We start from the raw sequence: 72,089 nt of genomic DNA, 5'->3' as shown, positions 1-72,089 counted from the left end.
CTTTCTCCCCGTGCTCACTCTCTCTCCGTGCTGATTCTCTCTCCATGCTGACTCTCTCTCCGTGCTGACTCTCTCTCCGTGCTCAGTCTCTCCCCGTGCTCACTCTCTCCCCGTGCTCACACTCTCCCCGTGCTCACACTCTCCCCGTGCTCATTCTCTCCCCGTGCTCACACTCTCCCAGTGCTTACTCTCTCACAATGCTGACTCTCACCTCATGCTTACTCTCTCCCCGTGCTCACTCTCTCCAGTCCTGACTCTCTCCCCGTGCTCACTCTCTCCCGTGCCCACTCTCACTCTCTCCCTGTGCTCACTCTCTCCCTTTGTTCACTCTCTCCCTTTGCTAAATATCTCCCTGTGCTCAGTCTCCCTATGCTCAGTCTCTCCCCGTGCTCACTTACTCCACGTGCTCAATCCCTCCCCGTGTTCACTCTCCCCCCATGCTCACACTCTCCAGGTGCTCACACTCCCCACGTGCTCACACTCTCCCCGTTCTCACTCTCGCTCCATGTGCTCACACTTTCCCCGTGCACACTCTTTCCCCGTGCTCACTCTCACTCTGTGCGCACTCTCTCCCTCTGCTCAATCTCTCCCCGTGCTCACTCTCTCCCCGTGCTCACTTTCTCCCTCTGCTCACTGTCACCCTGTGCTCTGTCCCTCCCTGTGCTCAGTCTCTCCCATTGCTCTGTTTCTCACAGTGCTCTGTCTCTCCCTCTGCTCACTCTCTCCCCGTGCTCACTTTCTCCCCGTGCTCACTCTCTCTCCGTGCTGACTCTCTCTCCTTGCTGACTCTCCCTCCATGCTCACTCCCGCTCCATGTGCTGACACTCTACTCGTGTTCACTCTTTCCGCGTGCTCACTCTCTCCCTGTGCTCCCTCTCTCTCCCTGTGCTCACTCTCACCCTGTGCTCAGTCTCTCCCTGTGCTCACTCTCTCCCTGTGCTCACTTTCTCCCTGTGCTCACTCTCTCCATGTGCTCAGACTCTCCCTGTCTTCACTCTTGCTGTGCTCAGACTCTCGCTCTGTTCACTCTTGCTGTGCTCACTCTCTCCCTGTGCTCACTCTCTCCCTGTGCTCTCTCACTTTCTCCCTGTTCTCTCTCTATCTCTCCCTGTGCTCAGTCTCTCCCTGTGCTCAGTCTCTCCCTGTGCTCAGTCTCTGCCTGTGCTCCCTCACTCCCTGTGCTCAGTCTCTCCTGCTGCTCAGACTCGGCCTGTGCTCAGGCTCCCTTTTCTCACACTCTCCCCGTGTTTACTCTTTCCACGTGCTCACTCTCTCACTGTTCTCGCTCTCTTCCTGTGCTCACTCTCTCCCTGTGCTCACTCTCTCCCTGTGCTCACTTTCTCCCTGTGCTCACTCTCTCCCTGTGCTCACTCTCTCCCTGTGCTCACTCTCACTCTCTGCTCACTCTCTCTCTGTGCTCACTCTCTCCCTGTGCGCTCTCTCTTACCCTGTGCTGAGACACTCCCTGTGCTCAGTCTCTCCCTGTGCTCACTCTCTCCCTGTGCTCAGACTCTCCCTGTGTTCACTCTTGCGGTGCTCAGACTCTCGCTGTACTCAGACGCTCCCTGCGCTCAGTCTCTCCCTGTGCTCAGCCACTCAGTGCTGAAACTTTTTGTGCTCTGTCTCTCCCAGTGCTCTGTCTCTTCCAGGGCGCGGTCACTCCCAGTGCTTGGTCTACCCCTGTGCTCACTCTCTCCTCGTGCTCACTCTCTCCCTGTGCTCATTCTCTTCCCGTGCTCACTCACTCCCCGTGCTCAATCCCTACCCGTGTTCACTCTCCCCCCATGCTCACACTCTCCAGGTGCTCACACTCCCCACGTGCTCACACTCTCCCCGTGCTCACTCTCGCTCCATGTGCTCACACTTTCCCCGTGCACACTCTTTCCCCGTGCTCACTCTCACTCCGTGCTCACTCTCTCCCTCTGCTAACTCTCTCCTTGTGCTCAATCTCTCCCTGTGCTCACTTTCTCCCTGTGTTCATTCTCTCCCTGTGCTCGCTCTCTCCCTGTGCTCAGTCTCTCACTCTGCTCACTCTGTCTCTGTGCTCACTCTCTCCCTGTGCGCTCTCTCTCACCCTGTGCTGAGACTCTCCCTCTGCTCAGTCTCTCCCTGTGCTCACTCTTTCCCTGTGCTCAGACTCTCCCTTTTTTCACTCTTGCTGTGCTCAGTCTCTCGCTGTACTCAGACGTTCACTGCGCTCAGTCTCTACCTGTGCTCAGTGTCTCCCAGTGCCCACTCTCTCATTGTGCTCACTCTCTCCCTGTGCTCACTCTCTCGTTGTGCTCACACTCTCCCTGTGCTCATTGACTTTCTGAACTCACTATCTCCCAGTGCTCACTCTGTCCCTGTGCTCACTCTCTCCCCTGCTCACTCTCTCCCCGTACTCAATTTCTCCCCGTGCTCACACTCTCTCCGTGCTGACTCTCTCTCCATGCTGACTCTCTCTCCGTGCTGACTCTCTCTCCGTGCTCACTCTCTCCCCGTGCTCACTCTCTCCCCATGCTCACGCTCTCCCCGTGCTCACACTCTCTCCGTGCTCATTCTCTCCCCGTGCTCACACTCTCCCAGTGCTCACTCTCTCATAATGCTGACTCTCACCTCACGCTGACTCTCTCCCCGTGCTCACTCTCTCCCGTCCTCACTCTCTCCCCGTGCTCACTCTCTCACCGTGCCCACTCTCACTCTCTCCCTGTGCTCACTCTCTCCCTTTGTTCACTCTCTCCCTGTGCTAAATCTCTCCCTGTGCTCAGTCTCCCTATGCTCAGTCTCTCCCTGTGCTCACTCGCTCCCCGATGTCACTCTCCCCCCGTGCTCACTCTCTCCCCGTGCTCACTCTCTCCCCGTGCTCATTCTCTCCCTCTGCTCACTCTCGCCCTGTGCTCTGTCCCTCTCTATGCTCAGTCTCTCCCATTGCTCTGTTTCTGGCAGTGCTCTGTCCTTCCATGTGCTCAGTCTCTCCCAGTGCTCTGTCTCTCCCAGTGCGCGGTCTCTCCCAGTGCTCGGTCTACCCCTGTGCTCACTCTCTCCTCGTGCTCACTCTCTCCCAGTGGTCACTCTCTCCCCGTGCTCACTCACTCCCCATGCTCAATTCCTCCCCGTGATGACTCTCCCCCCATGCTCACACTCTCCAGGTGCTCACACTCCCCACGTGCTCACACTCTCCCCGTGCTCACTCAAGTTCCATGTGCTCACACTTTCCCCGTGCACACACTTTCCCTGTGCTCACTCTCACTCCATGCACACTCTGTCCTTCTTCTCATTCTCTCCCTGTGCTCACTCTCTCCCTGTGCTCACTGTGTTCCTGTGCTCATTCTCTCCCTGTGCTCACTCTCTCACTGTGCTAACTCTCTCCTTGTGCTCACTCTCTCCTTGTGCTCACTCTCTCTCTGTGCTCTGTGCCTCCCTGTGCTCAGTCTCTCCCAGTGCTCTGTTTCTCGCAATGCTCTGTCCCTCCCTGTGCTCAGTCTCTCCCTGTGCACAGTCTTTCCCTGTGCTCAGCCACTCAGTGCTGAACCTTTCTGTGCTCAGGCTTCCTGTGCTCAGTCTCTCCCAGTGCTCGGTCTCTCCCAGTGCTCTGTCTTTCCCAGTGCTCGGTCTCACCCAGTGCTCGGTCTACCCCTGTGCTCACTCTCTCCTCGTGCTCACACTCTCCGCATTCTCACAAATCCCATGTGCTCACACTCTGCCCTTGCTCACTATCGCTCCATGTGCTCGCACTATCCCTGTGTTCACTCTTTCCACGTGCTCACTCTCTCCCTGTGCTCCCTCTCTCTCCCTGTGCTCACTCGCACCCTGTGCTCACTCTCTCCCTGTGCTCACTTTCTCCCTGTGCTCGCTCTCTCCCTTTGCTCTCTCACTCTCTCCCTGTGCTGTCTCTATCTCTCCCTGTGCTCAGTCTCTCCCTGTGCTCATTCTCTGCCTGTGCTCAGTCTCTGCCTGTGCTCCCTCACTTCCTGTGCTCAGTCTCTCCTGCTGCTCAGGCTCGCCCCGTGCTCAGGCTTGCTTTTCTCACACTCTCCCTGTGCTCAGACTCTCACTGTGCTCATTCTCTCACTGCTCGCTGTCTCCCTGTGCACACTTTCTCCCTGTGCTCACTTTCTCCCTGTGCACACTCTCTCCCTGTGCTCACTCTCTCCCTGTGCTCACTCTCGCACTGTTCTCGCTCTCTCTCTCCGTGTGCTCAGTCTCTCCCTGTGCTCACTCTCTCCTCCTGCTCACTCTCTCCCCGTGCTCACTTTCTCCCCGTGCTCACTCTCTCTCCGTGCTGACTCTCTCTCCGTGCTGACTCTCTCTCCGTGCTCACTCTCTCCCCGTGCTCACTCTCTCCCCGTGCTCACACTATTCCCGTGCTCACACTCTTCCCTTGCACACTCTCTCCCCGTGCTCACTCTTGCTCCATGTGCTCACACTTTCCACATGCACACTCATTCCCCATGCTCACTCTCACTCCGTGCTCAATCTCTCCCTCTACTCACTCTCTCCCTGTGCTCACTTTCTCCCTGTACTCACTCTCTCCCTGTGCTCGCTCACTCCCTGTGCTCACTCTCTCTCTCTGCTCACTCTCTCTCTGCGCTCACTCTCTCCCTGTGCGCTCTCTCTCACCCTGTGCTGAGACTCTCCCTGTGCTCAGTCTCTCCCTGTACTCACTCTCTCGCTACGCTCAGACTCTCCCTGTGTTCACTCTTGCTGTGCTCAGGCTCTCGCTTCTTACAAGACCCTCGGCCCCCTAGTACTTTCAGAAGGTTATTTGTGTCTTCATTCGTGAAGACAGAAACAAAGTATTTGTTCAATTGGTCTGCCATTTCTTTGTTTCCCATTATAAATTCACCTGAATCTGACTGCAAGGGACCTACGTTTGTCTTCACAAATCTTTTTCTCTTCACATATCTATAGAAGCTTTTTGCAGTCAGTTTTTAGGTTCCTGGCAAGCATCCTCTCGTACTCTATTTTCCCCGTCTTAAGTAAACCCTTTGTCCTCCTCTGCTGAACTCTAAATTTCTCCCAGTCCTCAGGTTTGCTGTTTTTTCTGGCCAATTTATATGCCTCTTCCTTGGATTTAACACCATCCTTAATTTCCCTTGATAGCCACGGTTGAGCCAATTCCCCGTTTTATTTTTACTCCAGAGAGGGATGTACAATTGCTGAAGTTCATCCATGTGATCTCTAAATGTTTGCATTGCCTATCCACCGTCAACCCTTTAAGTATCATTTACCAGTCTACTCTAGTGAATTCACGCCTCAAACCATCGAAGTTACCTTTTCTTAAGTTCAGGACCCTAGTTTCTGAATTATCTGTGTCACTTTCTATCCTAATAAAGAATTCTACCATGTTATGATCACTCTTCGCCAAGTAGTCTCGCACAACAAGATTGCTAATTACACATCATCCAGTCTAGAAAGGACAGCTCCATGCTTGGTTCCTCGACATATTGTTCTCGAAAACCATCCCTAATACACTCCAGGAAATCCTCCTCCATCGCATTGCTGCCAGTTTGGTTAGCCGAATCAACATGTGGATTAAAGTCACGCATGATAAATTCTGTTCCTTTATTGAATGCATCCCTTATTTCTTGTTTGATGCTGTCCCCAACCTCACTACTACTGTTTGCTGGTCTGTACAAAACTTCCTTTAGCGATTCCTGCCCGTTGGTATTACGCAGCTCCACCCATACCGATTCCGCATCATCCAAGTTCATGTCCTCTCTTACTATTGCCTTAATTTCCTCTTTAACCAGCAAGGCCACCCCGCCTCCTTTTCCTTTCTGACTGTCTTTCCTGGATGTTGTATACCCCTGGATGTTGAGTTACCAGCCTTGGTCACCCTGGAGCCATTTCTTCGTAATGCCAATTACATCATACCCGTTAACTGCTATCTGCACAGTTAATTCCTCCATCTTATTCCGAATACTCCTCGCATTGAGGCACAGAGCCTTCAGGCTTGTCTTTCCAATACACTTTGCCCCTTTAGAATTTGGCTGTAATGTGGCCTTTTTTGCTTTTTGCCTTAGGTTTCTCTGCGCTCCATTTTTGCTTTTCTTCTTTCTCACTTTTTCTTCTGCCCCCATTCTACCTCCCCCTGTCTCCATGCATAGGTTCCCATCCCCCTGCTGTATTAGTTTAACTCTTTCCCAACAGCAATTAAAAAGTAGTTGAAGTGCGAAGGAAGTGCAAGGAATGTTGCCAGACTTTTGCAATGCTTTGACTCTTAAAGGAAGACCTCTGAGAACATCACGTGGTCCCACTCGTTGGCTCTTTAGTTGCATCAAAGGGGACAAAGTGCTCATCGAGGAAGGGGGAGGTGGAGGAAGATGACGAGGAGATGGAGGAAGAAGCAGCAAAGGTGGTCGCTGGTGAGTATGAAGGATATGTAAGGAGGCAATCCAGGAAGCTCCTTTCTGGCCGGGAAGACCGGGATCGAATCATCTGCCTCTGGTACCAATGAACAGTACCCCACTTGCCCGTTGTATCTTTGTCCCACTCGTTACCTTCCCTCTGTTACAGACTGTCACACAATCGACTTGGCCAACATTCTGAGATAAAAGTCACCACAAAGCAAACTTTTCAATCCAATTTTATCGATGCATCAAATATGGGGTCAAGAAATCAACAAACCACCCTTGTGCATTTCCTTCGTGAATGGCTTGTTTGTGCATTTGCCTATAGTAGTGCTCTTATGCAATTCTGAAGCATGGCTGGTTGAAGGCTGTTCACTTTCAATATAGGAGAGTCTGGATGGCCAGTGACGACAACCCCGAGGAGGTGGTGGCTGGCAGTGTGAAATAGAGTGATGGTCTTTCTTCTTCTTCTTCACTCCCACCTGCCTCTGTTTGGTCAAATACTGGCAAGGCAGGCTTGATTTCTTGGCTGGCTGAAATGAGGAAGGCAGAAAATATAGGGTTGAGGTGAGGGCACGGGATTAAAATAGGAGGTGCGTGCATACACCGTATACAGTTTGTAAATCGGAAGAGATTGTAGGATGAGGGTTTAGTGGAATATTAGAAGAAGCTAAGCGGCAGTCTCGATCCGACATGGATGGGAACAGAGGAGGAGCACGAGCAGCCAGCCTCCGCAGGGACCAGCGTGAGCAGGTAAGAAAGGGCGACAAAGACGAACAGAGTGACTGCATTCGACGTCACAGGAGGACAGGGAAGTGGTTGGTTGTTGAATTTTTCTCTCCCTGTTCTTGCATTAAATTAAAGGCCATAAATTAGAGGCCGGGATTAATAACTAAAAACTAAATCTAATTAATTAAATACATTATAGATGGCAGGGCAGGCAATGTCTCAATGTTGCAACATGTGGGAGCTGGTAGACAGCATTGAGGTCCACGGTGACCACATTTGTAGCAAGTGTTTGCAGCTCAAGAAACTTCGGCTTCATGTTCATGAGCTGGAATCCGAGCTGCAGACACTACGACATATCAGGGAGGGGGAGGATTACCTGGATGCCGTGATCCAGGAGCTTGTCATACCAATTAGATGAATTCATTCAAATTCGATCCGTGGTCAGGGACAGGACGGGTGACAAGGGAGGAAGGTTTGGGGACTCAGGATGGAGCGATCGAAGAGCCTCAGCCCTTGTTCTTGTCCAACAGGTTCTAGGCTCTTGCTCCCTGTGTGGACGAGAGCAGGGACTGTAGCGAGCATGAGCAAACTGACCACAGCGCCGTGGAGCAGGGGGCCATTCAAGTGGGAGGAGTAAAAATAAATGTGGTAATAGTAGGGGACAGTATCATTAGCGGGTAGATACTGTTCTCTGCAACTGAGAGCGTGAGTCCCGAAGGCTGTGTTGCCTACCCTTTGCCAGGGTTAAGGACATCTGGTCTGGGCAGGAGAGGAACTTGGATTGGTGGGGAGAAGATCCAGTTGTCGTGTTCCACGTGGGTACCAAAGACATAGGTAAGACAAATAAAGAGTTTATGCTGAGGGATTATAAGCAGCAAGGGGTCACATTAAAAAACAGAACCACAAAGGTAATAATTTGTGGAATACTACCTGAGCCACGAGCAAATTTGCAAGGTGATGGCAATAGTAACGGGGGAAATGAAAACCAGAGCGTGCCAGTAAGGGACAGAATGCGTACACATGAAGGTGAATCAGAACGTGGGGTTAAAGCAAGAAAAAATGGTAAAAACATTTTTTAAAGCTCTTTAACAGAATGCATGTAGCATTTGTAACAAAATAGATGAGTAGATGGCATATATATAAACAAATGGGTATGATCTGATAGCCATTACAGAGACATGGTTGCAAGGTGACCAAGGCTGGGAACTACATATTCAGGGGTATTTGACAATTCATGAGGACAGACAGAAAGGAAAATGAGGTGGGGTAGCACTGTTAATAAAGGATGAGATCCGAGCATTAGTGAGAAACGATATTAGCTCAGAAGATGTTGAATCAGTTTGGGTGGAGATAAGGAACAATAAGAGGGAAAAGTCGCTGGTAGGAGTAGCCTATAGGCCGCCTAACAGTACTACACTGTTGGGCAGAGTATTAATCAAGAAATAATTGAGGCTTGTAAAAAAGAAACGGCCATAATAATGGGCGATTTTAAACTTCCTATTGATTGGACAAAGCAAATTGGCCAGGGTACACTTGAGGAAGACTTCATAGAGTGGATCAGCGATAGTTTCCTTGTACACTAGGTTGTGGACCCAACCCGGGAGCAGGCTATCTTCGATCTGGTATTATGTAATGAGACAGGATTAATGAACGATCTCCTTTTAAAGGATCCTCTTGGAATGAGTAACCATAACATGGTTTAATTTCAAATTCATTTGGAGGATAAGAAAATTGGAACTCAAACCAGTGTCCTGATCTTAAATAAAGGAGGCTAAAAATCTATGAAGCCAGAGTTGGGTAAAGTGGATTGGGAAAATAGATTAAAGTATGGGGTGGTTGATGAGCAGTGGCAGACATTTGACGATATGTTTCATAACTCGCAACAAAAATATATCCAAATGAGAAGGAAAGACTATAAGAGAAGGGATAATCTTCCGTGACAAAGTAAGAAAATAAGGGATGGTATCAAATTGAAAACAAGGGCATACAATGTGGCCAACCTATTGGGAGGCCAGAGGACTGGAATTGTTTTAAAAAACGAACAAAGAACGACAAAAAAAAGGATAACGAGAGGGAGATAGATTATGAAAGTGAACTAGCACAAAATATAATAACAGATAATAAAAAATTCTACAGATACATAAAAAGGAAAAGAGTGGCTAAAGTAAATGTTGTTCCCTTAGAGGATGAGACTGGGGAATTAATAATGGGGAACATGGAAATGGCAGAGACGTTGAACAAATATTTTATATCAGTATTCACGGTAGAAGACACTAAAGCATCCCAATAATAGATAATCAAGGGGCTATAGGGAGGGAGGAACTCAATACAATCACTATCACTAAAGAAGCACTTGTTAAAATAATTGGACTAAAGGCAGACAAGTCCTCTAGACCTGATGGCTTACATCCTAGTGTCTGAAAAGAAGTGGCTGCAGAGATATTGGATGCATTGATTGTAATGTATCAACAGTCCCTGGAATTTGGGCCAGTCCCAGCGGATTAGAATACAGCAAATGTAACGCCCATTTTTAGAAAAAGAGGCAGAAAAAAGCAGGAAACTATAAACCAGTTAGCCTAACATGTGTCGTTGGGAAAATGCTGGAGTCTATTATTAAGAGAGCAATAGCAGGACATTTGGAAAATCATAATGCGGTCAATCAGAGTCAGAATGGTTTACTGAAAGGGAAATCATGTTTGACAAATTTGCTGAAGTTCTTTGAGGGTGTTCCGAGTAGGGTGGATAAGGGGGAACTAGTGCATGTGGTGTATTTGGATTTTCAGAAGGCATTCAATAAGGTGCCACAAAAAGGTTACTACACAAAATAAAAATTCATGGAGTTGGGGGTAATATCTTAGCATGGATAGATGATTGGCTAACTAACAGAAAACAGAGAGTGGGGATAAATTGGTCATTTTATGGTTGGCAAGCAGAAACTAGTGGGGTGCACAGGGATCAGTGCCGGGGCCTCAACTATTTACAATCTATATTAATGATTTGGATGAAGGGACCGAATGCAATGTAGCCAAGTTTGCTGCTGATATAAAGATGGGTGGGAAAGCAATTTGTGAGAAAGACACACAAAAAAATCTGCAAAGAGATATAGACAGGCTAAGTGAGTGGGCAAATATTTGACAGATGGTGTATAATGTGGAAAAATATGAGGTCATGCACTTTGGCAGAAAAAATAAAAAAACAAATTATAACTTAAATGGACCAAACTTGTACGGTGCTGCAATACAGAGGGATCTGGGGGGTCCTTGTGCGTGAAACACATAACGTCAGTATGGAGGTACAGCAATAATCAGGAAGGCAAATGGAATGTTGTCCTTTATTGCAAGGGGCATGTAGTATAAAAACAGAGAAATCCTGTTAGAACTATACAGGGTATTGGTGAGGCCACACCTAGAGTACTGCATAAAGTTTTGGTACCCGTATTTAAGGAAGGTTATACATGCAGAGGAGGCTTTTCAGAGAAGGTTCACTCGGTTGATTCTGGAGATGAGGGGGTTGACATATGAAGATAGGTTGAGTAGGTTGGGCCTATACTCATTGGAGTTTAGAAGAATGAGAGGTGATCTTATCGAAATATAAAAGATAATGAGGGAGCTCGATAAGGAGGATGCAGAAAGGATATTTCCACTCTTAGGGGAAACTAAAACTAAGGGGCAAAGTCTCAGAATGAGTGGCCGCCCATTTAAAGCTGAGATGAGGAGGAAGTTCTTCATTCAGAGGGTTGTAAATCTATGGAATTCTCTACCACAGAGAGCTGTAGATGCTGGATCATTGAATATATTTAAGGCGGAAATAGGCAGATTTGTGAGCGATGAGGGAATACAGGGTTATGTGGAGCGGGCAGGGAAGTGGAGCTGAGTCTATTATCAGATCAGCTATGATCTCATTAAATGGTGGAGCAAGCTCGAGGGGCCTACTCCTGTCCCATTTCTTATGTTCTTATGTTCTTATGTGCCATTGACGCAAACAGGTCCAATTTCCCAGCCGTAAGGAGACGGAGCGATTTATGGAGGAAATTCCAGTGCTTAGGACCTTGGCAGCTGAATGCTGTGGCGATTCAAATCGGGGATGCTCATGAGTTCAGACCCCCTTGTAAAGAAATTAGTTAATTATTACGATATAATGGCATTGAAATGTACGTCATTGAAAGGTGTTAAAGGTAGCACGTTAATATCTTAACCGCTTATTTCAAAGCTATGATGAAAGACGAAACTCACATGAGGACAAACAATTTTTCCAATCATCCGACATATTGCAGCAGTGCCATATCGGTGGTCACCCAACGCGGTGGGCATTAAGCATAGTACACGCTACGACTGCGCGCCTCATACAGGTAATTAAATGATTTCTCAAGCAATATGATGTCAGACAAAAACTAATCAATTAAAAGAGCGTTGTTATGGGGGAGCGGTAGCATAGTGGAAAGGAGGCTAGATGTGTTGTGAGGTGAGGATTTAAATGGGCACGGGGAGGACGAGGAAGGTTAATTGAGTGACAGACTGGAGAGGAAAGCGGGAGAAAAACAGAGGAATGGAAGTGACGAGAAGAAAGGGAACGTTTGGAGACAGGAGGTGATGAGAAATAGGGTACAGAAGGCAGAGAGAATGAATGGAAGAAGAGGGGTTTTAAAAAAAGAAATACTTGCATCTATAATAGCGCATTTCACAAATTCAGGACATTACAAAACGCTTTATGGCAAATTACGTAATTTTGAAGCGTTGAAATCCAGGAACCTTGGCAGCCTATTTGCGCACAGCAAGCCCCCACAATCAGCAAAGATATAATGACAATCTAATCTGTTTAGTGAAGTTTAATAAGGGATAAATACAAGCCCAGTATACAGAAGCTAACCCCTCTGCTCTTCTTTGAACAAGCTCACCTGAGACAGCAGACGGGATAGAAGGGTAATGAACTGGAAGGGAGAGGTAGTGAGAAAAGAGAGGCGGAGAAGCGCGGCTGAGTTGCAGAAAGAGGGTGGGAGTCGAGTCGAAGAGTGGATGAAAATGGGAATTACGTGAGTGTAGGACTTGAAAGGGGAGAAGAGTGGAGAGCAAAGGATGGTAACGGGTGGAGGGTGTGGCGCGATAGTAAAGAGGAGGGACATGTTCGTGGAGATGGTGAGAGGGAAAGGAGAGAACAGGGAGGAACGTTGGAGAGTATGTTAGAAATTGTCATGAAAGTGCAGAGCGGCGAATCGACCTAGTGAAGGAAATGCGGAGGGGCAGTGGAGCATGAGGAATCGGAGAATGGAGCAGGAACTGAGGGGTGGAGGGGATGGCAAAGTGAAGGGAGGTGAAAGTGGCAAAGAATGGGAGTAGGATGGACTGGGGTTAGTTTGCAATGGGTAGAGGGTTTAGGAGATGATTGTGCTGTCAGTGTACAGTGGGTGAGAGCGCGCAATTTGAATAATATGAGGTAGGCATTCTTGTATCCAGGAGTCAGCAGTCGGCAATTTGTGTCAGAGTCGGGCTGGGCTTTGAGGATTTTGAGTTGGATGATTTCCTTTTTACTTGGCAGGCGTCCTCAGTAGACCAGCTACATCTCCAGTATGTGTCGTTTGCGTTCCATGATTTGTACAATCAGGCGCGTTTGTTTTTGCATTTGCGCTGTACCGTTTTTTAGGAGGACATTATTACCTCTAGCGAATGATATTTGGTAGCCCATATTAAAAATCCTTCGATACTGGTTGTGCTCTGCACTATTGAGGCCTCTATAGGGAGCTGTCACATATAGTTCCATTACATCTCACACTAGTCTACGGCCTAGAAATTCGGGTCATTTGTGCCTCCATTTACCCCTCGCTCACAATGTCCAGAGCACCTAACGACATCTACTGAATTTCGCTGCAGTACAGCAGCGACGATAACCCGTATGCACGCCGCACCATTGCGATAGCGATGACGACTTCATTACCACGCTCACCATCCCGTTTTTGCCTCCGATCCTAGACGTGGTATCAGCCCTGGCGATGCCAGCGACAGCTTCAGCGGTTGTGAACCGTGCAACACGCTGCTCACGAGGCGATAGATAAAGGCGAGTTATTGTCCATTGACAAAAAACTCTTCCTATATTCTCGTGCACTCCTTTGGCACTTTGAATGCAAGATCCGTGCCACGATCTGCGTGCACGTAGGAACCTACTGAGTTTGCAGCTTGGGCCGTTCCCTTTAATTGATTGAAGAGCCCGTCCTATGCGGCAGTGACATGTGGCCCAGTTCAAAGTGTGCGCCCGATTCACTCTGCTTCTTCCCCGTTAGCGCCCCAGAAAGGAAGTGTTTTGGAACATTAACTCACAGAGCCACCTACTGGTGCAGTACCATTAGAGGGTGGAGGCTTTATATCGGTTTAATATGTAATCAATTATTACAGAGCATCATGTACAACACATTACAACTATTGCGTGCAGTTTCTGCATTTTTGCTGTAGGAATATATACAAACATTAATGCTACACATGTTAATATAATTACGACGGTATAACAACAACAGCTTGAACCCATATAGCATCATCAACGTAGCTAAACGTCCCAATGCGCTTCACATGAGCATTATGAAACAGAATTTGACACCGGGCCACGTAGATGATATGATGACTTGATAAAAGAAGTAGGTATGCAACAGTCTCTTAAAGGTAGAGAATTAGGTAGAAACGCAGAGGTATTTTTGGAGGGGAAATCCAGAGCTTAATTTCGAAGCAGCTGAATGCACGACCCTCCATGGTGAACGATGAATATTGAGGATACACAAGAGGCAAGAATTAGATAGCGCAGCATTCTTGGAGGGTTCGACGATGTTACAGAGATAAGGAGGGATAGTGCCATGGAGGAATTGGAAAAGACAGATGAGAATTCTAAACTCGAGTCATTGCCAGATCGGGAGCCAATGTAGGATAGCGAGTATAGGGGATGATGGCCTGACAAAACTTAATGTGAATTAGGGCAAAGGCAGCAGAATTTGAATGAGCTCAATTTGATGACACGTCCAAATTCTAGCAAAAGTTAATTTCACAATTTGACAGTTACTAGTTTGATAACATACGCTGATACGTATATATATATAGTGTTCCTCAGAACGTGACTTCATTAAGGGAGCCCATATAAAGCTTCCATAGCCGCAGGACGAGGTGCAGGATGGAATACTCTCTGGGATGTGGATGAGTTGTGCTCGTTCTAACATTACCAGAAGAGATGCAAGCAACTTAACTGAAAAAGATAAAAGAGATAGAAGTGTAACTGTCAGAGGATCAATATGAGTAAAATAAATTGATTTGACTGGACATTGATAAGATGTTCAGATGATGAAAGCAAGTAATACTATGAAGAAAATAGATATGATAGATATATTCATGTAAATTGTTAGATACCTACCTGCATACATGCATAAATACATGGTGCAGGTGGATTAACTAACTATTAATGAAGCCGTGTATGAATCCTAAATCTGCAGTTCGCTGTAAACCGATTGTTCCTCTATCTTCAAATCCTGTGAGAAGATGGAAGCAATAATCGAGCATTCCTGATCAGTCAATCATTGAGAGATAAAACGAGGGTACAAGGGAAACCATACGAATGTTGCAGACACTTACCATGTAAATGGAATGCAAATCAGATGCATCCTGGAATATAAAATTAATAAAGTTAAGTACAGCAGCATTCAGACATCAGCATCCACAGAAGCACAAAGACCAGTGGCGAGAAACACGTGGAAAGAGGTTTTTAGAATTTGGCGAATGTACAATGATCTGAAAATTAGAGAAATAAACACAATCAGTAGTTCATTCGACAGAAAATAACAGAGGGAATTAATTCATCGTCTGTAAGGAAATAGTGAGAAATGTTTTCAAAGCATCGGAACAATTGATATTGATATAGGCCAGATGTAACTGTCTGAAATGACAGCGGGGAAGCACTTCACCACATTTTATACTATTGACTTGTCCAGTATTGTACGTAAGAAGTCAACTCGTTTAAGATATTTGTGTTAAGAGTTAGTATATATTGCCTGAAACGGTGATACTATCGTGCGTTTCTGTTTGGGGAATCAGTTTTAGTCAAACCTTGGAAGCACAGAATTCAGCTTGTCGATATGGCTGTTGACATTCAAAAGGGAAGCTTTCAGTGACACATTATCAATTCGATTCAACTGCTCAGTTTTCTTCCTTACAAGAGGCACGTTGAAGTAGGGTCCCACTGAAAGGATAAAGTAGGAAAGTTGAATCATTGCAAATTTACGTTTGAAGTTCTGCCTGAAAAATGCTGTAGAATATATTGATTTTGCCTAGTTCATTAATTCTGTTGAAGAATTTGCAGCTGTCTCTGCCCTTGCACTCTACAGATAATGACTGACTGGCGGTTTATCTCCAGCACTGCCTAATTTATCTCAAAATAGAGATTGAGCCTCTCTGGAGTATGTGTGAATACCGGTCGATTGGCTCGGTTTGCTACTCTCACCAGGAGGCTGGTTTAACCACAAGTTCAGTGTCCTGTGAGAATACATTAGTTGTGATCGAAGAACTACGATCACGTAACAGTGTGGGCCACCGGAAGGCTGCCATCATCCCCAACAAGATAGCCATGGCACGGCAGTATAGGTGAAAGCATACAGATATATTAATACATTAAGGGAATGAGCAAAACTATGGCAAATGGATTTAAATACAGCCAAGTGTGAGTTCATTAACTTTGGAACTAAGAAGGGTACATCAGAGTACTTTCTGAATGCTGTAAAGCTATAAACCGTGGAGATGCTAAGGGTCTTAGAGGGTACTTGTATATAGAGCATTAACTTATCATGGAGAGATAGAGAAAATAATCAAAATGGCAAAGGAATGCTGGGCTTTATATATAGAGGATTAGAATACCAAGGGTTAGAAGCCATGCTGCAGCTATACAACGCCCCGGTTACACCACACCTGCAGTACTGCATTAAGTTCTGGACGGCACAACCTATAGAGAATATATTCGCCTTGGATGGAGTGTAGCGCAGAGTTACTGTAATTACACCTGGACTCCAAGATTTAAATGACATGAAGATATTACACAAGCTAGGGATTTATTCCCTAGAATTTGGAATGTTAAGGGGTGAACTTATCAAGGTTTCAAGTTATTACGGGGAACCGAGAGGGTAGATAGAGAGTAATTGTTCCCACTGGTTGGATAATTTAGGACCAGGGGCATAACCTAACAAATTGAACCCGACCTTTCTGGAGGGAAATAAGGAAACATTTCTATATGCAACACGTGGTAGCAGTTGGAACTCTCTTCTGCAAATGGCGGTTGAACTGAGTCAATTATTAATTTTAAATCAGAGATTGATAGATTTTGATTGTTAATCAAATGTATTAAGAGATATGGGTAAAAGGAGGGTACATGGAGTTTGGCCACAGATCGGCCGTGATTTCATTGAATGGTGGAATTGGCTTGGGTGGCTGAATGACTTTCTCCTGTTCCTATGTTTCTAAGTCATTTAGTTGCCGGGTAATATAATATTGCCCACTTTAAAATTACCCAGAGAGACGTTGCACCTTAGTAAGGTGTGGAAATATCCAATTAAGGATACCTCCTCCTACTCTACAATCGTCCAAGATCTCTGTGTTACTCCAATTCTAGCATCTTGCTCATCCCCTTTTTTAATTGCTGCACCATTGGTGGCCTGGCTTTCAGCTGCCTGGACCCAGAGCTCTGGAATTCCCTCCCTAAACCTCTCTGCCTCTTAACCTCTCTTCCCTCCTTTAAGGCGCTCCTTAAAACCTACTTTTGTGTCCAAGATTTTTTCACCTGTATTAATGCTTCCTTATGTGGCTCAGTACGAAATTCTGTTTGAAACCCTCTTGTGAAGCGCCATGGGATGTTTTGCGACCCTGAACGCGCTATATCAATGCAAGTTAGTGTTGTTATTGTTAGGAGCTGGGCAATTGAACAGAGCGAGCCTCAATATGAATAGCATCTTGCCATCATGACTCACATTCAGTGGATTGTCTGCTTGTTTACTTGATTTGGTGATTAATTGCTACTCAAAAACAATCCAATTACTTAATTTTACAGAACCACAACGTAAACTCTCCAGACTTGGGTACAAATTGACAATGCATGTGTAATGTTGAAGAGGGGAGACGAAGGAAATCACGTTTGACAAATCTAGTCGTGTTTCATGAGGTTGTAACCAGCAGGGAGCTAAGAAGGAACGAGGATGTGCAATTTATTTGGATTTTCCAAAAGCATTGGATTAGGTGTCACAAAGGATTTGGAAGAGTGGTTTCTGGGATGAAGGACTTCAATTAGGTGCTGCCAGTACTGAGTAGAAATACCTGTAGGCTATGTAGCTTTTGAATTTATTTACCTGCTGATTTGTATTTTTTCTTGATCAGTAAACCTATGAGAATCATGGCAACAACACGCACTGCCACTCAAACTATCGCACCTCTAATCATGTTTCCCTTTGAATTTTGGCGTGGATCTGTGAAAACACAGTTTCAGTGAGAAAAAGCACAAGGTCCATTAACTATCCATATTGAACATTACATGGGTATGATATGTGTAGAAGTGCACGTGTATATATAAGTATAAGTGCACTTAGTGTATATTAATGTTACCAGAAAGGTGTCACAAAACTGAGAGGCCAGAGACCAGCCCAGAAGTCGGAACAATACCAATGAGCCTAAGGCTCGCTCCAGACAGTTAGCACCAATGCATTGATAGATGTAACATAAACAGGGCTGGTTCAGATTTCTCTCTGCCACTCATTTCCTCCCCCAGCCTTTTAACTAGCACTGGTGAATGGTAAAAATTCCCTCTTTCCTGACTGGGCATTTTCTGCTCACTTTATTAGTAATACCTGCGCACACTTCCTCTCGGTAAAGTTTTCTAAATTCAAACAACTGCCAACTGGATATCCCTCAGCCTTTTCACTCGGTAATTTCAACGTGGAATTTTTGTATTAATTGCCGGGTGATAGGCGTCGCTGGCAAGGCCAGATTTTATAGCCTGCCAATGATTGGCTTTGAGAAAGTGGTGCTGAATCGACTTTTTAAACTGCTGCAGTCCGTTTGGTGCTTGTAATTCTTTGTAGCGGTTTGATACAACTCAGAGGGCATTTAAGAATCAACCACATTGCTGTGGGTCTGGAGTGACATATAGCCCAGACCATTCAAGGACGGTAAGTTTCCTTACCTAAAGGACATTAGTTATCCAGTTTGGGTTTTGTGACAAACCAATAGATTCAAGGTTCAATGTTATATAGAAGCTTTTGATGCCACATTCATTAGGTAGCTTAATGTAAATTCACAAACTGCCGCTGTGGGATTTGAACTGATGTTCTATGCATTACTAGCCCAGGCCTCTCAGTAACATAACCACTGTGCTACCGTACCCGTATATGAAGGAAAAAATCAAACAGGAAACACGGATTACATGTGCAAAAAGTTTCACCGCCTGTTCCTTTCGGTGGATTCTCTGCAGTTATAGAAGAATAGAATATAAGAAATAGGAGCAGGAGTAGGCCATATGGCCCCTCGAGCCGGCTCCGCCCTTGAATAAGATCCTGGCATAACTTTTATATCATCTCGTCTATCCTGCCCCATCCCCACAACCCTTGATTTGTGCCCAAGAATCTATCAATCTCCGTCTTGAATATCTTTAAAGACTGAGCATCCAGAGCCCTCTGGTGTAGTGCATTCGAAAGATTCCCCCTGAGTGACGAAATGTCTCCTCATCTGAGTCCTAAATGGTTAACTCCTAACCCTGAGACTATGCTACTGAGTTACAAACTCTCTAGGCAAGGGAAAGAGTCTTTTGGCATCTATCCTATTAACCCCTTTAATAATCTTATTCTTTTCAATGAGATCGCTTCTCATTCTTCTAAATCCCAATGAATATACATACATACATTCTCTCCACATAGGATTGCCCTGTCATCTTAGGAATCAATCTAGTGAACCTCATCTGTAAAGAGAACACAACTGCATAAAGTATTCCCGATCTGGCCTCTCCACAGCCCAAATAATTGCAGCAAAACGTTCTTACACTTATACTCCAAACCATTGTAACAAAGGTGAACACACCATATGCCTTCTAATTGCTTGCTGTACCTGCATAGTAACGTTCTGTGATTCGTGTACAGAGACAGAAAAATTCCTCTGTTCCCCAATATTTACTAGTTTTTCAACTTTTATAATTGTTTCTGCTTTTTCATTGTTCCTACCAAGTGGATAACATAATACTTCCCCAAATTATATTCCATGATACATCTTCTTGCCAATCACGTAACTGGTATGTATTCATTTGCCACATCTTTATGTTCTCCTTACAGCTTACTAACCCTCCTAGATTTGTATCTTCAGCAAACTTTAATACATTACATTATGACCCATCATCTAACTCATTGATAGAGATTGTAAATAGCTGAGGTCCAAGCACTGATCATCACGGAAATCTACAAGTTACACCCTGTCAAAATGAAAATGGCCCCTTTATTCCTGCACTCTGTTTCCTGTCTTTAAACTAATCTTCAATCCATGCTAATATATTAGCCGAAAATCGTAAATGTTAATTTTGTATAACAACCTATTGTGCAGCACCTTATCGAATGCCTTCTAAAAATCTAAATATACTGCATCGACTGATCCTCCCTCATCTACCCTGTTAGTTACACCGTCAAAAGAATCTCCCTCATCATAACATAATTTTCCAAATGTTCTGTTACCACGTCCTTAATAACAGTTTCTAGCATTTTCCCGACTACTGTTATCAGGCTAACTGGTCTAATTTCCCTATTTTTCTCTCTCAATTTTCTCTTGAACAGCGGGGTTACATTTGCTACGTTCCAGTCCCACGGGACATTCCCAGATTCTACTTAATTTTGTAAGACTGATATCATTGCATCCACCACCTCAGTTGCCACCTGTTTCAAAACAGTATGTAAGACATAAAGTTCAGGCGATTTGCCAGCTTTTTAGCCCATTATTTTCTCCAGTATTTTTTGTTTATTAATATTGATTACTTTGTTTCTCGCTCTCTTTTGATCCATGGTTTTCCACTATTCCCAGTATCTTCTTGTGTCTTTTACTGTGAAGAGATACAGGAAAATATTTATTCATATTTCCAGCCATTTCCAGACTCCGTATTATATTTGCCCTTTCTCTGTCTCTAAGGGTCCCACTTTACTACCTTTTTGCCTACCTGTAAAAGCGCTTACTATCTGTTTTATATTTCTTGCTAGTCTACTCTCATATTGTATTTTCCCCTGCTTTATCACTTCCTTGGTCATCCATTATTGATTATTGAAACCCTCCCACTAAATATTCCTTTTGGCAACATTGTCAACCTTTTTTAATCGAATAATATCCTTAACGTCACTGGTTAGCCATGGATTCAAGATTGGTTAAAATCCTGAAAACAGAGCATAGGAATAAAGGGGTCCATTTCCAGAGGAGTTGTTATTCCTCAAGAGAATGTATATTTGTTGATAATTATGAATTATTTATTTAAATGTTTGCCCTTGTTAATCTACCATCATCTCTTTTAATTTGACTTCCTAATCCACCTCAGCCAAGTCGCCTCGCATGCCTCCGAAATTGGCTTTGTTTAAATATAAGACCCAATTTTCAGACTTAATCACATCACTCTCAGACTTCGCATGAAATTGTAACATTATGGCCCGGTATTTGTGGTCAGAAGCGTAAATCCAGATTATACCCCGAACCCACTAAAAATGCTCACACTTACCTTCAAGCTTCCATATAGCGGCGACATCAGGTCCTGTTACTGCTGGTGTATGCCTGCTTAAATTCCAGGAATCGCAGGAATGCATGCATTTCAGAAACATCCCTGGGATCATGTGGGCAAGTCCTCCAAACAGAATGGTGGATTCCTAATAGTCTGTGGGGATTTCATTTAGAAATGAAATCTCCATAAGCATATTATGAATTCACAAATAATTAAATGAATTATAAAACTGGAATAAAAATAATGTTTTCATGTTCAAATTGAATTACAATTCCCTTCAATTAATCAAAAGCAATAAAAATGTAAATTTTTAAAATATTTTAAACATTTCAATCCTGACCTTGACAGATCACAGGTTTTGGGTTTTCACACATGTGCAGTGCATGTGGAAACCCAGAACATGCGGGCTCTTTTAGAATGCTTATGATGCCACCATTAGCACCGCAAATTCTGGGCAATTATGATCATTCTTCCCCAGAGTATCCGGTATTTTAAGATTAATAATCTTCGCTATCTCATTACTTAATAGTAGATCTAAAATAACCTTTTCTCTAGATGGTGCAGTTCCAACAGACATTAACAGCAAATTAGTATTAGTAAATATCCTAAAATTGACACAAAATTGATGAACGCTCTCCATATATGATGAAAGCCAAGAGGATTGACATGTGTCCTTCAGGGAGCGACATGGCCTACATTGACTCCGTTCCCACAATAGGTGATTGAATCTTACTACCCTTGGGGTAACTAGGCATGGGTTATAAACAAGGTCTTAGCAGCAACATCTGCATCTAACGAACAAAGTAAAACAGATACACAAACATTAATTTCTGGAGAATCTTTTTATTTGACGCAAAATATATAAAGCTCCAAGGTGGCCTATAGAATTCATAACGCACTCTCAGCTACACTAATTGTGAGAACATTTCAACACAAAGCAGCACATGTTACATTACGGGAAAGAAGCTCATTAATTGATATTACTCTGTCCAATATTTTAACAGATGCATAGACCTATTAAAATTGAACAAGGGAATGATCATCGCCTCCCCATGACTTGCAACAGCAACACAGTTTCCCATAGTGTACACAAATAAAGATCAATAAATTGCTGAGTGTGTACATTCAGTGTACAAAAAGAGTAAATAGGCGAACATATAACCTGTTCAGCAAGAATGCAACTCTGTTTTAATTCTACATTATTCCACATAACAAATGATCAAAAATTGAAGGAACCTAACTTTAACGGAACATTGGTGCACGTACAAAAAGCGGTGAAACAGTTTGTGTCAGCGACTATCATGCAGATATAATTATACAATTCAAAGGTTTCAGTAACTCAAGCTGAATCACTATCAGGCAGCTTTTCATCTGCTCTACATGCTGTCCAATATACATTGTACATTCGTAATTTCCGGCATTTTCCATTGTCGCTGTGAACCGAAGAGAGTAATTCCCCATCCTGAAGCTCTCGGGTATATATGGGAACCGCGTGGAGAGGCACTGTGGGTTGTTGTTATCAATCGAACAATGCTTTACCTCATTGCCTCCTGAGGCGGTTTCAAATATCCAGTCAATCCATTCGATTTCAGTCAGAGACCGGGAGTAACAAGGCAGCAATACTGGGCTGGACCCATTTGAAATAACCTGTTGTATAATATCTTCATCATCTCCAACCTGCGCAGTACCTGCACAGGGAGCAAAGTAAGTATAAAACCGGACTGGACACTGAAGGATACATATCCATCTTTCCCCACAAACTCTTCCCTGTCCACCAATTTGAAACCCTCTCGCTGGCTGGCCATTGTCTGAGACTGAACCAGATCGTTCCCAACCGTGGCCTCCTATTGAAACCTGAACTAAGGCTCCCCTACCTTTTCCATCACAAAGATCCAACATCCATATCCAGAACATCAGCCCCCTGCCTCAGCTCACCATCTGCTGAAAGCCTCAGCCAGGTCTTTGTTACCTTCAGACTGGACTTTTCCAGTGCTCTCCCGGCCGGCCTCGAACTCTCTGAATATTTATAACAGCCGATGTTATGGTACAGGGGCTCAGCATATTGCTGTTACATCAATATGTCCCAGAATTTTAAGAACATAAGAACATAAGAACATAAGAAATAGGAACAGGAGTAAGCCATATGGCCCCTCGAGCCAAGTCCACCATTCAATAAGATCATAGCTAATCTGATCATGGACTCAGCTCCACTTCCCCGCCCGCTCCCCATAACTGCTTAACCCCTTATCGTTTAAGAAACTGTCTATTTCTGTCATAAATATATGCAATGTCCCAGCTTCCACAGCTCTCTGAGGCAGCGAATTCCACAAATTTACAACTTTCTGAGAGAAGAAATTTCTCCTCACCTCAGTTTTAAATGGGCGGCCCCTTATTCTAAGATCATGCCCTCTAGTTCTAGTCTCCCCCATCAGTGGAAACATCCTCTCTGCATCCACCTTGTTAATCCCCCTCATAATCTTATATGTTTCGATAAGATCACCTCTCATTCTTCTGAACTCCAATGAGTAGAGGCCCAAAATACTCAATCTTTCCTCATAAGTCAATCCCCTCATACCCAAAATCAACCTAGTGAACCTTTTCTGAGCTGCCTCCAAAGCAAGTATATTCTTTCGTAAATGTGGAAATCAAAACTGCACGCATTATTCCAAGTGTGGCCTCACCAAAACCTTGTATAGCTGTAGCAAGACTCCTCTGCTTTTATACTCCATCCCCTTTGCAATAAATGCCAAGATACCATCGACCTTCCTGATCACTTGCTGTACCTGCATACTATCCTTTTGTGTTTCATGCACAAGTACCCCCAGGTACCGCTGTATTGTGGCCTTTGCAAATTTCTCCCCCATCAGTGGAAACATCCTCTCTGCATCCACCTGCTCTTTGAGTTTCTCTGCCAAAGTGCATGACCTCACACTATCCAACATTATCCTCTATGTGCCAAATTGTTGCCCACTCATTTAGCCGCTCTTAGTCCTTTTGCAGATTTTTTGTATCCGCCTCAGAAATTGCTTTTCCTTCCGTCTTTGTATCGTCAGCAAACTTGATTACGTTACACTCAGTCCCTTCTTCCAAGTCGCTAAGATAGTTTGTAAATAGTTGGAGTCCCAACGGAGTCATCAAACCATGAAAAAACAAGTCGAAAAAGAGATCAATTTTCAGTTAAAATAATGGGCAGATTAACGCCATGGAGGGTAAACGTGACCGTTAAACTTAAAACAATAATTTCAAATTTCGCGCTGCTTCGCCAGCCGTGGCCCTGCATTCAAGACGGGCCTCTGTTTCGTTACTCTCACATATTTGGAGCAATGCGCCGCCCCGCTGGGGCAGGGCTGCCGTTTTGGTGGAAGGATCCAAAATCCCGGCGAAAATGTCGCCTTGGTCGCAATCCCTCCACCCACACAAATACTAGCATCGAGCGGATTCCAGTATCTCTTCCTCTGGTTCAATTCTTTGGTCGTTGCTCCTTTAACCATTTGCTACACTTTGTGCTTCACTGTGATACTTTCAGCTGCTGAGAGCTATGTCCTGTGTCGTCAGAGAAGGCGGAACTTAGGGACCAACAGTATCGTGGTGCCAGCTCTCCTCCTCAGCCCGCTCTGGGACAGATCCGCGCAAACAGGGAATGTGTGCAAACGTAACGTCAGATGTGATTGGATGCCACTGGGATTGAAAGGGATATTTTTCTCAATAAAACCACGCATGAGAATAACGGGTCAAGGCTCGAACCAGGAAGCAGGACCATTGGCGCAAAATGTTACACAGAATTACATCGAATGTACAGCAAAGAAACAGTCCATGCCGGAGTATGTGCCCCACTTCAGCAGTCTCCTATCCTTCTTCAACTAATTCTATCAGCATGACCTTCTATTCTCTTCTCCCTCATATTATTATCTAGCCTCACGTTATAAACATCTGGATTATTCGCTTCAACTGCTCCCTGTGGTAGCGAGTTCCCCATGTTGACCACTCGGGGTAAACAAGTTACTTCCTTAAATTTATCTGTGCTCCATTTTTCCTTTGTTCAGTAAATATAGCAGAGCCTCTAGGCCTCGGATCGCATTGCACAATCTGTTGACTTGCCTAACGTGAACTGAAACACGTCACACCACCAAATATCAATATTTGAATTATATATTGCCGCCACGTTTCATGAAGGAACCCAAAACTACAGCGACCCGATGCAGCAATTGGTCACTGAAGGCAGCAGTATCACCGGGGCTCTGAAGCGGTGTCTTATCTTCTGCCTAATACTGTTGTTCATTCTCGGTGTTTCATCCGCAGACTATCAGCCAGCGGGAACAAGTGAAACCAACATGCGGACGGATGGTCATTTCTGAGCATAATTTATGTAGTTTGCCGGACAATTGTGAATGATTTCTGTTTGTAAACTTAGCGAAGGAGGAAAATGACGGGTTGAGGAAATTATTCTGCAGCGCACTGTTTCAAAAGCCGCTTCTACACAGTCTTATCAAATAAGTTATTGTTAGATTCAAAATAACTTCGAGATGAATTCGCCCACACCGAACGGAATGTAAGTACAGCCCACTTTTAAATGTAGCTGCTGTTAGAGACAATAGCACAGAAGAATTGGATCGATGGGGGCGGATATATTCACACAAGCAACAGATCTTGAGACTATGTTTGTCACGATACAACTGAAAATAAAATGGCTTGTTATTTTAAAACATACCTGAATTTAGAACGGCGAGTAGAAGGGAGACCTCAAGAATGGAACACTTCATACTTGCTGCTGTGTGTAAATTAAACGCAGAGGATGACCGAGGGTGTGAGTTAGCAAAGCAAGAGGAAGTTCCCGTTTCCTTCTGTTACAAATCAATATTCAGGCTCGGTCACGTGATTGTTGGTTAGCATTTCCTCAGTAGCTAACTGGAATCCAATTGTTTCGACATCAAGACTTGCTTCGCCAAAAAGAAGTACAGACAACATTCACAGCGCTTAATTCCTAGATTATGATCAACTCGAACAAGAACAAACCCAACAACCATCTCGGGCCCACAGCAGCAGCAACAATATCGAGTCACCAAAAATATCTTCAAAGACAAAATTGTGCAGAAAGTTAATTGCATCAAGCTTAACAACATATTGAGTAAACAGCAGGGCAGAGGCTGGGTACTCTGCGATAATTGACTCACCTCTTTCTCAATCAAAGTTTATTGCAAAACGCAGAGTAAGAACGGCATGAATATTTCCGACTTACTTGGATATGTGCAGCCCCAGCAGCCTGCGCGATGTTCTAAACAATGAAACACAACGACGTTTTTAATTATCTGCGCCCCCGCCACTGGACTCAGTATCCGCTCAAGATTGAGTAGGCCCAACCTACTCAACTTTTCCTCATAAGTCAACTCCGGAATCAACCTAGTGAGCCTTTTCTGAACTGCCTCCAAAGCAAGTATATCCTTTCATAAATATGGAAACCAAACTGCACGCAGTATTCCAGGTGTGGCATCACCAGTTCCTTATGTAGCTGTAGCAAGACTTCCCCGTTTTTATACTCCATGCCCTTTGCAATAAAGGCCAGGATATAATTGGCCTTCCTGATCACTTGCTGTACCTGCATACTATCGTTTTGTGTTTCATGCACAAGGACCCCCAAATCTCGCTGTACTGTGGCACTTTGCAATCTTTCTCCATTTAAATAATAACTTGCTCTTTGATTTTTCTCTGCAGTTTTAGCAGCTTACTCTGTTGTTTAACTATACCCTTTGCTTACTTTTTGTTCTTGCGTTTCGAGCAAGCAGCAAAAGTCATTCCAAGCCAACATAATGTCAGTACTAAATGTAGTGCTACCAGTACGTGAGAGATGATGCGGATACAAGGGTGGATGTTTATACCCCAGTTCCAGGCTTGTTCGTACCACGGGGCTTTGCAGAGGTCGTGATTGATCTCCTTTCTTAGTTCCCATAAATCCTGCTTTAGGAGATGGTATCGGTTAACGTTCTCCTTCAGAGGGCACTTTATTTTCGTCATGTCCTCTGGGAGATGGGGTATGGGTGCTGCGAGGTGTACCTCATACAGTCCCAGATCTGCCGTTATTTCAATTGTTCGATACAGAGTGACCCTTTTCCGTGCATGAATGTAGCTCGTTTTTGCGCATCCTATGATTACAGGTAGGCTGCGGGTGAAGTAGAATTTGGGGTTAATAATGTTACGTTCTAACTCGCCAAAGTCTTAAGTCTGTCGGTTTGTGACCATACAGTATTCGCCCTTGCTGCGGTAGGCAGAGTGTGTGGGTTTGGGCTCTGCTGGGCTTAATTCCAGTACAAATCCAATGGTCTGGTTGAACCCACACCCATCTTTACTACCTTGTCCTACTGGATGTGGCGAAATAGTCAGGCTACCTACGCTGCGACAACCCGTCAATGAGACCCCTCTCATGGTTCTATTTATTTTGATCGCTTATTGATCCATTGGGTAATACAGCAAGTAGTTCTTCCCCCTGATCAGCCCAATGTTTTCCACCTCATTTATATGTCTAGGGCGTTCAACAACGAGGGTTCCTGTGTTTACCCATTTTAATGCATCGTTAATCAATTCCGGCTTCTGACGGTGGAAATCCTTGTGTCCCCTGAAATGGGATACCCCTAAGGCATCCGTGACCACTTTGAGGACAATACTCAACATTCAGATATACTTTGTTCTCACCTTGGTGTCATCTCTCTGGTAGACCTAGATTGGTTAGGTTGATGATCACGGGGAGTACCTTATGGTTTCCATTATTATACAGTTGGATTTTTCAGTACAACTATATCCATAACATCCGGGTTTGGTTTGACGCATTCGCGTATGGAATACAAAACCATGCAGATGCTATCGTGGTGGCAGATTATTGGATATCACATTGCCTTTCCTATTCAGTAGACGCCCTTTATTCCGATTCCATCTGGTACCACTTATAGCCTAGGCCTTTAGGCTCCTCTCCATGGTACATGCATAATGTACTTCCCACAGGGCCATCAGCAGTTCTCCCCAGCGTACCATCCTGCAATATCGTAAACGTGGATGACCTCAGGCTATCCGCTACAATTACACTTTTAAAAATTGTGCTTTCATTGCCCAACACCATTTCTGTCTACACATGCGCACATATTGGTATTTATTAACACTTCACATGGGCCTGACCATCGCCGGACAATTGCCGTTTGGCCCTGGTAAGCCTTTAACCATTACCTTTTCTCCTACCTGTGGCATGTCTGCCGGAGATTCTAAATCCTCATCATGGTCCCTGGCTGCTTGCTCTTCCCTGACCTCCTGCCGCATACCCTTTAATTGTTTACTCAGTTCCATTTCATATCTATGTGTACGGTCCCGTAGCGGGCCTAAATTCGGTCCTCCTGTGATTATGTCTTCAAGCAACCTCATGGCTTGACCGGTCATGAGTTCACACTTGGGTTAAGCCCATCGTCTGATTAGGAGTTGCACGTTGTCTCATCAATATGGCAGATAAAAGTTCGGCCCAAGCCTGTCCGGTTACTTCGATGGGTTTGGCCAGGGCTGATTTTATTGTGCGATTCATCCGTTCTACCATCCAAGAAATCTGAGGGTGCTAAGGGATGTGATTTTTTATGTTTAATGAGCAAAGTGGTGCACAGGAGTTTTACCACTTGTCCCGTGAAATTGGTCCCTTGATCAGAATTAATTTGAGTAGGTATTCACCAGCGGGGAATTATCTCTTCCGCGAGAATTCTTGCTCCTGTGGTCATGGTACAGTTTCGGGTGGGGAAGGCCTCAACCCATTGTGTAAACAAATCTATTATTAATAGACAGTATTTTCTTCTTCGAGAGTCGGGGCAGTGGTGTGGTGAAATCAATTTGTATATTCTCCTACGATCCCCGTGGACGTGGTTGATGAGCCATTCTTATTTTGATGGCCTTTCCGGGATTATGTTGGGCGCACATAATACATTGCTGGCAATACTTAGCAATGTCACGTCGCATTTCTGGCCACCAGCAATCTCGAGAGGTATTTATTATTAGGGCATTGTGTCCGGCGTGGTTGATGACGTGGTGCACTTCTATGAGCATTTTCCTTATGCAAGAGGGAGCTAGTATATTTCTCTCCTTTCTCCACATGGAGCCCAAACCAGGCACTCCTCCCTTCCTTTTCCATTCGCTCTTTCTTTGTTACTAACGTCTGCATGTAATTTTACTATGTTTATATGCTCTGCCCTGGTCAGGCTGCATACTGGTTCTGCCTTGACTTCAGCAGATGTCACCGCCTCGCGAGCAGCCTTCTCTGCAGCCTCGTTTTCTTTCTGAATGTCGTCCACCACACATTTGTGGGATTTTAGCTTCAGTCCCGCCGCCTTGGCGGGTTTACTAGCTGCCTCTAGTAACAGCCTAATGCAGCCTTCATGCCTGATGGCCTCACCACCTGAGGTGACGAACCCTCATCTTCCCCAGTCGACCATGCAGTCAGGAACTTCTCCGAAAGTATACCTGGTGTTGGTATGTATGTTTACTGTTTTTTCCTCTGCTAATAACAGGGCTTCGGGAAGGATGGTCAGCTCTGCCACCTGTGCCAATAATCCTCTGTCTAGTGTCCCTTGTACTTCAGACCCGAGCCTTTAACCTTTTTTACAATTCGGTATCCCGCTTTTATTCTCTTTCCCTCAATGGTCAAAGCTAACATGTTGCAAAATTGTTGTGAAGCGCCTTGTGATGCTTTATACTCCATGAAAGGCGCTATATAAGTGAAAGTTATTATTAAAATACTTGCAGGTGTTGATCCACCACCGTCCATCCCGTTCTGGGATGGCCATCCACATACTTCGAGACCCATCCACATCTAGAGTGAGGTTTGGATTCTCGATTCGACCTCACCCAAATTTCCTGGGGAGTCCTCCAACTCGAGTGCACCGCACTCGTGGGGTTCCCCCAGGGCCAAGATTCCCTCTACCAGGTTTTCTCCAGTGTCCCATATTATTTATACTGATTCATCATGGGGCAGTAAGAACACTTTCCATTCTCCCGTGCGTACATTTTAGGCAGCCCGGAGCTTTCTGGTGTTTAGCATTTCTACGAAGGTATGCTTGGTGTGTAACACCATTTCTCCCGCCCTGATGACAGGTTCGCTGACTTTCACCACCCAAGTGACACAATCCAGTGCAGCTACGCAACGGGACAGACCTGCTGCCATCGGTGACTGCTGGGTCGAATATTAAGCTCGGGATCGCATCCGGTCACTGTGTACTTGTATGACCACAGCCTCATAAAACCACACCATGATTTATGCTAAAGATGTGGAAGGGGTGGTCCATATTTGATAGTCCCAGGCTTATTACAATTTGTGTCCTGGTTTTCCGTAATTAAAACAATTTCTTCCAACTCTCTCTTGCGCATTTTGCCCTTCCCAATTGATGAATGTCACATTCACGCATATAATGTATGTTCGATATGTCGCCCAATATTCTCCAAAATTCGGCATTGCCGTGTGAAGCCTTTAAGATGGGCAGATCTTTCAACACGCCTTGTTTCTCAATTGGTGAGAAAGGCTTATTGTTAAAGTTCTGTCCTCGCAAATTACCGTCGGCGTCGGGGTCCCGTCATCAGGTGGTCAGTGGCGCCATTCATCCTTCATCATAGTCATCCTCGGCTGGTGCCGGGCATTGGCCACGGACACCATGGGGTTTTCCCCATTGTGCTTGAACTGGTTGTTCTGTCGTCATCGTCAGTCTGACCAAACAGAGATGGTCTGTGTTGTTTACCAGCTTATCTTAAATTCCTTAATTCTTCTAATTTTGGCTTAATCAAGTCACTATATTTTAAATATTGTCATATTATTATGCCGGAGTTGTTTCCTCTTTCTTTACTTTCTTTCTCCCACCAAGCCTTTTACGTGGCTGGTTCTGCCGACGGGTCCCGGACAACTTCCGATGTTTATCTGTGTTTGGTTAATTTATTATACTTGAGAAACTGTCTGGTTATGATAATTACTACCGTTTTAGTCTTCTTAGTCTTCTCTGGCTGCCAGCAGACTTTATGTGTGCCTGGCTCCATGGATGGATCCCACGCTCCTTTACCATGCCGTCTTTTAATTTCTGGTGATCATCTGCAATAAGCTCAGTGAGCGACACCTCGGGTCCCCATTTTAATTTCTCTTTGCCCGTCATAGTCTCACTATGTCGGCCCCTGTTACAATCTAATCCCTAATGGATTACCATGCTTGGGTTCACTTTTCCCTTTCTTGCCGCCCCCAAAATCTGTGGAGACTTAATCATGAAATAATTCTTCATTACTACACTGAATTACCCGAAACAAGGCTTTTACGTCCACAACAGACTTTTACTTTGCTCAGATCCCCCGTTCTGCCAACACGTCTCGTTACAAATAACATCGGATTTCAGAGTGATATTTAAAAAGTACTCACTCCGTGATGGTCTGTCGACGACCGTCTGTCCATCTTCCGGGTGCATCCTGCCGACTATGCCAATTGATGTGGAGCATTTATTCAACATTCGACACAAGTCTACTTCAGAGTAATAAAGCGTTGTTTATTTTACTTGCAAGGGAGTGGTGTCTAAGTGTGAGTTCCCAACTCGGCTCAACCCCACTCTCTCCGAACAACATTTCGTCATCATCTTTATACAGTTACTTTACCTATTTCGGTCGGCAGTACATCTTTTCCAAGTTCGCATGAAGTTTGTAGTTTGTACATTCAAAGCCTTTATTGCTTCTTGGCTGTTTACAGACCACATCCGGTGCTCGTGTTTCAGACGTTATGTTAAGGAATTTACGTTAGGTAAAGTATGTCTGTGGTTTATACCTACGTGTTGTCTCAGCAAATGTGCAGGTTGCATTTTTAATCCGTTAATTCCTGAAGGATGCAATGTTCAACTTCAAACATAGTTGCTAATAAGGGCAATAAGACATTCTGAAGAAACTTCTTTACTCAGAGAATGTTTCGAATATGAAACTTGCTATATCAAGAGCGGTTGGGGCGCATAGCATAGGTATATTTAACGGGAAGGTGGATAAGCACATAAGGGAGAAAGGAATAGAATAATATGCCGATGGGATGAGATGAATTATGGTAAGAGGAGGCTCGTGTGGAGCATAAACACTGGTATGGACACGTTAGGCCGAATGGCCTGTTTCTTTGCTGAAAACATTTTGTAATATATGGATGTTGCACTTTATCTTTTCTTCAGTCATGTAATTGTAAAACTTACTATTTGTCACGTTGTTGTGAAGAGGGTATTCAGTATACCCCTCCATCAAAGTACGATCGCTAAATTATATACAATCTACTGAAAGCACTGCAACAACTTGACAAAGTTACATCGATAGCACCTGTCTCCCTTGTTACTTCTGCTATCGAGAAGGACCACGATTGTAGCCGGCATCCCCAGGCCCCTCTTGCCCCACCATCACCACCTGCTGCCATCAGTCCCTCACCTTGCTGAACATGAGCAGTTCGCCCCTTATTACGTAACTGATCCGGGAAATCTCTACCTAACATCGTGGAACACAAGCTCTACCGTGACGGCAGCGGTTCAAGGAGGAGGCCCAGCATCACGGTGCAACAAGGCTGGGCAATACACGTCTCTTGCAATATATACGATATAATTGGATATTTTAATTTGAAGTGTGGGGTTGGGGTTGATTCGGGTAACATTATAAGTTCCAGCTGAAATGAAACTAATCGGGTTCCCCGTCCATAGTTCCAATGTGGCCTTGCGATAGACATGTTGGTCTCATTTCGTTTTGTCAGTTAGCGATCAGACGAATTCCTCCCCCAGGCTTTTTGTCTCTCAGCAAAAACTTATTGTATTATTCACTGAAAACATACTTATGCTTTCTTAACATGTATGAGCAAACAACAGCAGACTTCTCAAATTGCTGAATGCAAAACTGACAGGGATCATAAGGAAGGGAGACAAAGCTCATATTTTAAAATTATCTTTAGGATATTCACAAATTAACACGGCCCTCAAAAAATATCACTTTTAAGTGCCTTAAATCATTGATAGAAACTATTTTTTACAAATGCAATGGTAGTTGAAAATAACATGAACGGTTCAGGTGTATCTCTTAACTCCACACCCCTGCACCTATAACGAATTATGTCTAAGGCGATTGGTTTATTGATTAACCCTCTTTGTCGACTGATCCTTTTCTGCTCACTATTACGAATACCTACACATTCTGCCTCCGGATGAGATTATTGAATGCAAACGGCTATTTCATACAAATGCCCTTAGCCTTTTCATTCTGCTCGCTCCACGAGACACAGTGTATATATAGAAAGTTTCTAATTGTCGGAAGAGCAAAGCTAGAGGCTACCAATATAAGATAGTCACTAAGAAATCAAATAGGGAGTTCAAAAGAAATGCTTTACTCACAGAGTAGTCGGTGCATGAAACATATTGCCACAGGGAGAAGTTTGGTTCAGATTGCATTTTAAATTTCAAAAGACAATTGGACATGTGCTTGAAGGGCACTAATGTGTAGGGTTAAGGGTAAAAATTTCAGGTGTGCCACTAAATTGGTCAGCTCTTTAAAATAACAGACACAGCAATGACGGGCCGAGTGGCCTCCTTCTGTGATGTAAGTTTCTAAGATTCTATGTACAACAAAATACTCCAAATTGTATCTTCAAAATTGCTCCTGCCGGAACAAGCCCGGCCCTTTCGCCATCGATCTAAAGGCCCATAACCACACCACGAGCACCAGGAAGTCAGCAAAACCACGGTGCTCAGTGACTTCATTCCACTTTTAGACACCGACCAGCTCCGTCGCACCAGACGGTCACAGTTGGAACCCGTATTTGCTGTTTTCACACTATCCTTAGCCGAGTTAGTATTATGACTGCAGTGATACAATAGGCAGTGCATATACGTTCAGGTGGAAGGGGAAGAGAGTGATTGGATGGAACTCCCATTGGAGTGGAGCTGACGGGAATGGAACAGTAGAAGATTTCTTGATATCATACATTTGCACACTGGAGCAGGGGGAAAATAAGTGTAGAAGACTTTAAATCCATTATGTGAGGATAGTTTTACAATTTCATGGTACACAATGAACATTGGAACTCTCATGTATTGTGTACAATATATCCAACACATGACGAGGCAAGGAGAGAGAGATTTCTCCCTCTGGGTTGTATGTAGCAAAATCGTAAAATCTTCATTAGAAACACGTTTCCCGCTTTGCACCACACAGCGCCCACTCAGCAATGACTGCCCATGTTTACAGTAAAGCAGCATTATTTCGAATTGGCAATATCTCTGAGAGATTCTCAATCCGGAGCTATGAACAGAGTGACAGGCATTAATCCAGGGCATCATCCCACTAGTTTGGTTTTACCTCGGCATAGATGCTGGCTTCTGCTGAAGGCTTGGCAGCTTTTCCTGATTTGCCTAGTGCATCCATGGTAATTGTTGCATAATTGTCCTCATTATTCTGCACCTAAAGAACAGGAAGATGGATTAAATATTCTGGTCATCCGCAAATTCACGTGAAATCTTCTCATTTAAGTGGAACTCATTTTTCCCCCAAGCTTTTAGCTAAATTATTCTGAGATTACGATCATCATATTATCATCATCATAGGCAATCGCTCAAAAAGAGGATGACTTGCTTCCATGCCAAAATGGGACGTTCACTAGTGTTTCAATGAAGGACCTAACATTCGAAATCCCGAACTACATCTTGAAGGGTGGAAGATGCCTGTGCGTGGACTTTAACGTGTGGCGGCTGTTGCACACCAACCACCACATGGGCTTGACAGAGCTAGGTCTTTGTCCAGTAGCAAGGATTACCCAAGACGAGTGGAGACCAGCTCTGCTGCACGGACCGAGTTTGCACACATTTCCCAGTGTGGGCTGACCCGTGCTGGCCCTGGGTCCACCACTCTCCTGGGCCCCAAACTCACACCTCTCCTGGGCCCTAGTCACTGCCCTCTACAAACTCTTGGCGCTCGTTTGCCCCAACCTCGTCGCTCCTGCTGTGCCTGCCCACACTGTATTCAGCGTGGGCAGGCACACAGCCGTCATCCTCCTGCAGTGGCACGCAGACGACATTGCTCCCTCTAATGGTTCCGGCCATTACTAATGGAATGGCAACAAGTCAATGCAAATATTTCAAAGAACTTGATGACTGCCAGATTATTTTGAATGTTAAATCAGCAACATGACATGAGAGAATCATGGAATGATACCGCATAGAACGAGGCCTTTCACCTCATCGTGTCTGCGCCAACTTCAAATTCACCTTCAGTACATATCCAATTTCCTTCTGAATCTTAGTATTGAATCTACTTACACCAACCTTTCAGGTAGTGCATGCCAGATCATAACGACTCACTTCATTAAACAGTTTGTTCGCTTCAACTTGCCTCGGATTCTTTTGAAAATTACCTTAAAGCTGACACTTCTGACACCGGAAACTGGTTTTCTTTATTTATTCTATTAAAATCCTGCATGACTTTCAACCCTATTAAATCTCCATGAACCTTCCCTTCTCTAAACAGAACAACAGCTGCTGCTACAGACTCTCCATGTAACTGATCCCTAGTATCATCCGTAAATCTCTTCTGCACCCTCTCCAAGGCATTCGCATCCGGCCTGAAGTGTGGTGTCCGGAATTGGCCACAATATTCCAGTTGGGGCTGAACCAGTGTATGATAAACGTTCATCAAAACCTCTTTGCTTTTGTACTCTATTTATGAAGCCAAGCGTCCCACATTTTTTCTTAACAGCCTTCTCAACGTGTCCATCCCATCACTAAAGACATAAACCCCAGGTCACTCTGTTCAAACGGTGTACATCCCGACTTAGAAAACCCGGATCAGGTCTCAGTCGAAGCCTAATTAGTTTGCTCAGGAGTTTGCTGGAAATAATAAAAATAAATCTCCACAACCATGTTTTCACGTCCCTACACATAGTGAGGAGAAGAATTCATAATCGACAGTGTCCCAGTGACAATACTCTTCTTTCAGCCGACAGCTTTATCATGAAAATAATTGATTTAAAACTAGGCTTCGAATTCAGACAAAGGTAATGCTGGCACAGGGACACACCCCAAACAGGATAGACACCGCCTGAATTAAGTATTACTAAATAAAACACTGGGTAACCAGCATGGTTACACCGCTGGCATACTCACTTATCATATTGAAATTGCGATTCTATGTCCATATGGGGTTTGTGGACTGGAGGAAAGTAAGCAACTTTGAATTCATTCAGATTTCCGCACAAAAGGAGATTTTAAGTTTGAACCTGCAGGGCTTGGAGTGAGAGACGTTTCTATAACTGAGTGTAAATGAGTAGCAGCATGGCTGATATTTATGGACGTGATAATTTGTACTGCAAATTGTCCCATTAGACAAGACGTCACACCCTGAAGTTTCACAAAAATGAGCAACTGGGACCGCACATCTGAAGGTCTCAGTGACTTTACAAATTGTAACTCGATTCACTTTGACTTCCTGAAGTGACAGAGGACAAACCTCCCCAGAAGACAGCATGGGCCAGCCAAAGTGCCTTACCGCAGTCCAAGTGCATGCCTCACCCTGCAGAAGTGCCTTAGCTCTGTCCAAGTGCATACCTCCCCGTGCCGAAATGCCTTACCCCAGTCCAAGTTCCTCCTTCGCCCAGCCAAGGTGCCTTACCCCAGTCCAAGTACATCCCTCCCCCAGCCGAAGTGCCTTACTCTAGTCCAAGTTCATCCTTCCCCCAGCCAAGGTGCCTTACCACAGTCCAAGTACATCCTTTCCCCAGCCGAAGTGCCTTACTCTAGTCCAAGTTCATCCTTCCCCCAGCCAAGGTGCCTTACCCCAGTCCAAGTTCATCCCTCCCCCAGCCGAAGTGCCTTACTCTAGTCCAAGTTCATCCTTCCCCCAGCCAAAGTGCCTTACTCTAGTCCAAGTTCCTCCTTCCCCCAGCCAAGGTGCCTTACCCCAGTCCAAGTTCATCCCTCCCCCAGCCGAAGTGCCTTACTCTAGTCCAAGTTCCTCCTTCCCCCAGCTAAGGTGCCTTACCCCAGTCCAAGTTCATCCCTCCCCCAACCGAAGTGCCTTACTCTAGTCCAAGTACATCCCTCCCCCAGCCAAAGTGCCTTACTCTAGTCCAAGTTCATCCTTCCCCCAGCCAAGGTGCCTTACCACAGGCCAAGTTCATCCTTCCCCCAGCCAAGGTGCCTTACCCCAGTCCAAGTATATCCTTTCCCCAGCCAAGGTGCCTTACCCCAGTCCAAGTACATCCCTCCCCCAGCCGAAGTGCCTTACCACAGTCCAAGTACATCCTTTCCCCAGCCAAAGTGCCTTACCACAGTCCAAGTTCATCCTTTCCCCAGCCAAGGTGCCTTACCACAGTCCAAGTACATCCTTTCCCCTGCCAAGGTGCCTTACCACAGTCCAAGTACATCCTTTCCCCAGCCAAAGTGCCTTACCACAGTCCAAGTTCATCCTTCCCCCAGCGAAGGTGCCTTACCACAGTCCAAGTTCATCCTTCCCCCAGCCAAGGTGCCTTACCACAGTCCAAGTACATCCCTCCCCCAGCCGAAGTGCCTTACTCTAGTCCAAGTTCATCCTTCCCCCAGCCAACGTGCCTTACCACAGTCCAAGTACATCCCTCCCCCAGCCGAAGTGCCTTATTCTAGTCCAAGTTCATCCTTCCCCCAGCCAAGGTGCCTTACCACAGTCCAAGTACATCCTTTCCCCAGCCGAAGTGCCTTACTCTAGTCCAAGTTCATCCTTCCCCCAGCCAAGGTGCCTTACCCCAGTCCAAGTTCATCCCTCCCCCAGCCGAAGTGCCTTACTCTAGTCCAAGTTCATCCTTCCCCCAACGAAAGTGCCTTACTCTAGTCCAAGTTCCTCCTTCCCCCAGCCAAGGTGCCTTACCCCAGTCCAAGTTCATCCCTCCCCCAGCCGAAGTGCCTTACTCTAGTCCAAGTTCCTCCTTCCCCCAGCTAAGGTGCCTTACCCCAGTCCAAGTTCATCCCTCCCCCAACCGAAGTGCCTTACTCTAGTCCAAGTACATCCCTCCCCCAGCCAAAGTGCCTTACTCTAGTCCAAGTTCATCCTTCCCCCAGCCAAGGTGCCTTACCACAGGCCAAGTTCATCCTTCCCCCAGCCAAGGTGCCTTACCCCAGTCCAAGTATATCCTTTCCCCAGCCAAGGTGCCTTACCCCAGTCCAAGTACATCCCTCCCCCAGCCGAAGTGCCTTACCACAGTCCAAGTACATCCTTTCCCCAGCCAAAGTGCCTTACCACAGTCCAAGTTCATCCTTTCCCCAGCCAAGGTGCCTTACCACAGTCCAAGTACATCCTTTCCCCTGCCAAGGTGCCTTACCACAGTCCAAGTACATCCTTTCCCCAGCCAAAGTGCCTTACCACAGTCCAAGTTCATCCTTCCCCCAGCGAAGGTGCCTTACCACAGTCCAAGTTCATCCTTCCCCCAGCCAAGGTGCCTTACCACAGTCCAAGTACATCCCTCCCCCAGCCGAAGTGCCTTACTCTAGTCCAAGTTCATCCTTCCCCCAGCCAACGTGCCTTACCACAGTCCAAGTACATCCCTCCCCCAGCCGAAGTGCCTTATTCTAGTCCAAGTTCATCCTTCCCCCAGCCAAGGTGCCTTACCACAGTCCAAGTACATCCTTTCCCCAGCCGAAGTGCCTTACTCTAGTCCAAGTTCATCCTTCCCCCAGCCAAGGTGCCTTACCCCAGTCCAAGTTCATCCCTCCCCCAGCCGAAGTGCCTTACTCTAGTCCAAGTTCATCCTTCCCCCAACGAAAGTGCCTTACTCTAGTCCAAGTTCCTCCTTCCCCCAGCCAAGGTGCCTTACCCCAGTCCAAGTTCATCCCTCCCCCAGCCGAAGTGCCTTACTCTAGTCCAAGTTCCTCCTTCCCCCAGCTAAGGTGCCTTACCCCAGTCCAAGTTCATCCCTCCCCCAACCGAAGTGCCTTACTCTAGTCCAAGTACATCCCTCCCCCAGCCAAAGTGCCTTACTCTAGTCCAAGTTCATCCTTCCCCCAGCCAAGGTGCCTTACCACAGTCCAAGTTCATCCTTCCCCCAGCCAAGGTGCCTTACCCCAGTCCAAGTATATCCTTTCCCCAGCCAAGGTGCCTTACCCCAGTCCAAGTACATCCCTCCCCCAGCCGAAGTGCCTTACCACAGTCCAAGTTCATCCTTCCCCCAGCCAAGGTGCCTTACCACAGTCCAAGTTCATCCTTCCCCCAGCCAAAGTGCCTTACCACAGTCCAAGTACATCCTTTCCCCAGCCAAAGTGCCTTACCACAGTCCAAGTTCATCCTTTCCCCAGCCAAAGTGCCTTACCACAGTCCAAGTTCATCCTTTCCCCAGCCAAGGTGCCTTACCACAGTCCAAGTTCATCCTTTCCCCAGCCAAAGTGCCTTGCCACAGTCCAAGTTCATCCTTTCCCCAGCCAAAGTGCCTTACCACAGTCCAAGTACATCCTTCCCCCAGCCAAGGTGCCTTACCACAGTCCAAGTACATCCCTCCCCCAGCCGAAGTGCCTTACTCTAGTCCAAGTTCATCCTTCCCCCAGCCAAAGTGCCTTACCACAGTCCAAGTACATTCCTCCCCCAGCCAAAGTGCCTTACCACAGTCCAAGTACATCCCTCCCCCAGCCGAAGTGCCTTACTCTAGTCCAAGTTCATCCTTCCCCCAGCCAAAGTGCCTTACCACAGTCCAAGTACATCCCTCCCCCAGCCAAAGTGCCTTACCACAGTCCAAGTACAACCCTACCCCAGCCGAAGTGCCTTACTCTAGTCCAAGTTCATCCTTCCCCCAGCCAAGGTGCCTTACCACAGTCCAAGTTCATCCTTTCCCCAGCCAAAGTGCCTTACCACAGTCCAAGTTCATCCTTCCCCCAGCCAAAGTGCCTTACCACAGTCCAAGTACATCCCTCCCCCAGCCGAAGTGCCTTACTCTAGTCCAAGTTCATCCTTCCCCCAGCCAAAGTGCCTTACCACAGTCCAAGTTCATCCTTCCCCCAGCCAAGGTGCCTTACCACAGTCCAAGTACATCCCTCCCCCAGCCGAAGTGCCTTATCCCAGTCCAAGTGCTTGCATCCCCCAGCCGGAGCGCCTTACCCCAGTCCAAGTGCATGCCTCCCCCAGTCGAAGTGCCTTATCCCAGCGCAAGTGCAACCTCCGCGCCCACGATAGATGGGGCAGGCATTGTGTACAGATTGTTAACGGGTTTATATGGATGTGGATGTGGTGTATTTGCACTTCCAGATGGCATTTGACAAGGTGCCATATAAAAGGTTACTGCATCAGATAAAGGTTCATGGGGTGGGTGTAATATATTAGCATGGATAAAGGATTTGCTAACTAACAGACAACAGAGAGTCGGGATAAATGGTTCAATCTCGGATTGGCAATCAGTAACTAGTGGTGTGCCTCAGGGATCAGTGCTGGGACCCCAACTATTCAGAATCTATATTAGTTACTTGGAAGAAAGGACCAAGTGTAACGTATCCAAGTTTGCTGACGATACAAAGATGGGAGGAAAAGCATTGTGTGAGGAGGTCACAGAAAGCTGCAAAAGGACATAGACAGGCTAATAAGTGGGCAAAAAATTGGCAGATAGAGTATCATGTTGGAAAGTGTGAGGTTATGCACTTTGGCAGACAAAAAAATCAAAGAGTAAGTTATTATTTCAATGAAGAAAAAATGCAAATTGCTGCAGTACAGAAATGCCTGCAGGTACTTGTGCATGAAACACAAAAGTTGAGTATGTAGGCATAGCAAATCCAATGGAATCTTAGCCTTTATTGCAAAGGGGATGGAGTATAAAAGCAGGGAAGTCTTGCTACAGTTATACAGGGTATTGGTGAGGACACACCAGAGTACTACGTACAGTCTTGGTTTCCATATTTACGAAAGGATATACTTGCTTTGGTGACAGTTCAGTGAAGGTTCACTAGATTGATTCCAGAGATGAGGGGGTTGATTTATGAGGAACGGTTGAGTAGGTTGGGCCTCTATGCATTGGAATTCAGAAGAATGAGAGATGATCGTATCGAAACGTGTAAGATTATGAGGAGGCATAACAAGTTGGGTGCAGAGAGGATGTTCCCATTGATAGAGGAAACTAGAAGTAGTGGGCATTATCTTAGAATTACGGGTCGCACATTTAAAACTGAGATGAGGAGGAATTTCTTCACTCAGATGGTTGTAAATCTGTGGAATTCACTGCCTCAGAGAGCTGTGATAGCTGGGACATTGAATACATTGAAGACAGAGTTGAACAATTTCTTAACTGATAAGGGAATAAAGGGCTATGGCGAGCGGGCAGGAAAGTGGTCCTGAGTCTATGATTGGATCAGCTATGATTGTATTAAATGGCGGAGCGGGATCGAGGGGCCATATGGCCTACTCTTGCTCTTATTTCTTCTGTTCTTATGTTCTTATTGGGTATGAAGTTAATGGTGACACCGTTGTGACTTCTGTATATCATCCAGTCCAACGATGTCCCTAGTAAGGGGTTGGAAGAACTTGATTCGTCTTCCCCCCACCCGTGTCTCTCCACCCCCACCATCCATGTCTCTATCTCTCCCGCCAGCCTCTCTCTCCCCCCAGATTCTTTCTCACTCCCCCCAGTCTCTCTCACGCTCTCTCCCCCCCACGCCCCCACCCCAGACTCTCTCTCCCCCCAGACTCTCTCTCCCCCAGCCTCTCTCTTCCGCCAGTCTCGTTCTCTCTGTCTCTCTCTCTCCCCCAGCTTCTCTTCCCCCACAGCCTCTCTTCCACCCAACCTCTCCCTCGTTAGCGGGCCCACGGCTGCCGCTCTGGAGCCCAGAACCGCTGCTCTCGGCCACAGTGCCTCTGCGGCGCGGGGGGCGGGGTTGGGGGTGGGGGGGGGGAGGTCGGGGATAGAATCGGAGCCTCAGTTTCTGCTTCTCGGCATCACGTGCTTGGAATGATTCCTGCGGGAGGTGGCGGAGCTTGACCGGGGTGGGGCTTGTCACCTGTCGGTCAAAACAGTGCAGAACGGGCCGGGGGGTGGCGGGGCTGGACAGAGGCCTGTCCGACAAAAAAGTTCTGTACAAATAGTTACATCGGTTGCTAATAATATAATCATTGAGTGTGTATATGAGTACTGTAATTAAGGAAGTGAAACGAGAGAGCGAGAGATAGACTGTAGAATTAGTCTGCTCTAGTTTGGAGATTGGCTTCTTATTGTATGTAATTTTCGGCTGTTTTAACCTTTATCTTCTCTACTGTAATTTGTTTGAAAAATATATTATATAATATACATTAAATAAGGGTTCAAAGCGTCACCGCTGGATATGAAAGTCCCTGAATGGAGAGTAGAATATTTTTCCAAACTTTTCTTAAGATATTCAGATTGAGGCTCTGTATGAAGAGGTTTATGGGTTCTGTGAGTGTGAGTGGTTACTAGCATGCTATCGTGTATTCTGTAGCGTGTAGCCATGATCATTAATTGATGGCTCAACGTTCTTTATAGAGTTGATTCTTGCATTAGAAGGTGGATGGGTTGACTGGATCCATCCAACATTCTCTGACATTCCTTATTTCAAAAATTCATTCTTTCTCCTACCTTTGTATTTCACCCACACCAATTGCACCATTGATCATTGATAATCAGCAATCAGTTCACAAAAGCTTAATAACAGTAGTAATATATCCCTACCTCTCTATCTATATACATGTATATAAATGAAAAATAAACTTACCGGAACTGCATTTTCAGCTGTCGTCACAAAAAGAAAGAATAAATAGATTAGTGACTGTATTGGATCTCAGCACAGATCGAAACCAGGTTTTTATATTGCATATTGTCTATGTCTGATCAGATACACGGCAAACAAAGCAGATTGGCTGATTTCTAGCAGAATAAAATTGAAAAGCTTTGCAGTTTTGTAAAAATTGTATATAACATTCGCTTCACCATTTTGGAGTACTGTGAACATTTCTGTTCTGTATATAATCAAAAGAATAAGTAGGCACTGGAGAACGTAAAAAAGAGCTTTACAAGGATGGCACCAGAACTGAAATATGATAGATATAAGGAAAGGCATAACAGGCTCAGGATACTTTCTATTGAACAGAGATAGATGATGGTGACCTGATACAGGCCTTTACATAGAAACATAGAAATATAGAAAATAGTTGCAGGAGTAGGCCATTCCGCCCTTCGAGGCTGCACCACCATGCAATATGATCATGGCTGATCATGCAACTTCAGTACCCCATTCCTGCTTTCTCTCCATACTCTTTGATCCCTTTAGCCATCTAACTCCATCTTGAATATATCTAACGAACTGGCCTGAACAACTTTCTGTTGTAGAGACTTCCACAGGTTCACAATTCTCTGAGTGAAGAAGTTTCTCCTCATCTCGGTCCTAAATGGCTTACCCTTTATCGTTGGACTGTGACTCCTGGTTCTGGACTTCCCCAACATCGCAAACATTTTTCCTGCATCTAACGTGTCCAATCCCATTAGAATTTTATATGTTTCTATGAGATCTCCTCTTATTCTTCTAAATTCCAGTGAATATAAGCCTAGTCGATCTAGTGTTTCTTCATATGTCAGTCCTACCATCCCGGGAATCAGTCTGCTGAACCTTCACTGCACTCCCTCGATAGCAAGAATGTCATTCCTCAGGTTAGGAGATGAAAGCTGCACACAATACTCAAGGTGTGGTCTCACCAAGGCCCTGTACGGCTGCAGTAAGACCTCCCTGTTCCTATACTCAAATCCCCTCGCTATGAAGGCCAGCATCGCATTAGCTTTCTTTACTGCCTGCGGTACCTGCATGCCTACCGTCAATGATTGATGTACCATGACACCCAGGTGTCATTGCACCTTCCCTTTAAATAATCTGTCACCATTCAGATAATAATGTGCCTTCCTGTTTTTGCCACCACAGTGGATAACCTCACACTTATCCACATTATATTGCAACTGCCATGCATTTGCCCATTCACCTAACATGTCCAAGTCCCCCTGCAGCCTCATAGCATCTCCTCGCAGCTCGCACTGCCACCCAACTTAGTGTCACCTGCAAGCTTGGAGATATTACCTTAAATCCCTTCGTCTAAATCATTAATGTATACTGTAAATAGCTGGGGTCCCAGCACTGAACACTTCGGCACCCCACTAGTCACTGGCTGCCATTCTGAAAAGGACACATTTATTCCCACTCTTTCCTTCCTGTCTGCCAACCAGTTCTCTATCCACTTGAATACATTACCCCCAATACGATGGGCTTTAATTTTGCACACTAATCTCTTGTGTTGGACCTTGTCAAAAGCCTTTTCAACGTCCAAATACACCACATCCACTGGTTCTCCCTTGCCCACTCTACTAGTTACATCCTCAAAAAATTGTAGAAGTTTTGTCAAGTATGATTTCCCTTTCATAAATCCATGCTGACTTAGACCAATCCTGTCACTGCTTTCCAAATGCGCTGCTAATAGATCTTTAATAATTGATTGCAGCATTTTCCCCACTATCGATGTCAGGTTAACCGGTCTATAATTCACTGTTTTCTCTCACCCTCCTTTTTTAAAAAGTGGGGTTACATTAGCTAGCCTCCAATCCATAGGAACTGAAGCAGAGTCCATGGAATATTGGAAAATGACCATCAATGCATCTACTAATTCTAGGGCCACTTCCTTAAGTAGTCTGGGATACAGACTATCAGGCCCTAGGGATTTATCGGCTTTCAGTCCCTTCAATTTCCCTAACACCATTTCTTGACTAACAAGGATTTCCCTCATTTCCCCCTTCTTGCTACATGCTCGGTTCCCTATTATTTTCGGGATGTTATTCGTGTGTTCCTTAGTGAAGCAAGAATCGAAGAATTTGTTCAATTGGTCTGCCATGTCCTTGTACCACATTATGAATTCACCTGATTCTGAATGAAAGGGACCTACATTAGTCTTCATTAATCTTTTTCTCTTCACATATCTATAGAAGCTTTTGCAGTCAGTTTTTATGTTCCCTGCAAGCTTACTCTCATAGTCGATTTCCCCTTCCTAATTAAACCCTTTGTCCTCCTCTGCTGAATTCTAAATTTCTTCTAGTCCTCAGGTTTGCTGCTTTTTCTGGCCAATTTATATGCCTCCTCCTTGTATTTAAGACTTTCCCTAATTTCCCTTCTGAGCCACGGTTGAGCCACATTCCCTTCCTTATTCTTACGCCATAGAGGGATGTACAAATGTTGTAGTTCATCCTTCTGATATTTAAATGTCTGCCATTGCCTATCCACCTTCAAACCTTTAAATATCATTCTCTAGTCTATTCTAGAAATTTGCGTCTCACACCGTTGAAGTTTCCTTTCTTTAAGTTCAGAACCCTAGTCTCTGAATTAACTGTGTCACTCTCCATCTTAATAAAGAATTCTGACATATTATGTTCACTCTTCCCCAAAGGGTCCCGCACGACCAGATTGCTAATTAATCCTCTCTCATTACACAAGACCCAGTCGAGGATGCCCTGCTCTCTAGTTGGTTCCTCGACAGATTGGTCTAGAAAATCATCCCTTATACATGCCAGGAAATCTTCCTCCACAGCATTGCTACCAGTTTGGTTAGCCTTATCAATATGTAGATTAATGTCACGCATGATAACTGCTGTACCGTTATTGCACACGTCGCTAATTTCCTGTTTGATGCCATCCCCAATCTCCCTACTACTGTTTTTGGTCTATACACAATTCCCATTAGCGTTTTCTGCCCATTGATGTTTCGCAGCTCTACCAATATCGATTCCACATCATCCACGATAATGTGTTTCGCTACTATTGCATTAATCTCCTCTTTAACCAGCAACGCTACCCCACCTTCTTTTCCTTCCTGTCTGTCCTTCCTGAATATTGAATAATCCTGGATGTTGAGTTCGCAGCTTTGGTTATCTTGGGGCCATGTCTCTGTGATCCCAATTGCATCATATCCGTTAGCATCTATCAGCGCAGTCAATTCACCCAACATTATTATGAATGCTCCTCGCATTGAGACTCAGAGCCTTCAGGCTGTTTTTTTTTTAACACTCTTTGTCCTTTTAGAATTATGGAAGAGGTTTGATAGGGTAAATGTAGAAAACATTTGTTCACTTGTGGGGTGAGACCTAAATCCAGGGACATACGTATGAGACAGTCAACAATTAATCCAATACAAAATTCAGGAGAAACTGTATTTTAACCCAGAGAGTGTAGAGTTTGTGGAACACCCTACCACATGTAGTAGTTGAGGCGAATAGCATAGATACATTTAAGGAGAAGCTGTATATCTACATGAGGGAGAAAGAATTGGAATAATTTGAAAATGGAGTTAGATCAAGCAGAATAGCATGTGACTCGTGGGCTGCAGAAACACCCGTGTAGACGTGTTAGGCCGAATGGCCTGTTTCTCTGCAGTAAACTCCATGTTATATAATCATGGTCGACAAAGCAGTAGTGATACCAGACCAGCTATAGGCTTAAGATACATGGACTATGTACAGCAGGCATCTCAAAGGACTGGAGAAGAACGACCAATGTTGCCTCCGCAACATCCTACAAATCCATTGCCAGTCCAATAATGCCCATTTTACTCTATAGCCTAGAGTTCAAATACCGGTAGGCAGCATAGCTATTGTATTTATATGTTATTTGTTTGCAATATTTACCTGCCAAATTGTATTTTTTCTTTATCAGTAAACCTAAGAGAATCACGGCAAGAGTAACCCCCATCACTCCGACTACCGCACCTGCAATGATTGTGTTACTCTTTGAATTCTGGGATGGACCTGTGAAAACATTCTCAGTGAGAAAAAAGCACAACATCCAGCTACAATGTTACAATGTATAATATGTGTACACACGCAATTTAATATGTGTATAAATACACTTCATGTGCACTAACTTTTGCACTCAATCACGATTTCTAGTCCTGATTTGCATGTCAACATGAAGATTTATTTACGACTGGTGATAATGAGAATAGATACTAGTATTGGCCGTTTGTGCACCCAGATTAAATGCTGCCTGACTGGCCTAAGGTCAACCTGAAATTCGGCCTACATCATGTACATTTTCCAGGCATACTGGTGGTAATATTCACTTAATTTGCAGTGTCGGCAATGGCATAAGGCGGCCGATATCGAACCACCCGCCCATTATACACCACGCTTGAATTTATTTACCATTAATGTCAATAAGACAGGAAAATCAGGTGTATTAGAGAATGAACGGAGAGTTACAGAAATTTAGAGTTAGCAAACAGAATGCAAGTCCCTGCTCACTGCAAATCAATTCAGCCTTTTCACTCAGCACTCCCCAGCTGCAATTAGCTACAAGACAGCAAGATGTAAATAGCAAACATGTATTTCATAAGATAAGTGATTCACCAGATGTTCCAGTCGATGAATGCTCTGTAATGGGAGAGGTCATTGTAGCTTCTGCAGAAAATAACAACAAATTAAGAAGATGAAAGGAATATCAGGAACATCGATATCTCTGATGAAAAAATAAATAATACTGATTTAAGCTATCGGGCAGCCATGAATACCGATTGTAACGTGTACTTCAGTGAGGACCTGGCCTACATATGACTCCAATCCTACACTATGTAGTTGGCTATTGCTGCCCTCAGGTCAACCAAGGATGGTCAATATATCGTGCCGTCCTCATCTCAAGAATCGAGATGAGATTCTATCTATTTTTGTGGCATTGGTTTTTAAAGATTCAAGCAGAATGACTGGGCAGCTACTTCAAGGAGTTATCATACTCACAGCTAAGCGGATAGTTGTGGGATCTAACGGGCTGAGTGATTCCAGTGTGCTGTGGCCACAGTGAGAGACAATTTATGTCAATTATTTTCCCGCTGGTGTTTACAAAGTCTAACTGGCAACGGGTGTCACAGCTGTATCTCAGAATATGTAAAGTTACCATTGTTATCTGTATACAGGTTGAGGTTATCACGTTGAAACTTATGACAGTAGTAACCCTTTAGAACAAGGCAGAATTGGACAGAGAATGACACCATGGATTATTCCAAAAACGGAGAACAGTGGGAGCCTCGGAGAAACCATCCGGTGTGATATTCTGAATGAAATACATATAGTGAGAGAGGAAGTATTAAGAGGATTAGCAGCTTTGAAAGTAGTTAAGTCCCCAGACCCGGATGAAATGCATCCCAGGCTGTTGAGCGAAATTAAAGAGGAAAAAGCAGAGGCCTTGACCATAATTTTCAAGTCCTCTTTGGATTTGGGCATAGTGCCAGAGGATTGGAAGAATGCTAATGTAGTACACTTGTTTAAGAAGGGAGAAAGGGATAGGCCGAGTAATTACAGGCCTGTGAGCCTAACCGCAGTGGTGGGAAAATTATTGGAAAAAATCCTGAAAGACAGGATAAATGTACAATTGGAAAGGCAGCAATTAATTAGGGACAGTGAGCACGGATTTGTTAAGGGAAGATCGTGTTTGTCTAAATTGATCGAATTTTTTGAGGAGGTAACCAAGAAGGTCGATGAGGGTAGTGCATACGGTGTAGTGGATATGAACGTTAGCAAAGCTTTTGATAAGGTCCCACATGGTAGACTGGTCATGAAGGTTAAAGCCCATGGGATCAAGGGCAAAGTGACAAGTTGGATCCAAAATTGGCTTGGAGGTAGAAAGCAAAGGTTAATGGTTGATGGATGTTTTTGTGACTGGAACAATGTTTCCAGTGGGGTGCATTCTGGCTCAGTACTGGGTCCCTTGCTTTTTGTGGTATATATCAACGATTTAGATTTGCATATAGGGAGTATGATTACGTAGTTTGCAGACAAAACTAAAATTGGCTGTGTGGTTGATAATGAAGAGGAAAGTCACGGGCTGCAGGAGGATATCAATCTACTGCTCAGGTGGGCAGAGCAGTGGCAAATGCAATTGCATTCATAAAAGTGTGAGGTAATGCACTTAGGGTGGGCTAATAAGGAAAGGGTATACACATTAAGCGGTAGGCAACTTAATAGCGTGGACGAACAAAGGGACCTTGGAGTGCTTGTCCACAAATCCCTGAAAGTAGCAGTCCAGGTGGACAAGGTGGTCAGGAAGGCATACGGAATGCTTGCCTTTATTGGCCGAGGAATAGAATATGAGAGCAGGGAGATTATGCTTAAATTGTAGAACACTTTCGTTAGGGCACAGCTGGAGTACTGCGTGCAGTTCTGATCGCCATATTATAGGAAGGATGTAACTACACTGGAGAGCGCACTGAGGAGATTTACTACGATGCTGGAGTGGAGAATCTTAGTTATGAGGAGAGATTGGATAGGCTGGGTTTGTTCTCATTGCAACAGTGGAAGTTGAGAGGAGACCTTATTGAGGTATACAACATATTGAGGGGCCTGGAAATAGTGGAGTGTTAGGGCCTATTTCAATTGATGGCGAGGTCTATTATGAGGGGGCATATTTTTAAGGTGAATGGTGGAAGGTTTAGAGGAGATTTTAGGGGGCTTCTTTACGCGAGGGTTGTGGGGATTTGAACTCGCTGCCTGGAAGAGTGGTGGATGCAGAAACCCTCGCCAGTTTTAAGAGATGGCTGGATGGGCACATAAAGTGCCATAAACTGTAGCGTTACGGACCTAGAGCTAGTAATTGGGATTAGACTGTATGACCTATTGTTGGATGGCACAGATATACTGTTATGTACTGCAGGGTATCGAATACAGCCAGCGTGAACTCATGGATTATTTTTGATCGCCTGGATGGATAGGAGAGGAATTTTCCCAGATTTTTTTCTACATAATTTGGACTGGGTTTTTATCTGTTTTCTGCCTATCCCACGAGATCACATGGTTCCGGTTGGGGTGGAGTGTAGAATGTTTCGCTGTAAGTGGTGTCGCAGTTTTGTGAGACGGACTGTTTCGACGGGGAGCTCTTTGCCTTTCCGCCATTCTTCATAGGTTAATATGTAACATCAGGGCTGCTGACCAAGCATCGTGCGGCTCTTTGTCCGTCGGCGTGGACACGATGGGCCGAAATAGCTTCTTTCTGCGCTGTAAATGTCTATGTTTCTATGTTTGATGTTATACCAGAGACACAGGAAGTCGATGAACTCATGCTTGACAAATCTTCTAGAATTTTTTGAGGATGTTTCCAATAAAGTGGACAAAGGAGAACCAGTTGATGTGGTATATTTGGACTTTCAGAAGGCTTTCGACAAGGTCCCACACAAGAGATTAATGTGCAAAGATAAAGCACATGGGATTGGGGGTAGTGTGCTGACGTGGATTGAGAACTGGTTGTCAGACAGGAAGCAAAGAGTAGGAGTAAACGGATACTTTTCAGAATGGCAGGCAATGACTAGTGGGGTGCCGCAAGGTTCTGTGCTGGGGCCCCAGCTGTTTACATTGTACATTAATGATTTAGACGAGGGGATTAAATGCAGTATCTCCAAATTTGCGGATGACACTAAGTTGGGTGGCAGTGTGAGCTGCGAGGAGGATGCTATTAGGCTGCAGAGTGACTTGGATAGGTTAGGTGAGTGGGCAAATGCATGGCAGATGAAGTATAATGTGGATAAATGTGAGGTTATCCACTTTGGTGGTAAAAACAGAGAGACAGACTATTATCTGAATGGTGACAGATTAGGAAAAGGGAAGGTGCAACGAGACCTGGGTGTCATGGTACATCAGTCATTGAAGGTTGGCATGCAGGTACAGCAGGCGGTTAACAAAGCAAATGGCATGTTGGCCTTCATAGCGAGGGGATTTGAATACAGAGGCAGGGAGGTGTTGCTACAGTTGTACAGGGCCTTGGTGAGGCCACACCTTGAGTATTGTGTACGGTTTTGGTCTCCTAACCTGAGGAAGGACATTTTTGCTATTGAGGGAGTACAGCGAAGATTCACCAGACTGATTCCCGGGATGGCGGGACTGACCTATCAAGAAAGACTGGATCAACTGGGCTTGTATTCACTGGAGTTCAGAAGAATGAGAGGAGACCTCATAGAAACGTTTAAAATTCTGACGGGTTTAGACAGGTTAGATGCAGGAAGAATGTTCCCAATGTTGGGGAAGTCCAGAACCAGAGGTGACAGTCTGAGGATAAGGGGTAAGCCATTTAGGACCGAGATGAGGAGAAACTTCTTCACCCAGAGAGTGGTGAACCTGTGGAATTCTCTACCACAGAAAGTAGTTGAGGCCAATTCACTAAATATATTCAAAAGGGGGTTAGATGAAGTCCTTACTACTCGGGGGATCAAGGGTTATGGCGAGAAAGCAGGAAGGGGGTACTGAATTTCATGTTCAGCCATGAACTCATTGAATGGCGGTGCAGGCTAGAAGGGCTGAATGGCCTGCTCCTGCACCTATTTTCTATGTTTCTATGTTTCTATGTCAGCGACCAATCGTCGTAGACTGGGACATGATTGCAGGAGTATATCAAGGCAACCTTCGTGTCCATTTTCTGCAGCCTCATTAATAACATTCCTTCCGAAATTATGCCAGAAGTGGAATTATTCAGCGATGTTTTACAGTGATTACCCCCAATCACAGCCTCTCCAATAATAAAGCAGCCAATGCACCAAGACTTTGTCGAACAAATGAAAGGTAACATTCACGGCACCTAACTGCTAAGGAATGACAATCTCGAGCGAGGGAAACATAAACCATCTTCACCATGACCCTCAATGGCGAAACCATAGCAGTATCTTCCCACAAACAACAACTTGTGGATCACCTTTGCCCGGATACAGAACTGTAACAGCGATAATCATATTGTGGTACAAGATCAGGACTGAGGCTGTGATCCATGGGTCAGGCCCTGACAGCTGAAAACCTTAGCCGTATGTTCAAGGATTAAATCATGAATGTCATGCAACACCAATCTCTAACTTGCATGCGTGCAGCTTCAAAACTTAACATCTCAGCACGGTGTAGTACAGAATCGGTTTTCTGATGAATAGCTTTGTCACTGGACTCAGCATAGACTCTATCCACTATTAGTGCACTGTAACAGCAGTACGGATATTCCACAAGAACCACTGTAACAACTTAAATATCAGATCTATGGCAACTCCCTCCCCTGCAACCACTACCACCGTGAATGACAGGAGCAGAAATTCATGGGAACCGTACCACTCCCAAATTTCGCTCCAAGGCACAAACCATTCTTCTTGGAAATACAACGCCAATTCCGTTATTGATGCTCGGTTAATTACGTGGAATTCAATGCCCGTCACCTACGTCCACAGTGAGAGCACTGTAACCAGATGGATTGCATGGGTCAACGAGAAGGCTCCATCTTCACAAGAAAGTAGAGATGGGCAATAAGTGCAGCCTGACCAGGATCACCTGCATCCAGATATGAAACTCTTTAAAACTGGGAATTATTTAAGGAATAAAAGGATGCTCTATGGGAGCGAGGGTGGGAGTTTAGGATAATTCTGAATAACTGAAATAAGATAGGGTGAAAAGTTGTTTCCATATATAATTGACTTAGCACTTTGCAATAAACAGGTATGTGTCAAGAGTTTGGCCATTTAGGTGCACATAGCGAGCAGAGCGAGTCCACCATGCATCCTATTTTTGACCCCAGCAGAACATATTTTCTTAAAAACACACTCACTCGAGATCAGGGCCAGCAGATTTAACAAAGCTCATCACCGTGAAAATGCTGTAGGAGGAAATTGATTGTTTTCACAACTGACACTCTTCCCTAGGGGTGATTAGTCCAATATGGTGAGAAGCTATTATGAGCTACCGCAACGCATATGATGAGGCAGCCAGCCACACATAAAAGACATGAGTCTGCTGCTGGATGTCATATCTGAATTCAAAGACCAGAGTTCGGATGTCTACCATCCAGGGATGTTGGGAATTTGGTTCGAATTACGCTCTTTCAGTGCCAGACCTGAATCTGCTATCATTGAGCCTAATTCTAACTCTAGCAGTTGCTAACGATGAACTGATAATTTAAAAGAAAAGGGGACTAGACCAGATTTCTCTTTGCCCGCCATTCCCTTATCCGACATTACAACTGGTCACGGCTAAGGGTTCTGGTCTGTCGTGGAAATTCCCTCTTTCTTGATTGTTCCTCTTCGTCTCACATTATTGCTAACACATACACACTCTTCCTCTAACTACATGATTTAACTGATGTATAGACCTATTCGAATTGAACAACGGAATCACCATTGCCATCGCATGAGGAACCACCATTCACAAACCGCCTGATAGCATCCTGGACATCATCAAGATTAAACAAACTAATCTGTTTCCAGAAGGACGGCAGAGGCTGGGTACAACACGCTGATTTGGATCACCTCCTGACTTCTCGAAGCCTTTTCACCGTCGTCAATGTTCAAGAGCAGAGTGCAATGGAGGACACAACAGTTGGCTGGCTGGGGAAACTCAGCATCAGGCGAGACAAAACGGATTGCCAATTTCACTTTTCTAACAACGAAACTTGGAAAATATTGATGGCAATCATCGTGGACCAATGCAAGTTTTATTTGAGATGTAGACTAACCTGATTGCTCCAAGAGATGGCTATAATGACAGGACTTTCCATTCTTAAATCGTATAGTATATGTGTAGCGTCCCGCATCAGATAGTTGAAAATTGCTGATGTTTAACGTTCTGAAATCAAACTTGCGCTGCTTGTTTTTATAAATCAGCTCTTTGTTCAGTTTCCATTGGATTTCAACCCATTTCCCAGTTATCGGATTGCTCCCATGCATACTGCTCAAAATATATGGATCGGACACCTCACAGGTCAGATATACGGAGCTTCCCAGGAGAATTGGGCCATCTGGGATCACAGATACTGTGGAAAGAGGATAACCAGTTAACCTGATAAAAGCACTCCTGGATTAAATCGTGTCATCTCATTAAATTCATAGTCAAACCTCATTAAAATGAATCGCGTGCAGCCAGAGCATCTCCAGCTATTCTGTGGCAAGACACCTGTTTTGTGATGGGGCAGGAAATCGGCAGTAAGCAATTCTTAATGGGATGTGCATCTTTGCCACAGACAGCGGGAAACGTTGCCAAAGAGATGACATTTCAACAAAAGATCCAATCAGGGCATCAATTTACAGCAATATAACGGCAGGGACACAGATTCAAGAGTTGGTCAGGAGGACCGAAATCTGTTCCCCTCAGGGTAGAATAATCTCCAGGCACCAGCTCCACCGCCTGTGAGGATTGATCCCTGAAGAGGTTAATACAATAATGTATCTTCCAGGACATGACGGGAAATTTGAAAGAAGTTCAATGACCTCACCAGAGTTGTCTGGAGATCAATACTGATCTCTTTCTCTCTGCTCACATCTCCATCACTCAGAATAGTCACAATAACCCCGCCTCATTACTACAATCACTGCACAAAAGTTCACTCTACCTTCTTCTTATACTCACAGACTTTCCATTATTGCTACCCTCACTTCCGCCCACTTCGCATCTTACACATACGAACGATGCTACCATGGCAGGCATAAGCTCTAGGCACCTCACAGGACTGGCACTAATACATCGATTCTGTTTTAGAGTAGTTGTTCATGCGCAATGTGTTCCAGGAGGTTGACGTCAGAGAAGATGACCTGGGCTACACACCCTGTTCTCTCGGGAAGTAATCATTTTGGCCGTGGCAGGCATAGGGAAGTTTGGTTATAGCGACAGGTAACACTGGAGTAAACTATGACCAGATTTTTATCGACACGTTGGCCCCCTTTACACTTCTTACTTTGATCCACCTACACATTACTCCACTGCTTTGTTTTTGCACTACATGCCTGTCGCTACAGCCAGCGGGAAACGTTTTCAAAGGGGCAACAAGATATAAGATCCAGTCAGGGCATTACGATTCTCCAATATTACGTCAGCGGGTACTGATGCAGGTGTTGGAAAGGAGGAAAAAATGTATAATAATGAATACTAAGCATGGATGTCAAAAGGGACAATCTTGCTTGACAAACTACATTGAATTTTTTGAAGAGGTAAGAGAGCGAATAGACAAGGATAATTTTATAGATGTAGATTATCTATATTTTGAAAATTCATCAGTAAGGTTTTTTTTTAATTCGTTGCGGGGATGTGGGCGTCAATGGCAAGGCCAGAATTTATTGCCCGTCCCTAATTGCCTTTGAGAAGGTGGTGGTGAGTCGCCTTCTTGAACCGCTGCAGTCAGGTGTGGTGAAGGTGCCCCCACAGTGCTGTTAGGGAGAAATTTCCAGGAATTTGACACAGGGACGATGAAGGAACGGCGATATTCTTCCAGGACAGGATGGTGTGTGACTTGGAGGGGAGCGTGGATGTGGTGGTGTTCCCATACACCTGCTGACCTTGTCCTTCTAGGCGGTAGAGGTCGCGGGTTTGTGATGTGCTGCAGAAGAAGCCTTGGTGACTCGCTGCAGTGCATCTTGTAGATGGTGTACACTGCAGCCACGTTACTCCGGTGGTGGAGGTAGTAAATGTTTAAGTTGGTGGAAGGGCTGCCAATGAAGCAGGCTGTTTTGTCCTGTATGATGTCGGGCTTCTTGAGTGTTGTTGGAGCTGCACTCATCCAGGCAAATGGTGAGTTTTCCATCAGACTTGTGCCTTGTCGGTGGTGGAAGACTTGGGGAGTCAGGAGGTGAGACACTCGCCTCAGAATACCCAGCCTCTGACCTGCTCTTGTTGCCACAATGATTATGTGGCGAGACAAGTTAAGTTTCTGGTCAATGGTGACCCCCAGGATGTTGATGGTGGAGTATTCTGCGATTGTAATGCCAATGAATGTCAAGGGGCGGTGGTTAGATCCTCGCTTGTTGGAGATAATCATGGCCTGGCTTTTGTGTGACGCAAATGTTACTTGACACTTATCAGCCCAAGCCTGAATGTTGTCGAGGTATTGCTGCATGCGGCCATGGACTGCTTCATTATCTCAGTAGTTGCGAATAGCACTGAACAATGTTCAGTTATCAGCGAACATCCCCACTTTTGACGTTATGCTGGAAGGAAGGTCATTGATAAAGCCACTGAAGATGGTTAGGCCTAGGACACTGCCCTGAGGATCTGCTGCAATGTTGTCCTGGGGCTGTGATGATTGAACTCCAACCACCACAACAATCTTCCTTTGTGCTAGGTATGATTCCAGCCAGTGGAGAGTGTTCTCCCTGATTCCCATTGATTGCAGTTTTACTACGGCTCCTTAGTACCACACTTGGTCACTTGATGTCAAGGGCAATCACTCTCACCTCTCCTCTGGAATTCAGTTATTTTGTCCACGGTTGTACGAAGGCTGTAATGAGGTCTGGAGCCGAGTGGTCCTGGCGGAACCCATGCTAGGCATCAGTGAGCAGGTTATTGGTGAGTAGGTCCTGCTTGATAGCACTGTTGATGACACCTTCCATCACATTGCTGATGATTGAGAGTAGATTGATAGGGTGATAATTAGCCGGTTTGGATTTATCCTGCTTTTCATAGATAGAACATATTTGGGCAGTTTCCACATTGTCGGATTGATGCCAGGGTTGTACCTGTACTGGAACTTGGCTAAAGGCACAGCTAAATCTAGAGCACAAGTCTTGAGCACAATAGCCGGGATGTTTTCGGTGTCGATAGCTTTTGCTATATCCAGTACACTCAGCTTTCCTTGATATCACGTGGAGTGAATCTAATTGGGTGACGTCTGGCTTCTGTGATGATGGGAACCTCAGGAGGAGGCTAATAGGGATCATCTATCGGCACTTCTCACTGAAGATGGTTGTGAACGCTTCAACCTAGTCATTTGCAGTCATGTGTTGGCCTCCACCATCATGCTGGAAGGGTATATTCATGTCGCCTCCTCCTCCTGTTAGTTGTTTAATGGTCCGCCAACATTCATGAGTGGATGTGGCATGACTACAGAGCTTTAATCTGATACATTGGTTGTGGGATCGCTTAGGCTTGTCTATAGCATGCTGCTTCCGCGTTTTAGCATGTATGTAGTCCTGTGTTGTAGCTGCCCCCGCTTGGCATCTCATTTTCAAGTATGCCTGGTACTGCTCCTGGCATGCTCTTCTGCATACCTTTGAACCAGGGTTTGCCCCTTGCTTGATTGTAATGGTAGAGTGACGGATATGCCGGGTCATGAGGTTACAGATTCTAGTGGAATAAAATCCTGCTGCTCCTGATGGCCACAGTGGGTCATGGATGCCCAGTTTTGAGCTGTTCTGCAGCTATCCCATTTAGCACGGTGGTAGTGCCACGCAACACGGTGGAGGGTGTTCTCAGTGTGAAGATGGGACTTCGTCTCCACAAGGATTGTGCGGTGATCGCTGTTACCAATGCTGTTATGGATGTTTCTGCGACAGGTACATTGGTGAGTACGAGGTCAAGTAGGTTTTTCCCTCGTGTTGGTTCTTTCACCACCTGCTGCAGATATAGCCTTCAGGACTCGGCCAGCTCCACCAGTAGTGGTGCTACCAAGTCACACTTCATGATGGACATTGAAGTCACCCATCCAGAGTACATTCTGTGCCATTGCTACATTCAGTGCTTCTTCCAAGTGGTGTTCAACATGGAGGAGTACTGATTCAGCATCTGAGGGAGGGCTGTTGCTTGTAATGAGCAGTAGGATTCTTTGCTCTCGCTTGGCCTGAAGCCATGAGACTTCATGATGCCCGGATTCAATGTTGAGGACTCCCTCCCGACTGTATACCACTTTGCCACCACAATTGGTGGGTCTGTCCTGCCACTGGGACAGGACATACTCAGGAATGGTGATGGAGGTCTGGAACATTGGCTGAAATGTACCACATAATGGACTAAAAAACAAGTCAGATAACGCAATGCCAAGCGACAACCAGTAGAATGGATAGCTAGCCAGCTGCAAGACAGAAAGCTGAGAGTCGTGGTAAAGGAAAGCTATACAGAGTGGCAGAAGGTGGGTAGTTTGTTCCACAAGGATCAGTGCTGGGACCACTGTTCTTCGCAGTTTATATTAATATTTAGACTTTGGAATAAAAAACAAAATTTCTAAATCTGTGACTGACACCACGTTGGAGGGGGGCCATGTGGGGAGGACAGTTAATACTGCGGGGGACTGCAACAAAACACATGAAGACATTAATAAACTTGCACACTGGCCATTTAACTGGCAAAATACATTTAACACAGATAAATGTGTGGTATTAAATGTTGGTGCGAAAAATAGGAAGGTCACTTATTACTTGGACAGTAAGGATTTGAGTGGGGTAGAGGAGCAAAGGCATCCCGGAGTACAAATACACAAATCATTAAAGGTTCTGACACAGATTAACAAGGCCATAAAATCAAGCCAAACACTATGGTTTATTGCTACAGGGAAGGAATTAAAAATTAATGAGGTTATGGTAAACTTGTTTCGAAAATTATTTAGACCACATTTGGAGTACAGCGTACAATTCTGGTTACCATATTATTAAAAAAGTGTATAGAGGCATAGGAGAGTATACAGAGATTTACAAGGATGATAACAGAAATGCGGCGGTATAGCTATCAGGAAATGATTAACAATTTTGTGTCTATTTTCGCTTGAAAAAAGAGAACTGAGGGTTGATACAGAGCGAGAGTTTCTACTTGTGCGCCAGTGCATAACTAGTTGCCAGCAATATAAGATAGTCAGCAAGAAGTCAAATAAGAAATTCAGAAGACACTTCTTTACACAGAGCGTGGTGAGAATTTGGAACTTGCTACCACATGAAGTGATAGAAGCGAATTGTATAGATAATTTAAGGAGAGGTTAGAGAAGCAAATCAGGGAGAAGGGAATAAAGGGCTTTGCTAACAATGTTAGATGAGGAACAATTGGAGGAGGCTCGAATGGAGCATAATGGCCGGCATTGACTATTTGAGCCAAATGACCTGTTTCCGTGCTTATATCCTGTCTAAGCTTATGTGATCCTTTGTAGTTCCAACCCTTGATCCTCTCTTTCAATTGTGGTGCTCAAATATTGGAGATAACACTGCCATTTCAGTAAGGGGAGAGCAGTCATGAAGATGTACTATCACTTGATCTATCCCTCACAAGGAGCTGCACAGATACTGACATCATGCGTTATATATATCTGGGCTAGATGAGGCTTCGCCACATGCTGAATACAAGTGCACAAGAATGCGGGAAATGAGATAGAGGTGCACAATCACGGGAAGGAGAAATCACACGCTAACTCGGCTGCTGAGGATTAAAATGTTGACTTTGGGAACGCAGGCTCTAAGGAAGGCTGATGGGCATATACCAGGAAATTTTAGTTGTGATGGTTTGGCTACATTTCGGATGGTATGCATTTGTGTGTCCCATTAGAGAAAGGGCGTAAAAGCCTCAAATTGAAACCTATCAAGATGGGAAACTTTCAGGATCTTGAGGTAGTGGGCTCCACGCTTAATGCAGAAGAGAAAGCAAATATGTGATTTAATGGACTTTTTCATTATCACGAATTTCAATGTGGTAACTGGGGTTCCGGGTGGGGTGTTAAGAGCATTATTGTGGTTGGAGAAACAGTAGCCAGGGTTCAACTTTACAACATTGCAACAATCAAAATTAGGCGAGAGAGTATGACATTTACTTCAGCCTTTCCTCGAAGTTGCTGAGGCAGAAAATATTTGGTAATGAAAACGTGGATAAATATTGGAAGCCTGGAAAGATAAGGTCTATCGGGAGAGAGGAGGTCAGTGTGATTAATGTTGGCTTGCAGTCGCAATTAGCTGGCACAGACATAATGGGCCGAATGGCCTCCCCGTGTGTTGTGAATATCAGTAGTTCTTCAACATATTGATTCCTCGTGCTGTTGAGGTAAGTGAATCCACCATTTGAATAAAAAGGCAGGCTGATCCGACTGGGCAGATAGATCGTTCCATGTGTCTGAACAGGTAGGCCAATCGGACCTTGGACCTCATTACAGTCAAACCAAAGAGCTGCAGAGTTATGGTGGCAGTCCTCTTGCAGCACTCCAGTGAAGACTGTGATCGGAGATCCGTGCCTTGGTCGGGGTTCAGGTATCTGGGCTTGTTTCGGAGATTGAGGCTGTGGTTAGGGATTGGGTATGGGCTCTGGATAAGGTCCTTTTAATTTTTTGTGTTTGGGGCCTGTGTCAACGACCGGGGATTGGGGCAGGGATCAGGGATTGAGCTGAGTGAGGGATCAAGACCTGGATCAAGAATCATAGGCTCATGGTCAGGGTCCCAAGATCAGGACGTCGGGTTTGGACTGACTGAAAGGCAGCGTCAGGAGGTGCGAAGGATTCTTTTAATATGAGGTATTACATTATTTAACTTCTTTGTTGCAAGCAATCTCTAGAGCTGGTTTCCATGACTACTTCTTGGGCGGGGCCTGGCTGCACCATAATTAACCAATCTTAACAGGGCGGTCTCGAATTAGAAAATAGAAATAGCTCAAACGCCTGCTACAACCATGGGCAGAGGGTGCCTCGAATCTGCTCTGACACAAAATGTCAACTGGCTCATTTCCAGCCACAAATGTATGCATACTTCTTGTCCGGCATAGTGAGATGTGAGCAGCTCGAGCCTGTGGGCTAGAAATTCATCCTAAACAATAATGTCTGGTAATGTATTGGCCATCTGTTATACCCGCCGCCCGATATTCATTTCCATTGAAGAACATTTCTATCCCAATGAATTTTGTACAGAAATGCTGTGGGGAAATTCCGGCAATGGAACTAATCTTTGCTGAATGATGCTTTACTGAGGGCTTTCCCATAGTGTACACTAATGTTGCTGAGTGTTTATTTTCACTGTACATAAAGGGTTTTAAAGCCGAACAATAACCTGGCCTGGAAGAAAGCGACACAGTTGTAATTGTATCTTTTTCCACGTAACAAATGATCACATTTTGATATTGAAGGAACCGGACTTTAACGGCAGATTGGCGCAAGTACGAGAAACGGTTTAATATTTTGTGTCAGAGACTATCATGTAAATATAACTGTACACTATAATGGTACCAGTAACTCACCATTAATCACTATGAGGCTGATTCTCACTGTGTTGTGGCTTTCAATCTGCGAGAGCTGTTGACCATCATACATCAAACAGTCGTAATTTCCGGCATTTTCCATTGTCGCTGTGAACAGAAGAGAGTAATTCCCCGTCCTGAAACCCTCAGACTCGGCCAGTGTTATATGCGGGAATTGTGAGGAGTTGCACTGCGGGTTGTCGTTATCAATTACACAAAGCCCCACCCCACTGTTTCCTAAGGCACGAGTAAATAGCCACTGAATATCCGTAATTGGAGTCGTAGACCGGGTGGAACAAGGCAGCAAAACCGGACTGGACCCATTCGAAAGAACGATTTCCAGATCATCTCCAGCCTGCACGTTACCTGCACAGGGAGCAAAGAGTGATATTAAACCGGATTCTAGACGGCTGGATAAATATCCACCATTATCCACAAACTCTGTTCCCCAGGCACCAACTTCATCAGTCTCCCCTTGCCACTGACTGAGTCTGAATTAGACCATTCGCAAGCGTCGCTTCCTAATGGACCCTGAGCTAAGTTTCCGACCCCACATGTTCTCCATCACCAGGATACAACATCAATCTCCGTAACATAATTCCCCTGCCTCGGCTCATCAGCTACTAAAACTCTCACCCAGTCTTTGTTGAGCACCAGACTTGACTATTCCAATGCTCTCATGGCCAGCCTGTAACAGTCAGAATATTTACATTAGCCTGTATTATAAGCCGCTCAGCACGTTGAGGTGACATCACGCTGTTCCAAAATTAAACAGAGTCGTTAGACAGTAATAGAAAAAAAACAGCGGAATAATAGAACAAAGTTCAGTTCAAATAGAGTACATATTGACATCAACAAACAGGGTAAACGTGACTGAAACATCAAACTATACTTTGCAGCTTTCAAATTTCCCGCTGCTCTCCCAGCTCCCGCCCGATCTTCCAGAGATGCCTCTGCATTGTTGCTCTCAAATATTGAAGGGTTGCCCTTTTGGTGGAAAGATCGCCTGGTCTGCACCGCCCCCCGCCCCGCCCACAGAGACACCAACACCGAACGGGTTCCATTTTCTCCTCATCCGTTTTTTTCTTTAGCAGTTGCTCATTGAACTATCTGCTACACATTGTGCTTCACTGTGAGCCTTTCAGCTGCTGAGAGCTGTGTCCTGTGTGGTCAGAGGAGGCGGAACATAGAAGCTGAACATATCCTGGTGTCTGATCCCCGCCGCCAGACCGCTCTGGGTCAGATTTGCGCAAACAGTGAAATGTTTGCAAACATCACGTCAGATGTGATTGGATCACACGATGATTGCAATGAATACTTTTCTTCGTAAAATTGACACGGTATTGAATTCTATCAACATAAACCTCCCTCATCCATCTGCTTTTCAAGCCTCCCGTTAAGTGCATCTAGGCTATTCGTTTCAACCACTCCCTGATCCATTTGCTGACGGTTCTCAGGTTCAAGAAGTTACTTCCTTAAATCTATCTCGGCGCCATTTTTCCTTTGTTCAGTAAATATTGCCGAGTACACCGGACTCAGATCGCTTTTCTCAATGACCGGCCTCATGCAACGTGAAGTGAAACATTTCAGATCACCCAATTTATGCCAATAATTGGATTTATGAATTGCCGTCGCATTTCACTGAAAGGAACCCGGAACTACAGCGACCCGATACAGCAATTGCACACTGAAGGCTGCAACATCACGGGCTCTCTGAAACTATGTATAGTCCTTTTCTCTAATATTGTTTCTCATTCTCTATTTCAACCGCAGACTGCCAGCCAGCAGGAGCTGATGGCCATTTCAGAGCATAATTTAGGGCAGTTTGCGTTGTTGTGTTCGAAAACCTGGCGAATAAGGGAAATGTTGGGGTGAGAATCTGATTGCGCCTCGCGCTGTTTCAAAAGCCTTCTTCCACAGACCGTCATTCTTACCAAGGAAGTTATATGGTCGGTCATTATTAGGATCAAAATAACTTCGAACTGAATTTAATAATTCACACTACGTGCTCGTCCACGCCGAATAGAATATAATCATAGCTCACTTTGAAGTGTAGCTATCGTTTTAAAACCTCAATGTGGAAGAATTAGAGCGACAGCGGCAGATCTCTCCATACCAGCAACACAGCTAGAGATTGTGATTGTCAATCCACAACTGAAAATAAAATTGAATGTGAGTTTAAAACATACCTGAATAAATAAGGGCGAGTAGAAGGGAGACCTCGAGAATGAAACACTTCATCCTTGCGGCTGCTGAGTCTGAACTAAACGCAGTGAAATGACCGAGCGTGCCAGTTAGCAAAGCAAGAGGAAGTTCTCGCTTCCTTTTGTTAAATATATCTCTCAGGCTCAGTCACGCAGTTGCAATTTCCTCCATCTCTAACCGGAAGTATAGATTCTTGCATTTGTACTGGACTCTTTACATTTTATTGGGGGCAGTGCCTTCGTGTAATAGAATTAAAATGTAGTTAAAGTGTGAAGGTAAAGCAGGGCGCGCTGCCGCACTTTTACAATGATTTGGCTCTTGAAGAGAGGCCTCTGAGAACATCACTTGCTCCCAGTCCTGGGCTCTCTAGTTGCAGCTTAAGGGCAAGCTGCTCGCGGAGGGAGGAGGAGGTGGAGGAAGACGAGGAGGAAGAGTAGTAAGCAGACGACGAGGAAGTCGGTGAGGAGGACGCATAGGGAAGGAGGCAGGCCAGACAGTCCCTTTCTGACCGGGATGCCCGGAATCGAATCATCCGCCTGCAGTACCAGTGAACACTACCCCAATTACCCTTTCAACATTCTGCTATTTACGATTACAACGTCCTATTGGCCACAATGTGGCAATAAAAATCACCATAAAGGAAATTTTCAATTCAACTTTATCGATATATGCATCCACTATGCGATGAACAGATCATCTAACATCCCTTGTGCATTCCCTTAGTCAGTGGATTTCGTGTGTTTTTGCTTGTCGTGTGCTCTTACGCACTCCTGGAAGGCTGCTGACTTTCAGTGCGGAGAATGTAAATGGCCTTGGAAAACAACCTCAAAAAGTTGGTGACTGGGCGTGTGAAATCTAGTGAAAGTGTTTGTTCTTCTTCTTTGCTCTCCACTCCTGCTTTTTAGTCAACCTTCGGTTGGGTAGACTGGATTTCGTGGGTGCCTGAAATGAGGAAGGGAAAACATGTAGCTTTGAGGTGAGGGCAGGGGGTTAACGTAAAGGTGTACGCTGACACCATGTACAGCTTGTAACTAGGAAGCAATTGTGGAATGGGAAGGTAGTGGGATATGAGAATAAGAATAAGGCACGAGGATATCAGCATCTTGTATCATTTCAGCCACACTGCTAGCCAAGAGTTCAGCCATGAACCGCTGCAAAAATGGAAAGTGCTATATCCTCCGAGGCAGGGAGGTAGAACGAGGAATGGCTTGTGCTCCTTGTGTTTGGCAGATATTGTTGGTAGGTAAGCGATGGGGATGTGGGGGTTGAGGCAGTAGGTATCTTTCACTGTGCAATTTGAGAGGCTTGTGGTGCTCTTGGTAGGAGACAGTTTTTGAAGATGCATTCACTGAACTTGACCAGTGTTCTGAGGTCATGAAGGTTCCTTGGGCACGGGAGACAGATTATGGGGTGGCACAACTGGCAGTTACATTCTCGGTGATCTGGTCTCACGTCTTTGTTTATGGAGGGCCTCTTGGTCCCTGTCAGTAGAGGATCTCTTTTGTAGTGCGAACTCCAGGGAGAATGCTGGACTGCTGCCTACGTGAATCTCGGTGCCATTCCCCGGCTTGCTGAGCGACTTGCTTTAGTGTTGAAGCACTTTCCCCATATTGTTAGGTGCGGAAGGCAATTCATCTTTAATAACTGAAGGCAGGCATTTTTGCCATTATAGAAGCCTTTAAGCACTTCTTTCAGAAAAGGCTGTTCTTGCTGCAGCAACGCTACGGGAAGGCTACATTGGGCCTACTGCTGGGACTACCACCAGGCAAACCGGCCTTGTCGGGTAAGTGTAGCGCTGGGCTAATGCTAATTAGCAACCAGCACCAATATTGCAGTCTGATCAGCTCCATTACTTTCGGCAGCTGTGAACTCCTGCTGGCGGTGGTTGTGGCAGGATTCAGCTTTCTCCAATTTTTAGTCCGTTTTCTTTCAAACTTGCCTGAACCGCGAGCTCAAATGAAACAATGTAGAATGAAAGAGATGTTTAGTGGGGAACTTGAGTAACAGAGATTAGAGCCTTGGCAGCTGCAGACACGGCCACCAATTGTGGAGCGAATCAAATCGGGGGTGTTCAAGGTTCTTCAGCCCCTTATAAAGAAATTGGTTAATTACAACAATACAGTGGCATTCAAAGCAACATTAATGAAAAGCATTAATGGTGGCCAAGTTAATATCTAAACCTGTAATTTCGAAACTATGATGAAAGATATAAGTCTCATGAGCACAAACCATGCTCATGGTCACCTGACATGGCGGGCACTGTGCACATTACACAGCGACTGGGCACGGTTAGAAATCATGAAAGTTATACATTTAACAGCCAAACTGTTTTGTATCTTAAAGCAGCAGGTTTTCCTGAAAGTGCCGTAAAAAGAATGCATTGTCAAATTTTCCAAGGATATCAACAGAATGACTTTGAGGTGTCGTGAGAAGAAGGGAATATGTGTTAGGATTATACCGCCCATGACTGGTTAATGCTTAGCTTTCAAGTAATAACCATTAGTAGTAGGTATTCATTAGATACAGCTAACAATTGGTCAAAGATGCTAGAAAATGTTACACCAGGAAGTCTCCTTTAAGTGAAGTGCTTAGAACATAAGAACATAAAAAATAGGATTCAATAAGACCATGGATGATCTGATCATGGACTCAGCTCCACTTCCCTCCCCGCGCCCATAACCGCTTATCCCCTTATCGTTTAAGAAACTGTCTGTTTCTGTCTTAAATTTATTCAATGTCCCAACTTCCAAAGCTCTTTGAGGCAGAGAATTCCACAGATTTACGACACTCTGCTCAGCTCAGTTTTAAATGGGCAGCCCCTTATTCTAACATCATGCCCTTTAGTTCTTGTCTCCACCATCAGTGGAAACATCCTCTCTGCATCCAGCTTGTCAAGCCCCCTCATAATCTTACATGTTTCGATAAGTTCACCTCCCATTCTTCTGAATTCCAATGAGTAGAGGCCCAACCTATTCAACCTTTCCTCATAAGTCAACCCCCTGATCTCCGGAACCTTCTCTGAGCTGCCTCCTAAGCAAATATATCCTTTTGTAAATATGGTTCTGAGGTAAGCAGTTACTGTTTACATAGATAGTCTGCTTCCAGAGGATCTGGGTAATAGATACATCATTTTGACATTTTCCTTTGATGAAGAAAAAAGACGGTGTATAAAGGAGCATGGTTTTCAACAGTTTGTCAGAGTGTGCCTGATTGATATAGAAACCGAATATCCACTCCATGCATACAGTTGAGATTAATCACCTTAACTGTATATCAATAAATTCTGTCCTGTATAGCCCACTACAAAGTCCTGTGCTTACTCGAAACGTGTTGTTGTGAACCAAAGGAGAAAGGAGATGGTTAGCAAACAATTCATACAGGTAAGAAACTCATCTGAAAAGCAAAATTATATCAGATATAAACATTACACAGAGCATATATATGGGCAAGCAGCAAGGGACAGCAGAGGAATGGAGGGCAGAGGAGCTTTGAAGAGAGGATTTTAAAGTTGAGGGGGAGGGTGACGTAGGGATGGAGAGGCTGCAGAGCCAGAAGGAACGTAGATAATGGCAGTAACGCGATTAAATGGAAATATCGACAGAAGGCAGCGTGGAGAAAGGGGAAGAGGAGGCAAAGTGAATGGCGCGAAAAGTGAGGTTTTAAAAAAGAAAGATTTGCAGCGCATTTCACGATCTCAGGATGTCACAAAACGCTTTACAGCAGATGAAGTATTTCTGAATTTTAATCACTGTTGTAATGCAGGAAAAACTGTAGCGTATTGGTGCACAGCAAGCTCCCACAAGCAGCAATGCTATAATGACTATATAACCTGATTTGGTGATGATTATTGAGGGATAAATATTGGCCCATGACACATGGGATAACTCCATGTTCAAATATGTGTCTTGGGATCTTTCAAAAACACCTGGGAATGCACATAGGATAGAAGGGTGATCAAGGATGGGATCAGTGCGTTAGTGAGAAACAATATTGTCTCAGATGATCAAGAGGTTGAATCAGTTTGAGAGGAGATAAGGAATAAAAAAGGGAAAATGTTGCTTGTGGGCGTAGTCTGATGGTCCTCTAACAGTAGCTACATGGTTGGAGCGAGTAAAAATCAAGGAATAATGGAGGTTTCTAAAAAAGGAACGGCAAAAATCATGGGAGATTTTAACCTTCAGATTGATTGGACAAAGCAAATTGGTCAGGGTAGCCTTGAGGAAGAGTTCATAGAGTGTATCCGGGATAGTTTGCTTGAACAGTGCATTACAGAACCAACGAGAGAGCAGGCTATCTTGGATCTAGTACTGTGTAATGAGACAGGATTAATACATGATCTCGCAGTAAAAGATCCTCTATGAATGAATGACTATAAGATGGCTAAATTTCAAATTAAGTTGGACGAAGAGAAAAATGGTTCTCAAATCAGTGTCCTAAGCTTAAATAAAGTGGACTACAAAGATATGAGTGGAGTGTTGCCGAAAGTAGACTTTGAAAGTAAACTAAAGTACGGGATGGTTGAAGAGCGTTGCCAGATATTTAAGGAGATATTTCATAACTCACAACAAAAAAAATCCCAATGAGTTGGAAAGACTGTAAGAGAAGGGATAACCATCCGTGACTAACTAAGCAAATAAGGGAGGGTACCTAATTGAAAACAAATACATACAATGTGGCCAAGACTAGTGGGAGGACAGAGGATTGGGAATTTTTTTAAGCCAGCAGAGAAAAACTAAAAAAATGATTGAGAGGGAAAATAGCTTATGAAAGTAAACTAGCACGAAATATAAAAACAGATAGTACGAATTCTACATGTACTTAAAAAGGAAAAGATTGGCTAGAGTAGATGTGGGTCCCCTGGAGGTTGAGACTGGGGAATTAATAATGGAGAACAGGGAAATGGCAGAGACGTTGAAGAAATATTTTGTATCGGTCTTCAAGGTAGAAGACACAAAACACATCCCAATAGTGAATAATCAAGGGGCTATAGGTAGGGAGGAACTTAATACAATCATTGTCACTCATGAAGTAGTACTAGGTAACATCATGGGACTAAAGCGGACCAGTCCCCTGGACCTGATGCCTTACATCCATGGTCTTCAGAGAAGTGGCTGCAATGATAGTGGATGCATTGGTTGTAGCCTAACAAAATTCACTGGATTCTGGGGCGGTCCCAGCAGATTGGAAAACCACAACTGTAATGCTCCTATTTATGAAAGGAGGCGGACAAATAGCAGGAAACTTTCGACCAGTTAGCCTAACATCTGTCGTTGGGAAAATGCTGGAGCCCATTATTGCGGAAGCAGCAGCAGGTCATTTGGAATAGCATGATTCTATCAAGCAGAGCCGGATGGTTTTATGAAAGGGAAATCATGTTTTACAAATTTGCTGAAGTTCTTTGTGGAGGTAACCAGCAGCATATATAAGGGGGAACCAGTGAATGTAGTGCATTTGGATTTCCAGAAGGCATTCGATAAGGTGCCACATAAAAGGTTACTGCATAAAATGAAAGTTCACGGGGTTGGGGGTAATGTATTAGCATGGGTAGCGAATTGGCTAACTAACAGAAAACAGAATGTCGGAATCAATAGGTCATGTTCTGGTTGGTAAATACTGACTAGTAGGGTGATGCAGGGATCGGTGCTGGGGCCTCAACTATTTACAATCTATATTAATTATTTGGATGAAGTGAGAGAGTGTAATCTACCCAAGTTTGCTGATGATACAAAGATTGTTGGGAAAGCAAATTGTGAGGACAATAAAAATGCAAAGGAATATAGACAGGCTAAGTGAGTGGGCAAAAATGTGGCAGATGGAGTATAATGTGGGAAATGTGAGTTTATCAGCTTTGGCAGAAATAATAGAAAAGCAAATTATAATTTAAATGGAGACAACTTGTAAAGTGCTGCAATACAGAGAGACCTGGGGCTTCTTGTGATGAAACAGAAAAACTTAGTATGCAGGTGCAGCAAGTAATCAGGAAGGCAAATGGAATGTTGGTCTTTATTGCAAGGGGGGTAGAGTATAAAAGCAGAGAACTCCTGGGCAACTGCACAGGGTTTTTGCGAGGCCACACCTGGAGTACTGCGTACAGTTTTGGTCTTCCTATTTAAGGATGGATATACTTGCATTAAAGACTGTTCAGAGGAAGTTCACTACGTTGATTCCGGAGATGAGGGGGATGCGTTAATAAGATAGGCTTAGTAGGTTGGACCTGTACACATTGGAGTTCGGAAGAATGAGAGGTGATCTTATTGAAACTTATAAGATAATGAGCGGGCTCAACAAGGTGGATGCAGAGAGGATATTTCTACCCATAGGGGGAACTAAAACTAGGGGATATAGTCTTAGAATAAGGGACCACTCATTTAACACTGAGATGAGGAGAAACATCTTCTCTCAGAGAGTTGTAAATGTATGGAATTCTCTGTTCCAGGGAGCTGTGGAGGCTGGGCAATTGAATATATTTAAGATGGAGATAGACAGATAAGGTAATAATGGGCTATGGGGAGCGGGCAGGGAAGTGGAGCTGAGTCCATGATCATATCAGCAATGATCTTATTGAATGGTGGAGTAGAATCCAGGTGCCAATTGGTCTACTCCTGCTCCTATTTCTTTTGTTCTTATGTTCTTATGTGATGAATTGGAGCGGGAGGTAATGAGAAGAATGGAGAGGAGGAGAGAGGAGGCTGGCATGCAGACAACGGGTGGCGTTGAGTCGAAGAGGGGATGAATATGTGAACAAAGTGAGTGTCGGAGTGAAAAGAGCAGAAAAATGGAGAGGGCAGGACAGTGTGGGGTGGATTGGGTGGGGAGGGGGGAGAAAGTGTAGAGAAGCGATATGGTAGTGATGCTGAGGAAAGGTTAAGGAGCGATAAGGGACGAACGTTGGAGAGTATATTAGAAACGTTAATAAAAGAGGGCCGGATCGAAGGAGTGCAGGAGATGGTGAGGGACAGTAGACCGTGATGAGTAGAGGATTGGAGAGGGAGATAACAAGCAGGACGCATTGAATTTAGAGGCAAAGAAGGAGGAGAGAGAGGCAAAGAGACTGAAAGTTAACATGGTGAAGAAATGGGAGTAGGAGCCACTGAGCTTATTTTGCAATGGGGAGAGCGTTTAGCAGCTAATTGTGCTGTCAGTGCATAGCCGGTGGAAGCCAACGATTTGAATAATGTGACGTGGGCATTCTTGCATGCAGAGGGCAGCAGTAGACAACTTGCTTCACAGTCGAGGTGGATTTTGGAGAGTTTGAGTTAGACGATTTCCTTTTCACTAAGCAGGCGTCGTCACTTGACAAGCTACAGCACTGGGGGTTGTTCCCGCACTGACCCAATTTAACTGAGTTAAGTATTTACTGGAAGGGTTCAGTTTGACACTCCTGGGATAGGAAGATTTTTAAATTGAGAGATTCATTCCTACACTAGGTTTCATTTTAAGCGACGGCTGTATCATCCTTTGGGATGATATTATTTCTTCTTGGGTTTGACACTTGGCAGTCCATATTATGATTACTTCTACACTGGTTGAAGCTCTGCACTATTAAGACCTCAGTTGGCAGTTGTCACATCTAGTTTCATTACACTCCACTATCGACTGTGGCCTAGAATTTCGGATCGTTTGCACCGTCCTTTTGTGCCCATTTTTTCCGGGCATGCCACCGATAATGACTCCTGTTAAAAATCCGCAGTTGTTCAGAGGCAGTGGTAACCCATAGCACCCTGCTCTGCTGCAGTGGCGATGACAACTTCAGCATCGTGCGCAGCACCCTGTTTTCGTCCCGGACCTTATGTTGGGTATCACTCCCTAAAGCTGCACTTGGCGATGCCACTGACAGCTTCCAAGGATGTCAACCGAACTTTGTTGATTTTCCCGAGCACTCAGTTTGCCACGATTTGTTGGAACAGCATCCCCGTTACTGGTGGTGCAGTCAGCACCCTGCAGAGTTTGCAGATTGGGCCCTTCCCTATAATTAAGGGAAGAGCCACTCCTATGCGGCAGCACTATGTGGCTCAATGTAGGCACTGCGCCCTGCTCCCTATGCTTCTATATCATTGGCACCCCAGAAAGGAAGTGGAGCGCGTTATTTTGCACTCCACTTACATTCAATGTTGGTATAACCAATTTACAATGTGGAAGGATTTCGTAACTTGCACAAAATATCCCATTTCGCGGAAGTTACCACTCACAAACGGGGCACAACGGAACTTCAACCCGATATGTTACAGAGCATTACCTGACAGAGCCACCCACTGATGCAGTACCATTAGACTGTGGAGGCTGTTCATCGGTTTAACATATAATCCATTATTTCAGAGCATCATGTACAACAAATTAAATCTATTGCGTGCAGTCTCTGCATTTTTAATGTAGGAAATAAACAAATATTAAAGCTAGATATGTTACTATAATTCAGAGGTTAGAACAACAACAACCTGTGCTCCTATTGCACTCGATATTAGCATCCGGGAGTCATCACTGATCAAAAGCATAAACAGATCATTGTGGATCCAGGAGGAGGGCGGGGGCTGGGTACAGTGCGACGATTTGAATCACCTCCTGACTCCTCGAAGCTTTTTCACCATCTTAGTTGCTGAAATCTGGAGTGCAATGGAAGCCTCACCAGTCGGCCTGATAATTGCAGCCACAGCAGCACTATGGGAGCTCAGAACCACACGGGATTGAGCAGGCTGCCACATTCACTTTTCTACAAGTAATAATCCGGAGACATTCATATCAATCATCGTTGGCAAATGGAACTATTATTTGGGATGTTATCTAACCTGATATAGCCAAGAGACTGCGATAAGAGCAAATCTTTCCATTCTTCACTTTGACAATATACTTGTAGCACCCCACATCACGGTGTTGAATATTGCTGATGTTTGAACTTCTGAAATCAAACTTATGCCATTCGTCTGCATGAATCACCGTGTTGTTCCACTGAATTTCAATCCCTTTCCCAGTTACTCAGGTTTTTTCAATGCTCCAATTTATACGTTTGAAATACGGCAGGCTGGGCATTTCACAGATCAGGTTCACGGAGCTTCCCAGCGGAATCGGACCTCCTGGGTTCACAGATACTGTGCAAAGAGGAAAACCAGTTACACTGACAAAAGGCACCATAGATTAAATGTGGTTTAGAACTGCTTTCGTGGCCGAATACATGC

At 44.8% G+C, this 72,089-nt stretch overlaps 1 protein-coding gene across 1 annotated transcript; it reads right to left on the bottom strand.

Moving 5' to 3' along the window:
* Positions 1 to 33,784: 33,784 nt before the first annotated feature.
* On the bottom strand, positions 33,785 to 62,981 carry LOC139241063 (uncharacterized). The gene is made up of 6 exons (XM_070869758.1): positions 62,904 to 62,981; positions 60,715 to 61,080; positions 53,273 to 53,569; positions 47,164 to 47,214; positions 42,506 to 42,522; positions 33,785 to 34,247 (listed from the first exon to the last, which is right to left on the bottom strand). Exons 1-6 carry the CDS (start codon positions 62,953 to 62,955, stop codon positions 34,131 to 34,133), a joined length of 900 nt encoding a protein of 299 aa, XP_070725859.1. The 5' UTR covers positions 62,956 to 62,981; the 3' UTR covers positions 33,785 to 34,130.
* Between the last annotated feature and the right edge of the window lie 9,108 nt (positions 62,982 to 72,089).

Source organism: Pristiophorus japonicus, chromosome Y (genome assembly GCF_044704955.1).
Source record: "Pristiophorus japonicus isolate sPriJap1 chromosome Y, sPriJap1.hap1, whole genome shotgun sequence".
Classification (NCBI taxonomy): domain Eukaryota; kingdom Metazoa; phylum Chordata; class Chondrichthyes; family Pristiophoridae; genus Pristiophorus; species Pristiophorus japonicus.
Note: the sequence above shows the minus strand (reverse complement) of the source record. Positions and strands in the feature narration are given on the sequence as shown.

Bases quoted from the DNA above. Each gene is read 5' to 3' on its own strand.
- LOC139241063 (XM_070869758.1), bottom strand. From the start codon at position 62,955: ATGAAGTGTTTCATTCTCGAGGTCTCCCTTCTACTCGCCCTTATTTAT. The intron at 61,081-62,903 runs GTATGTTTTAAA...CTCCCTGTGCAG, and splicing joins ACTCGCCCTTATTTATTCAG to GTAACGTGCAGGCTGGAGAT. The intron at 53,570-60,714 runs GTGAGTTACTGG...CTCTTTCCACAG, and splicing joins CAGCCTCATAGTGATTAATG to TATCTGTGATCCCAGATGGC.